General features: G+C 45.1%; 3 protein-coding genes and 1 pseudogene across 3 annotated transcripts; 2 read left to right on the forward strand and 2 right to left on the reverse strand.

Moving 5' to 3' along the window:
* The first annotated feature begins 501 nt into the window (after window positions 1-501).
* Window positions 502-17,920, forward strand: C2H20orf96 (chromosome 2 C20orf96 homolog). Its single transcript, XM_076929984.1, has 11 exons — window positions 502-662; window positions 836-896; window positions 1,451-1,553; window positions 6,247-6,362; window positions 10,624-10,782; window positions 12,450-12,549; window positions 13,584-13,741; window positions 13,826-13,927; window positions 14,040-14,126; window positions 15,222-15,340; window positions 17,674-17,920. The coding sequence occupies exons 1-11, from the start codon at window positions 652-654 to the stop codon at window positions 17,732-17,734; spliced, it is 1,077 nt and encodes a 358-aa protein (XP_076786099.1). The 5' UTR covers window positions 502-651; the 3' UTR covers window positions 17,735-17,920.
* A 15,234-nt stretch (window positions 17,921-33,154) lies between these two features.
* Defb129 (defensin beta 129) lies at window positions 33,155-37,469 on the reverse strand. The gene is made up of 2 exons (XM_034493869.2): window positions 37,412-37,469; window positions 33,155-33,670 (listed from the first exon to the last, which is right to left on the reverse strand). The coding sequence occupies exons 1-2, from the start codon at window positions 37,467-37,469 to the stop codon at window positions 33,228-33,230; spliced, it is 501 nt and encodes a 166-aa protein (XP_034349760.1). The 3' UTR covers window positions 33,155-33,227.
* Window positions 37,470-56,672: 19,203 nt separating this feature from the next.
* LOC117704380 (heterogeneous nuclear ribonucleoprotein A3 pseudogene) lies at window positions 56,673-57,381 on the reverse strand (annotated as a pseudogene).
* A 1,900-nt stretch (window positions 57,382-59,281) lies between these two features.
* Defb128 (defensin beta 128) lies at window positions 59,282-61,743 on the forward strand. The gene is made up of 2 exons (XM_034496722.2): window positions 59,282-59,330; window positions 61,502-61,743. The coding sequence occupies exons 1-2, from the start codon at window positions 59,282-59,284 to the stop codon at window positions 61,741-61,743; spliced, it is 291 nt and encodes a 96-aa protein (XP_034352613.1).
* The last annotated feature ends 9,612 nt before the right edge of the window (window positions 61,744-71,355 follow it).

Genomic DNA, 71,355 nt, shown 5'->3' on the forward strand with positions numbered 1-71,355 from the left:
AACTCAGAAATCCGCCTGCCTCCCAAGTGCTGGGATTAAAGGCGTGCGCCACCACCGCCCGGCGTTTTTTTTTGTTTTTTTGTTTTTGTTTTTGGATCTCCCCTCCTATCCATGATGAAAAAGTGGGCTGGTTTGATTTCTGGTCAGATATCTTTGAGAGAATGAGAGTGTATGGGTTTTGGAGTGGAAGTTTAGAAACTGGTCCCGGGTGGTGACTGACCCATGGATCTGGGAGATAAGTGTATGTGTGGGAGTGAGGGTGGGGTTGGGGTGGGGACGGAGGATGCGGGGGGGGGGGGTGTCAGTGAGATGAACATGTTGTGTTTTCTAATCTCCACGATATTCTCGATGAAATAGGAAGTAAAGTCAGGAGTGAGGACAAGAAACAAGTGATGGAAGCTGTATGAAAGTGGAGGAAAAGAAAAGACGTCTGAAAATAAGTTGGGAAGTCCATGGGGCCTCTGCAGTTTTGCCAGGCTAGGTTAGTCTCTCTCTGCGTTCCAAGGTTGCCGTTTCCTTGGAGACCAGACGCTGCTAACGAAAGCGAAAGCGCCTAGTCTCCTTGGGATCCGTTCTGAGACAAGAGGTGGCAGAAGCCTCACGGGTATTTGGAGACAGTCTGTACCCAGAGGACCTGGCTTCTTATCCCCAATGGCACAGAAGTAAGCAGAGAGCATGGGGGTTGAGGAGGGGGGAGCGCATGTGTGGGCTCCATCCACCAACCGTTGCTTTCCATGCTCCAGCTCCTGGTGTGCTTTGGTAAAGTGGGGCTGCTGGATCCCTGCTTGGGCTGGGGATAATGGAAATTCTCCTACCCACTCTCAACTCTTTCCAGACGCACCACCTCTAGAACTCAGTTCTCAGGGACCAAGTTGCAAATACCTGTGATAAGATTGGTGAGTTCGGGAAAGGGTAGGGCAGTTTGTTGTGTGGGTGGGTGCGTGGTGGTGGTGGTGGAGGATCTCCATGACCCCGTGTTCTACCTGCCTTCAACTCCCATGGTGATAACTGAGCATGATGGACTCTGAGCCAGAATGCCAAGCCCAGCAACTCACTTAAGGCCACTCATTACCTGATCAGAACATAAGGGTGAATCAAATTGCTTGCTCACTGTTGCTCCCGTTGCCAGAGGGTGGGTCTTGCTTTCTGTTTCTTCAGCTTCTTAGTACCTCATAGCCTTGGTTCTATGGCTGCCTGGTAAACACAGACAAAAGGAATGGCTAATACTCACGGAACCACTACAGACCCTTACAAATACTTCTCAGAATTCTTGCACTAACCCAGGTTGTGTTAATAGGTTCACATTAGAGTTCAGGTCACATATTCTAGGATACAGATACTCTAGGATACAGATATTCTAGGATATAGATACCCTGAAAGGGCAAGTTGGAGTTGAACACATGAACCCTGTGACTGACTGTGTTATGTATGGTGGCATTGTGTTCCCTAGCAAGGGCCAGAGAAGAGCTTGAAGCCATCTACTCTGCCTCCCCTCCGACAAGCCAAGGGCCACAGCAAAAGCAAAACGAAGAGTCTGACTAAAATCCAACCAGGTGGGCAGAGGCTCTTGGGAGCGATTGTGAATGTTGGGGATAAGCTGCAGTGGCTGCTTCTGGCCCTTGACACGCTGTTCGCTATTCTGGTAGGCTAACTGGTGTGACAAATAGCCTTCGATTTTCAGGCATTGATATGGAAATTCATTTCCCAGCAATGCATTTGTAGAAGTATGGTGAGGAGCTGGTCTGCTCTACACAGTGATTCAGGCATGTAGGCTCAGTTCACCCCATAGATCTATTGTATGGTAAGTCCTTGAGGACCTCTGCTGGCAGAGACAGAAGAGAAAGCAAGAACAAGAGGACCCAGACCTGAAGTGACATGTTACTTCGGGTATTCCTTCCAGGAGCTGTGACTCTCATCACATGACCATCACTGACTGGGAAGCTGGGAGCTGTCTGGCTGTATGTCCAGGAGGGGAGCAAAGAGTCTAGGGGAATGTATAGAATCATCTTTAGCACACCATTTTAACCTTTCCAGGGAAATTCTGAGGTCTTGGCTCGGGCAAATGTGGGTTTGCATCTTGGCAGTGCTATTTACTCACTTTCATCTTTCTGAGCCTTAGGCATCTTCATTGTGAAAAGGGACTGTGTGGGCTAGGCAAGGTGGTGCACATAGGTAATCCCTCCAGCAGTCTAGGGGCTGAGCCAGTAGATGAGTTGACAAGCAAGCAGCTTGAGCTTCAAAGAGCCATCCCTGGGTTGTGTAGCTGTTTCCTCCTAATAGAAGCATTCCCCCGCCCTGGAGGGAGGAGTAAAGGAAATTAACAGGGCTCAGGAAATAAAGGAAATTAACAGGGCTCAGGAAATAAAGGAATATCACAGGGCTCAGGAAGTAAAGGAAATTAATAGGGCTTAGGAAGTAAAAGAAAGTCACGGGGCTCAGGAAGTAAAGGAAAGTTACAAGACTCAGGATATTCCTTAAATGAAAGCCACAAGGCCCCTCCTCTAGCTGCCCAGAGAGATATATGGTTTGCAAACAAGAAGCTCCAGGAACACAACTTTTGTGAATTTTTACCCACACTTGGATGGGCTTTGGGGGATACAGCTGCCTATGCCATCTATGCTCCTGTAAGTAACCGTTAACTCCTACTCCTTCAAGTAACCCTAGAAAACATTGGTTCCAGTGGCCAGACTTAGTTAGAATAATGTGTCTGGTCTGTTGTTTGGTGCCCTGTCTAAGTGTTTACACCTTTCATATTTTGAAACAGTCCTTATTTGAAGAAGTGCCAGGGTAGGGGTGGGGCTGTGTGAGTATTGTGTTTGCTTTGTAAGCATTAGGACCTGAGTTTAGATCACCAGTACCCATGTGGAAATGGGCGTGGTTACACGGCTCTATAACTACCAAGCTATATCCCATACCATCTCTTTGTTTCTTGATTATTTTTATTTTATGTGTATTGCTGTTTTGCCTGCATGTATGTCTATGGACCGCTTGCAAGCCTGGTACCCTTGGAGGTTGTCTGTGCTTCAGTGGATGGCCCATGTATATATGGATAGCAGTAAATTAGTAATTATAAAGACATGAAGTTGAAGTTGGGAGGAGGACATAGAGGGTATCTGGAAGCAGTTGTGGGGAGGAGAAGGGAGTGGCCATGAAACACATTATGCATTGCTCAGAGTAGATAAGAAATATTGTGTTTATATATTTTTCAAAGTCAGTTGGCCAAGCTAGCCTGATGGCACAGCCCCTCTGATCCTAACTGCCTGAGAATTTATAGGAAGATAGTCAGTTAAAGGCTTTCCAGGACAACTTAGCAAGACTCAAACTTAAAATACAAAGCAAAGACAGAGAGGCCGAAGAGGTGGCTCAGTGGTTAAGAGCATTTGCTGTTCTTCCAGAGGCCCTGGGCCTGGTTCCCACACACACACAATGGACAACTCACAACCACTTGTAACTTCAGTTGTAGCTTTAGTTCCAGGGGCTCTAACACTATCTTCTGGCCTCCTGGTACATGGTGTATGTGTAGTACAAAGATAGATAATCAGGCACATACACATACAAGTAATATAAATGGAAAAAAAAAACTTAACTAAAAATAAAAGCATAAACTGAGAGAAAATGAAACACAAATCTGTACAACTTTTAGAAAAAGGCAGAATAGAAAAAACATCTTTGGGGCCTGTCAGGGTTTCTGTTGCTGTGAAGAGACACCATGACCAAGGCAGACTTGGAGCTGGAAGAACCAAGAGTTCTATATCTTGATCTGAAAGCAGCCGGGAGACTCTCATCCACAGAGGAGACTCTCTTCCCTGCTGGGTGAAGTTTGAGCTCCAGGAGACCTCAAAACCCAACTATACAGCAACAGACTTCCTAATAGTGCCACTTCTAGTGGGGCAAGCATATTCAAACCACCGTAAGACCTATGACTAGGTGTGGAATTTGTTGCATGTTATGCCAGCAGCTCAATCCAGGGAAGAAAAGTAGGCATACCAGAATCCATTAAAATAAAAAAAATCTGGGGGGCTAGCAAGATGGCTCAACCAGTTGAGTTGCTTGTCAGGAAGCTTGATGACCTGAGTTCCCTAGACCCAGCATGGTGCCAGGAGACCCTGGTGCCCCTGACTTCTACACATATACTGTGGTTCGCAGCTTTCATGAGTTGTCGCCCATGCGGGGGTGGGCTTTGAGTTACTCACTCTCCTGTGACCCCCACCTGCCTCCTCCTATAAGTGGCCCCAATAAACTCACTGGTTCCCTAAGCTGGAATTGGGCAGAATCATTCCTTTGGTTTGTCACCGGTGCCTATGTGGGATGAACAGCTGTTTGCTCATATGCCCTTAGGAAAAGTCATTCAGCACCCAATGCTGATAAAGAAAAACTGGGACAAGCTTACACTGCTGGTGGCTTGTAGAAAGACATCCTACTCTGAAATGATGAGATACACGTGACACTTCCACAAAACTCAGAACTTCTATCTTTTTCTAAAAAAGACGATTATTAATATTTTTTGTGCATGAATGTGTGGGCAGATGCATACATCTGTGTGTAAACATGGAGACACATGTGTTAAGTGTCCTCTGTTACACTCCGCCTACTCCTCTGAAGCAGGGGATCAAGTTTTCTCAACTAGGCTGGAAGCCACCAAGCCCTAGTGGTCTGCCTGTCTTTGTAGCTGGCTAGCTAGACTGGTAGGATTGGTGAGCTCTGGGTTCAAGTGAGAGGGTGTGCCTCACTATAATAAGGTGGAGAGCTAATGAGGATAACACTTGATGTCAGTCTCTTCCTCCTCATGCACGCGCACACACATGTACCTGCACATATACCTGTCCCCACACGTGCAAACACAGCTGCACATGCAAAAAATAAATCCAACAAAGTACAAACAAAAATGCAATAATTCTGTGTATCTGACACCAGACTTGTACATGTGAGTAATCTTGTAGTCTTCTAAAGTCCCAAAAGGTTAATTTAACACGTGTCTGTGATTCCAGTACTTGAGAGGCAGATCCTAATCCTGACAGAGGATTAGGAGAAAGCTATCTACAGCTGTGTAGCTTGTTCAAGACCCTGTCTCAAAAATCTACAAAAAAAATCCCCATAGTTAGCATATAAATAATATCATCTCATACCATCTCAGAGCTTAATACTAAAATTTCCCAGAACTAAGGGTTTTGACCTGTTAAATGCTTAGTATGGTTGCACATGGAGTGGGGATGTTGGTAGAGATTGAGGCTGGAGACAAGCAGTTGAGTGGTGGTTGCAGGCTGGTACAGAATTGTCTGACAGGAGGAATGGTTTCTCCCTCCTCTCTTCCCTCCCTTCTTTACTTTGCAGCCTAAGCTGGCCTTTAATTTGTTGATCCCCTGCCTCTACCACTTGGGTGCTGGGACCACCATGTCCAGTTTATACAGTACTAGGTTAAATTCAGGGCTGTGTGCGTTCTGGGCCAGCACTGCACCAGTTGAGCTATGTCCCCAGCAGGGTTCTGAGCATCTGCTCTCTCCTCTTTCTGAAATGCCTCTCGAAGTATCACAGAGATGGCCTGTTGGAGTTCTGCACAGCTGCATCGGATCACAAGCTATCATAGTAACTAGGAGCATGCATCCAGCCCTGAAGGTGTGGCAGGTCCTGTGTCAAGCACCTCAGGGCAAAGTGACATCCAACCTTCACGACCCACTTATGAGGCAGGCTTGGCTGTTAGCATCTTATAGGAGGGACTGAGGGACAGGAGACCACATGGCCTTCCAGATGACAGAGCTACTAGAAAGCCCTTCATGTCTGCCTCACCTGATCTTTCCACCAGCCAGATGGGAAGAGCAAGGATCTGGGTTTGTCTGATACTCTCTCCTCTACTCAAGAGAAGTCATCCTGTCTCTTTTTCCCAAATCGGATTAAAGGAGAGTACTACCATGCCTGGCTACGGTAGGGATGATGGTGGCCGTGGTGGTTCTTGACTTCCTTTCTGCTTGAGAGTGTGGTTGACCTGGGGGAGGGTCCCAGCCCTGGTCATCTGCCCTTGCTGGCCACCTCTCTCATGTCTCCACATCACTGTGTTCCCCTGGCTTTGTCCCTCCCTATATCAAGGCCCAGGCTGTGGCTGGGGGTTTCTTTGTGGGTAGCAGTTTTGTCTTTTGGGTCACATGGTGAATCTGTAATGAGGAAGCTTAGAGCCTACTGCACTCTCTGGGACCTGGTCCCAGGCCTGTGTCCACTCTTACCCTTTCTCTACCCTTTCCTATCTGTTCTCAGTGGTACAGTCCCAGGCCTCTGTAGAGATGGCAAACGCAACAAAGACTTCACGAGGACTTCGAAAAAGGGACCACACGCACCATGGGAAAGTGCAGGCCAAGGTCCGGCTGATGAGGGTAAGAGAGGTCCTGGACAGGAGATGGTACACAGCTTGACCGGTCAGTTTCTGTCATACGGCAAGACCATGGACACACTTACTATTCTTACTTTGGAAAAGAAATGACTTGTACCAGGTCACACATCCAGAAAACAGTGGTATGAGGTCAAAACAGTTAAGGTTGGGCTGTTGTGTTTAGACGAAAGAATTAGACTTTCTTTACTTCTGTGTTAGAAATGTAACCCAATGCTGGCAGAGCATTGCCCCTCGTGGAGCCCTGCCCATTTGGGAGTGGTGCCTGCAAAGCGTACTTCCGAAAAGTGTGCCTTCACAGCAACTGACACCACTGGAACTAATTCATTTCCTCTTTCTTTGTTTCTTTCTTTGTTTCTTTCTTTGTTTCTTTCTTTGTTTCTTTCTTTGTTTCTTTCTTTGTTTCTTTCTTTGTTTCTTTCTTTCTTTCTTTCTTTCTTTGTTTCTTTCTCTTCCTTCCTTCCTTCCTTCCTTCCTTCCTTCCTTCCTTCCTTCCTTCCTTTTTTCCTTTTTTTTTTTTTTTTTTTACTTAGACAGGGTTTCTCTGTGTAGTCCTGGCTGTCCTGGAACTCACTCTATAGACCAGGCTGGCCTCGAACTCAGAAATCTGCCTCCCTCTGTCTTCCAAGTGCTGGGATTAAAGGTGTATACCACCACTGCCCGGCTTTTTTGTTTTGTTTTCTGATGAACCACATTTTAAAGACAAAACAAACAAACAAACAAACACCCACCTAACCAAACAAAAACCCAAGCTGGTCTCAGGTAGCCATCCTTGCCTTAACTCACTGTATAGATAGTAGAAAGTGCCCTTGAACATAGTGAGTTCCAGACCAGGGAGGGTTAAATGGTGAAAATCTGTTTCAAAAATAAAAATAGAGAGGTCGCTGGAGAGATGGTTCGGTGGCTAAGAGGTCCCGAGTTCAATCCCCAGCAACCACATGGTGGCTCACAACCATTTGTAATGGGATCTGATGTCCTCTTCTGGTGTGTCTGAAGACAATGACAGTGTACTCACATACATTAAATAAAATGAATGAATGAATGAATGAATAAAATACAGAAAGAAAATAAAAAGGGATAACATCTTTGCTTTGAAACTGTTTTTCCCTCCAGCCCACCATTTTGCCAGATGGTTTCAATGGGTCTATCATTTGTAGGAAGATCTGTTTCTGTTACTCTTTTTATCCTGGCTGTAGGAGAGTTTATGGGGTATACATACTGTGTTTGATACACAGTGTGGACATGAACATTGTCGCAGGAAACTGTGCCCCTCAGCAGTTCTTCAGGCTGTCATTTGTAAGTGTTCAGTCAGTTGGCAGGCCCTGACTGAACCACCTGCTATGTGTCAGGCCCTGTTCTGAGTATGGAGATAGACTAGGGTTGGGCTCTATCCTGGGGGAGACAAGACATATATAAAACATGAAGATGGGCTGGAGAGATGGCTCAGTGGTTAAGAGCACTGAATGCTCTTCCAGAGGTTCTGAGTTCAATTCCCAGCAACCACATGGTGGCTCACAACCATTTGTAATGGGATCCAATGTCCTCTTCTAGTGTGTCTGAAGAAAGCTACAGTGTACTCTCATATACATAAAATAAATGAATAATTCTAAAAAAAAAAAAAAAAACCCAAAAAACAAAAAACGTGAAGTGATAAGCCAGAGGCAGTGGTAGTTCATGCTTGTAACCCCAGCATCTGGAAGGCTGAGGCAGGAGGACTGCCCAGGCTGCATCTGGAAGGCTGAGGCAGGAGGATTGCCCAGGCTGCATAGTGAGCTCAAGGCTGGCTTAAACTACAGAAGGAGAACTTGTCTCAAACAACAACAAAACAAAACAACCCCCTCCTCAAGATAAACATAGCAATATCAAGGAAGCATGTGATAATACAGGTATGAGGAAACCAAGACGAAGGTTGGAGGCTGAAGGGGCCCAGGGGAAAGTGTTGGAGGCCATTTTAGATAAGCTGGCCAAGGAGTGAAGGAGTAGTGTGGGAGACAGCTGGGGGAAGGATGTTTACGACTTGTTAGTTCGTGGTGAAGGGCGCTGTATGGGGTGTTAGATGTGCAGCCATGTACAGGGTACAGATACAGGGCTTAAACTTCACTTCAGACACAGAATAATGAATTAAAAGCCCCCATAGAAGAGTCTTAATTGACCTAGCGTCTACTAGACGCTAGACTCACAGAGTTCCACAGGCTGTCCTTGCATGGCTGTCCTTGCACTGTGAGAGCACAGACAGTCTGCCCTCCTGCTGTGATTTGCTGCTGGAAGGAGACCAGCAGGTTGATAAGGAAGGGCCTAGTGTGGGATAATGAGAACCCTGAATGGAAGTCGGTCAGGAGAGGAGACACAGCTACACATTGTAATTGCATGATTACAACATTGAGGTCAGGGTCAGGCAGGAGACACATTAGATCTGCAGTTAGACATCTATTTCCAGAGCAGAGGTCATAAAATCCTATTTCTCAGAGTCACTAGGAGTGGTGTGTGTGTGTTTGTGTGAGTTGGGGTGGGGGTGTCGGTGTGTATTCAGGCTTAGTCCCCAGGAACGTGAGAGTGGCATTTTTTTTTTTTTTTTTTTTTTTTTTTTAAAACAAGGTATTTCTGGATTCAGGGGCCTGGAAATGTGGGGACAAAACCTGGAGTGGCTAGTGGCCATAGACAGCAGCTCTGCTCTGCATGACCTTGTGTCCACTATGGAAGCTGAACTTGTATAAAGTGAGACTAACAACAGTTCCTGTCTCCCAGGATGCTCTGAGGTAATGCGAGAGCAGGACACGGCGCCAGCACACGGCAGCCACAGTGCACTTGCACTGGTCTTGTTATCAAGTCCAGAATACAGGAGCTGAAGGCCAGGGTAGATTCAGGAATCAGGTGACCACAGGATGAGAGAAGAGAGCATGCAGCCAGGATGGAAATGGGCCAAAGGAGCCGATCTCAGCTGCTGTTTGCTGGGCACACGCTGAGCTTGCCGGCATTGCCCCAGTGTCTGTGTTAAAGAGTTTATCTTATTTCTAAGTGGCAGTTCTCTGAAGCAGCAGTTAGCTATTAGCTGCTCCGAATGGGTACCAGTGGGTTATTTGAGGTTAATTAACTTGTCCAGGGTTCCCAGGACGGCAGGTGGCAGACCTGGGAGAGCCCAGTCTTACTCACACTATGGCCCAGCATCTCCGGCCACTTCTTTTTTGAGACAGGGTTATTTTCTGTCACTCACGTTGGCCTGATTAGCTAGGTGATCCTCCTGCTTCAGCCGATGCTGGTATGACATACATGTGCCACCATGGATGGGCTTCTTGTAGCATGAATCCCACTGAGTTCTTGAGGTAGAACGGAAGGACAGACATGAAATCTGGCTTCCTGGTCTCAGTATTATCAGTTCTGGGCTGTGTGACAGTGCTGTTCAACCTCTCTGAGCCTCCACTTGTGAACTGGAGGATGATTTCATGTGCCCTCTGTAGAGCAAGCCATAGAGCTCCTGCTGCCCTCATGTCTGGAAGGTCATTTGTTGTTATTACTATTATTCGTTATTAACTAATTAACATTAGTGATCTTATGTACCACTGGGGCTAACTTTTGGAAAATCACTTATCCCTTCAGAGTCAATTTCCATGGGGACGTAATATGTTAAAAAATTATGGGTGTTCTTCCCTCTACTCTTCTCTGTTTCTATCCCAGACCCAACCTGTCACTTCTGCTGCCTTCTTACCTAAACTGGGCCATTATATTGTGTGTGTGTGTGTGTGTGTGTATATATATATGTATATATATATATATTATATATATGTATATATAATATACATATGTAATAATATATAGTATATATTATAATATATATGTATACACACACACACACACACACACACACACACACACACACATATATATATATATATATATATATATATATATATATATATATATAATTTGTGGTTTTCATTGATTCTGAGAGGTCTTTGGTAATTGGGCATATCCTTATTTACTGAATGTCAGTTAATTAGATGGTAATGAGCCACCAACTATAGAAAGCATTCTCATCTTAAAGATATGACAATGGGGCAGGGAGGGCGGAGGTGTGTGGAAGCTTAGTGGGTCAAAGGTAACAGCGGCTCCATTTCCAGATGCTCTGACGTACAGAGGATGGGGAACAGCCAGTCACTAGGCAGCATTTACTATGAGAGGCCATAGTCACCATCATTAGTCACCAGCAGGTTTGGGTGACTTTACTCCCTGCCCTTGCCTGGTATCCACAGTCGATGCTTCGAAACCAGCGGACCTCGCTCCAGGAGCTGTACAGTCACGAAGGCTACCTCAGCAAGCTCAACCAGGAGCTGATCAAGGCTATCTTGGACACTGAGGATAGCATGGCCTTGAGCGTGCGTGAAATGCTACAGCAGCAGAGTGTCCTCGGGGTGAGTTGTCTCCGCCCCTCTGCCCATCTCCTTACCGTGCAGGCGCGCCCTCTGCTGGCTTCTTTCAACCTCTGCGCTCCCTGCCGTCTCTGAGAGAATGCGGTGTCTTCTTTCACCGGGCACTTACCAGGGCTTGGTGGAGTGGATCACAGTAACACTCACCTCAAAAGGGAAGTTGTAGCCGTCATACCTGACACTTGTGCAGTAGAAAGTATTTGATGCTGTCACTACCACCACCACTGCCTGCCAGGTGTCCATAGTGAGACACCAAATGTTTTTTTTTTGTTGTCATATGGTGTTGTGTGTGTGTGTGTGTGTGTGTGTATCTCACAACAGCCTGACACAATTCTTGCCCTCATTTTACAGATGACGAAATGGAAAGCAGAAGGCTAGGGGACTTGCTCCAGGCCACCCAGAGAGCAAGAATCAGAGCCAGGATTTGAGCCCAGGCAGTCTTTCCTTGCCCTGATATCATTGTTTTTAGGAAGCACAGCTGTTTGAATCCACTGTTACCGTGCTGTGGGAGTAACTATGGCACTGTCTAGAGCCTACTCTGCTATTATGAAGTTCTCCTCCTATTTTGAAGATGGCCATCTTCTTACCATGTCCTTATATGCCTTTTCTCTGTGTGCATGGAGAGAGTGCTGCTGTCTTACGAAGCTACATCGGTCCTTTCTAGAGGCTGAAGTCCTTTCCTGTGTCCTCTTACTTGCTTCCCTAAGGGGAAGAAAGTCCCTAGCTCCAAAAGCAGTTACATCTAAGAAGCTTTGATGGACACAGTTCAATTTTAATAGAGACCAAAGCCACACTGTTCTTCAACCCATGGAAACTTCTTGTACACACACACACACACACACACACACACACACACACACACACTTGCATGTGAAAGCCATTACGTGGTGGTATTCATCAGGAGTTGTCCATCTTCTTTATTGAGACAGGGTCTCTTCCTGGAACCCGAGGCTTGTGTATTATGCTGGCTAGTGTGCCCTAGGGATCTGCCTGTCTCTACATCCCCAGTACTAGAATTATAAACCCACAACATCCCTCCTGGCTTTGTACCATGGGTACTGGGGATTGGACTATCCTGGGTACACCTATGGGCCCTTGGGAACAGCCATTATGTGACACCTTATCTACATGAAGCCTTCCCTCTAGTGGGAGTCACTATAAGTTGCAGTTAGCATTGGGCATGTGCTGTAGGAGTGAGGTAGGGTGAGGAGATTTGGGGATCCCCAAGGGAACCTCTGACTTAGATATCAGAACATCAGGAAGACTTCCTGGGAAAAGCCATACTCTGCTGAAGTCTGCAGAGGTGTGAACTGATAGACTTGGACGGATGGGTACTGTAGGCAGAGCAAACAGGTGCCCCAGACACGGGGCGAGAGGGAGTAAAGGGGCAGAAGGAGCTACAGTTGCTATGAATGGCTGGACATCACGGTGTGAGTGAGGGATACGGGAAAGATTAGTGTGCCCCAGGCCAGATAGTGAAGGGTCTTTTCAGCCACGTTAAGGAGTCCATTGGAGATTAGACTAGGAGATGAGAGCTCTGCTCAGGTTGCTGGGCCTGGGAGTGGGCTTGTGGAAGTGCTCTGTGGGTGCAGCCCACTGTGAGCAGGAGCGTCTGCAGAGGCTGGGGTGAGCTGACTGTACCCCTCCTGTAGAATATCATCGACATCTTGGAGTACTCAAACAAGAAGCGGGTGCAGCAGCTGAAGTCTGAGCTCCAGGAGTGGAAGGAGGAGGAGGAGAGCAAGACAAACAGTAAGGGCCTCATCTGAGCTTCTGGGAGAGGACAGCCCCTTGCATCGCCTTGCTGATGCTACTAAGCCCCTGTCCTGCCTTCTAGAGAGAGCATGTTGTTGAGATATAGAGCGACTAGCTTACAAAACACAATGAGCACTGAGTGTTTCCCAGGCCTGTGTGTTCACATGCTGTGTGTTCACTCACTGTAACCTGGGATGCAGGGACTTTTCTCACACTTTACTGATGAGGAGTCTGAAGCTGAGCAAGAGAAAGTATCTGCTGTCAGCTTTGGGGCTAGGAGTTAGAATTTAGGCCTAGCCTGGTTTCCCATTAGGGTCTGTCTGGAGGGAGTGGCTGGGACCCAGGTCTTCTGGCTTCCATTACTCTAAAATATATGGGTTTTTCCTTTTCCTGAGCAGGGTAGATACTGAGGGTGTACGTGTGTGTGCACGTGTGTGTGTATCAGGGGGCTTGTGCCAGGAACTCTTAAGACACTGGGGATCCCCTCCATGGAGGAAGGAAGACTAGACAGTATCTTTTATTCATTTGCATTTTTGAGATAAGGTCTCACTCCGTAGCTCGGGCTTGCCTTGAATTCCCAGCAGTCTTTTTTAGCCTTTTTGGTGCTGGAATGATAGGTATGAAGCATCATGTTTGCTAGATTTTGTCTTAATCCTGCCAAGGATCATGTCTTGGGCCCCAATGTTGTCTTTGGTCATGCTTCCTCAGGAGCATGTGTCTGAAGATGCTGAGAGCTAGTTAGGGATATTCTTGGTGAGGACCATTTAAGCAGTCAGCAGAGCTGGACTGGTCAAGGGATCTTATGCCTTTTTATTTCTCTTTTCTGAGGCCTCAGACACTAGCAGCTTCAGTTTTCACCCCTAACTCGTGGGCACACACCCCAGCCCTGATCCCAACACCTCAGCCCTGATCCCAGTCCATTGGTCAGGGGCAGCTGGGTTTTCGGGGGGTCTCCTGGGAAGGTTCTCTGAAGGAAGTCCCACACATCTGCCCTTTTAACTGCCTCTCTTCCCCATGCTGCCCCTCCCCAGGCCTTCAGTGGGAGGTGGATCAGCTGAACGCTGAGATCCAGAAGGACAGCGAGGAGGTGAATTTCCTGAGCACCTACATGGATCATGAGTATCCCATCAGGTTGGTTCAGATCGCCAACCATGTACGCCAGGTGCAGCAGGCAAAGGACAGCCAGCAGGTAAGGACATATCCCCTGGCCCTGATACCTGGACTAATGGTGGAGTAGTGGCTAAGCCCTTTCTGCTGACCCTCCCACCCCCAGGACGAGCTGGACAACCTTAGGGATATGCGTGAAACCGTTCTGGCCTTTTTCTCCAACATACTTAAAGAGAAGAAGAAGAAAATCTTGGAGTCTCTGGTGGTGGTGAGCTAGCCTGGCCCTCCTCGACTCCCAGCCCTCTGCCTCTGTCGCCCTCTCAGTCTCCTATGCACTCTTGCTTGGGGTACCTAGAAACAGACTTCTCTTTTTTTCATAGAATACCCAGAAACCCCATGAGAACATTCTTCTGCTAAAGACCCGGGACAGCTGGCGTCTGCGGAGGTGCAATGGCTGGTTCAGAGAGGTGAGAACAGCAGGAAGGTCATGGCCTCTGGGAGGGAGCTGCAGATGGGCCTTGCCTTATGCTGACCTGGTCCTCAGGAGGGGTCCTGCTCCAGCATTGGCTTGATTCCTTGACTGAGCCATTGCTGTCATTCATCATTCACCTCAAAGGGGATGTGTGCTGGCCCTGCCCTACCTCGTGGCCACCATTGCTGGCCATGAACCATTAGCATCATCCTCTGCGCTAACCACTGTCCTCCACTGTCCTAATACTTTGATCTAATCCAGAATGTGTGTGTTAATGCTGAAGGTCCTGATCCCCTATTGGTTTTTAATTGATCAATAAAGATGCCTGTGGCCAGTGGCTGGGCAGAAGAGGTGGGACTTTCAGGTTCCTGCAGGTGAGATGAGGAGAGGGAGGAGAGATGATTCGCCTTGCTTCCAAGGGAGAGAGAGTCATTAGTCATGTGAGATCTTGGGTGGAGTGGCCATTGGCCGTTTCCCTGATTGGGCCCAGGGTAGCAGACAGGAGATTAGAAACACAGCTAAGCTGAGGGCAGATTTAGGTTGCTGAGCAAGGAGTAAAGGGAAGGGCACGCTAGTCCTGGGAGGCTTCGAGGAGTCCAGCTACTGAAACCTAAGGCAGGTTAGTAATGAGCTAATGTGTATGTCCTTTGTCCGTGGATCTGAGATAGCCAGCCCCTGGGCGGGAGTGTGCATGCAGCTCACCAGGAACTCAAAGCAGTGTAGACAAACTTACATGCTACACTCCATCCTTTGGCCCATGATCAAACAGACTTAGGGAACAAGGTCCCACCCTTTGTGAAGTGAGTGGCATTGTCTTAGCACCCTCATCAGTTTTCAACTCCAGGTCCCCATCTGCATCACCTTGTTTCTCTCACCGTGTGTCTCACCCCTTTGTAACCGGCCTCCATTCTTCACTGTTCCTTCCTCTCACTTAAGAGGCCCATTCCCTCACTATAGGGGGTGTCATGCTGGCATCCAGCACATCCCAGTGACAGGGCCCATCTCATCTCCCCGACACCTTCCTTCCATCGTGGTGTCCAGTCTTCTGAAGGCTTGGACTTCAAACTTTCTTTCTGTGTCTGTTTCTCAGCTTATTGAACAGCTGAAAGAAGAGATTCCCATATTACTCTCGGAGGTGGAGCATATGTATGCAGAAGTCTGGAACCCACGGGAGGCCGTTTTTAAGGATGTTCTGCTTCAGAGACCCAAGTATGTAGTTTCGGCTGCCATGCTGGGCTGAGCAGACCTGTTCCTATGGATGCCAGTTTGAGGAGGTGGCAAGAGCCTAGGCACACAGGGAGGAGGCCTGGATGTGCTACGGTCTGCCACTAGCCTAGATGTAGCTTTCCTCACATTTCTGGTGTGGCTGAACCAGGCGGTTGGTTCCAGGGAAGGCACAAAGCAAGCGTGAAAAGGACATCTCTTCTGCCTGGTGGGTTTCTGTGCCTCTTTCTTTTCAAAATTAACCTGTAGCCTGCTTTCCCCAGGATCAGGCTCTATGGTAGAGCCAGATGGTAGGGTGGGAACAGGCCAGGCCTCTTCACGATGCCGCCTCAGGACCTTGTGTGGTGGCAGAGTCCAGCATTTGCAGACTATAGAGTTTTTCCCATTTGTCTCCCTGTCTCCCAGGCCTTCTCTTGGGTCCTATCCCCACTTTGTACTCTGAGATGGAGTCTCACTTTGTAGCTTAGGCTGGCTTTAATTATTGATCCTCCTGCTTAGGCCTCCTGAATGCTAGGATTACCATGTGTTTAGAGGCTTTCCTTCCAGAAGGGAGGGGGTGTTAAGCAATATCTATTCCTAAGGGCCCAAAGACAAACTAATGTTTGATTCCACCAAAGTTCCTCCTGGGAAACCAACGAGTTTATCGGGCTTCCTCACAGCCTGGGTGAGGGGTCACTGACAGGATTATGTGTGAACCCAAAGTAGCCACACTGGAAAACCTGCATGCAGAATGTGTGTGTGTGTGTCGATGTCCATGGGTGTGTCGATGGAGCCTTTACTCTCTCCCTTCTCAGTCTATGAAGTCTGGCCTCTCCCTAAGACCTTGAAGCCACTTGTAACTGGTTGGGAGGAGAGGCTAGATGCTCAGCTGAGCGCCCTGGGACCGTCTCACCTCCCTCGTTCTCAGAGGGAATGTCATCAGCCAACACCATCAGTCCACAGAGGTGTGATGATGCTTTGCAGGTGGGCACAGCCAGACAGAAGAAGCCGGTGGCAGCTTGGCTTAGAGGATGGTCCTGGACACCATGTGCCTCGTTGTTCTTGCTGGTTGACTGTTTCCATGGCACCCTCCCCAGCTCCCTTCTTCCTTTTTCTTCCTTTTTCTTTTGAATAATGTTGTTGAATTTATGAAATATCAGGGAGCCTGTGGATGAGAGGAACCCTTGGCTCTGCCATCACGGAGCCAAGGGAAGGACAACGTGTTAGGAAATGCTAGTTCTGAGCATGGGCTGTGGTGAGGCTCATGGGTCTAGAAGAGCTTGTTCCAGAGCAGGGGGTCTGGGGCAGTCACGGACGACTCCCTGAGGATGTGACATGAGTTCTTCTATTCTGTCAAATTAACTTCCTTTCCACTTTGACCTGTGTGTGTATATGTGTGTACGTGTGTGTATGTGTGTATATGTATGTATGTTTGTGTATATATGTGTATGTATGTCTGTTTATGTTTGTGTATATATGTGTGTGTATATGTGTGTATGTGTGTGTATATGTATGTATGTGCATATATGTATGTGTATATCTGTTTGTGTGTACGTGTGTGTATGTGTGTGTTTGCGTGTTCATGTGTATATGTATGTGTGTATATATGTGTGTACGTGTGTGTATGTGTGTGTTTGCATGTGCATGTGTATGTGTATGTATATGTATGTATGTTTGTGTATATATGTGTATGTATGTCTGTTTATGTTTGTGTGTATATGTGTGTATGTGTGTGTATATGTATGTATGTGTGTGTATGTTTGTTTATGTTTGTGTGTATATGTGTATATGTGTGTATATGTATGTATGTGTGTATATATGTGTATGTATATGTATGTGTGTATATATATGTGTGTGTATATCTGTTTATGTTTGTGTGCATATGTGTATGTGTGTGTATGTGTGTGTATATGTATGTATGTGTGTGTATGTTTGTTTATGTTTGTGTGTATATGTGTATATGTGTGTATATGTATGTGTGTATATATGTGTATGTGTGTGTATATGTATGTGTGTATATATATATGTGTGTGGATATCTGTTTATGTTTGTGTGTATATGTGTGTGTGTGTGTGTATGTGTATGTGTGTATATATGTGTATGTGTGTGTATATGTATGTGTGTATATACATGTGTGTGTGTATATCTGTTTATGTCTGTGTGTATATGTGTGTGTGTGCACATGTGCATACTTGCCCAGGTGGCTGCAGGTTGTGTTTAGGATGATGCGTCCCCAGGAAACAGCAGTATTGTAGTGAAACTGGAGGTGTGTTCCCTCTGCCCCTAATTCTGGTGTCCCTGGTTGACCCCTCACAGTCTTCTTTTCTGCTTCCTGCCAGGTGCACCCCAGACATGGCTGTTGAACTCAACATTCCTTTGCAGGAGCCATTTCCCTTCTAGACGGCAGTGTCGCCTCCTCTCTTCCCAGGGTTTCGTCTGTTGACTTACAAGCTGGTATCTCTGTTATGAATTTGACCCACAGCCCTCCTCTACCCTTCTCCCTTGCTGCTTGGACGAGGCAGGAATTCCAAGTCCAGCCTGCTTGTTCCTTGGTGCCAATAAAGCTGTGTTTGTGTTTGCTTGGTACCTGTCTATGGCTCATAGGCTTTCTTGGGTATGTCATGGCAATGGCCTTTGACTTAGAATCGGGGTTAGGCTGCTGTACTGATGGCATCTAGGAAAAGTGCTGCCTCCCTTCATCTCCATGGCTTCCTCCTGGTCCAGTGGGAGCTCAGCTTCCCTTGCAGTTGGGAGCCTAGAGCAGTTGAGGCCAGAGCCAAAAGCAGAAGAGAGACTCCTGGGGATTCATTCACCTGTGACCTTTCTTGGTCTCCGGGGTTGATGGCCATCTCTCTTCTGGCCTTGCCTTGCCCCTCCCTCAAATGCACAGGTATATGGCCGGAACTCAGGCTATGTGCAGAGCTGTTCATAGCAGTATACTACAGTCCCTCATCTATTAAGAGCCAATCCCCCCGAGCTGGGCAGTGGTGGCGCACGCCTTTAATCCCAGCACTTGGGAGGCAGAGGCAGGTGGATTTCTGAGTTCGAGGCCAGCCTGGTCTACAGAGTGAGTTCCAGGACAGCCAGGGCTACACAGAGAAACCCTGTCTCGAAAAACAAAACAAAACAAAACAAAACAAAACAAAACAGCCAATCCCCCAAAATAAGCCACCTGTCTCCAAGTGATGGCACAAGGGTCAAAGCTTCAGACTTCTTGGCTCAACTTGGAACTACTCTATAGGGCTGTTCTGTCTGGAACTTGTGGAGGAGTTGGGGTGGGGAGGGGAGATGGGGGTGACACCCCACACTTCACCCATGACCTCCCTGGGACCTAGAGTGCTTCTGACCACTCCCAGATCCATTTTGTGCTTCAAGAGACTTGGCTTCGACCCTAATAACAGCACAATTACCTTAGCAGCAAGACTGTGGGGCTCAAGCAAATCCACAGGGAGGCTTCCTTCAAAAAAGAATACCACCAGAACCCCTTTTATGTTTCTCTACTGTGCTCTCCAAGGGTCAGCACTTCCTGTGGTTTCCCTGTGTGCCAGCATTAGCACCTTGAGGGGGCTGAGACTTCTTTGTACCTATCCCACTGGGACAAGAGCTTTGTCCCATGCTCTTAACCAAAGCACAGCCTGCTTATATTACTTGCATTTTGAGCCAGTCTGGGATGGAGAGCTGACTGGTTTAGTACTTGTCACATGCTCCACCTCAGGGTGGAGGGAAGGGTAGAGCACATGACCTAACATCAGCCAATAGACACTCTCCAGCATCATTTGGCTCTTCAAATCGACAATGTTGGACACACTGTAAAATCTTTTAAATAGAAAGCATTCTGCTTTACATATTTGAGTGCACGAAGTCCTCATGAGAACACCCCTAAGAGGCAGGCATTGCTAGGACTTCCATTTTGTAGATGAAGAAATGAAAGATGAAGAAGTAAAAGTTTGTTTGTTTTTCCTGAAGTCATCAGGCTAGTCTGGTAGAGGTAGCCAGCCTTAGCCACAGCCAGCCAGGAGCTCAGCTAAGTCGGACAGGGTTCCTAATGTTAGTTCCTTCACCACTGGGGTGGTGCTGTGGTCTGACTGATTCTGACTCCAAAATCCACATCAAAGCTTAATCCTCCAATGCTATAAACGAGGAGGTGTGTCCTTTTGGGGTGAGCACCCTTTGGAAGGTCCGCTGGAATCTCACAGCCTTTTGTTGTCCTGCCATGGGCAGACAGGGGATGCCAGTCCTCAGGAGGATGCACAAAGAGGGATCCTCTCAGAGGCTGAGTGCTAGCCCTTAAAGATACCACCTGCTGGCACCTTTATTTTGCCCTTTGCAGCCTCTAGACTTCAAGAAGCAAATGCCTGTTTATATAAGTTACAGACTCCAAAGCATTTTTGTTTCAACAGCTTGATCCAACTTAAGACAGAGAAGCTATTTCCAGAATCGAGGCCTGGGTCCTTTTTGGCTCTGAGTCCTTCCCTCGGTCTCCTTGCATGCTCCTTCTAAAAACGGGAAGAACTTAGCCTTTACCTTCAACGCATTTCTTTGAAATCTTCACAGCTGACACTCAAGTCCATTACTTGATCTTTTCCATAAACCTGGCCACAATTCTCCTCAAGCTTTAACTCTATATAAAAAGTTTTTTTTTTTCTTTCTCAGTTCCCAGTATCAGGGCCTTCATCATCATCATCAGTCCTTGACCTTCTGTGGGAGTTCTCAAAGCATAACAACTTATCTATCCTTTGAGGTCCTTTAGGTCTCTGCTTCCAAATTCTATCATTTTAAAAGTGTGTGTGTGTGTGTGTGTGTGCGCGCGCACGCACGCCAGCCATTCAGTGCGTGCAGAGGTCAGAAGATAACCTGCAAGTGTCTGTTCTCTTCTCCTGCCATGAAATTCCTGGGGGATCTAACAGGGTATTATGGGTGTCTGGCTCCTTTAACTGTTGAGCCATCTCATCATCTTTAAGGCCACTCATGATGACACTGGGTTCCCAGACAGTTCACAATAATTTCCTTATCTTGAAGACAGCTGACTATAAATTTAATGTCACCAGTAGCTGCAGTTCTTTTTTTTTGCCGCAAAACTTAAAAGCCCCCAGGAATGGAGTGTGAACATCTCAGGGTGATCTTAGTTTGTGGCTTACATGTCTCCTGGCCAAAGCTGACCTCACCTCGGAAGAGGCACTTGGTCTTTTTTTTTTTTTTTTTTTTTTTTTTTTTTTTGGTTTTTTGAGACAGGGTTTCTCTGTGTAGCCCTGGCTGTCCTGGAACTCACTCTGTAGACCAGGCTGGCCTCGAACTCAGAAATCCGCCTGCCTCTGCCTCCCAAGTGCTGGGATTGAAGGCGTGCGCCACGACTGCCCGGCTAGGCACTCGGTCTTATCAAGGAATTCTTGTTTCAAGACCAGAGTGCTGGAGAGCAAACCAGGCTGGCCAGCTCTGAGACACCATTTTCTTCTTTCCACTCTGCAGCAGCCCACACTCTCCACACGCCAGAGACAGGAATTGGTCCCAAATAAAGCCTGGAGTGACAGGCTGGTCAAGTGGGGCTCATCTGACAGATGTGTCACTTCCACACCTCTTGGGCAGACAGGGGTGTACTGCTTTGCTTTGCCTAGTACTTGGGATGGGACTTAGGTGCCACACATATGAAACAAGCAAGCAAGCCAGCCAGCCAGCCAGCCAGCCAACCAGCCAGCCAGCCATACAGCTTCCCCACCCCCCTGAGGATCAAACTAATTCTAAACAAGTCATTTACCACTGAACTGCACCCCAGCACCCGTCCCCCCAATAGGTAAAGCTCTCCAAAGGGAGTCAGGCTGTCTGACTTGCTTTCTTTGTGTCAATGAGACTTTTGTGTGGACACTGTTTTCCAGTTGTGTGAGATGGGTACTGGTCTGAAAGGAAGCACCTTTGATGGACACTGAGCACCTAGCCACTGGCTAACTGCAGAAGCCACCATTTAAATAAATATGAAGTGTTCTGATCCACCAGCGTCTCTTTATATGAGGCAGTGGGGCTGGACAGTTGCACCTACACACTGGTTGTTTTGACTGAATGTCTCTGTTGGTCATTGTAAGCAATGAGGGAAATCTAGGTGACCTCATACTCACCCCTGAGTAATCTAATAGCTACAGTTGCTACCAAGTGACAGTTCCCAGTTGTTCCTGGGAAGAGAGCACACCAGGCAGAAGATCCTATGAGGGAAGAGAGCTTGTGGACTGGCTGGTTTGTGTGTCAATTTGACACAAGGTAGAGTTATCCCAGAGAAAAGAGCCTCCATTGAGGAAATGCCTCCACGAGATCCAGCTGTAAGACATTTTCTCAATTAGTGATCAGTGGGGGAGGGCCCAGTCCATTGTGAATTGTGCCATCTCTGGGCTTGGTGGTCCTGGGTTCTATAAGGAGGCAGGCTGAGTAAGCCAGGTGAAGCAATCTGGTAAGCAGCACCCTCTATGGCTTCTGCATCAGCTCCTGCTTCCAGGTTCCTGCCCTGTGTGAGCTCCTGTCCTGACTTTCTTTGGTGACGAACAGCAATATGGAAGTGTAAGCTGAATAAACCCTCCCCTCTCCCCCAACTTTCTTCTTGGTCTTGGTGTTTCATTGCAGCAATGGAAATACTGACTAAGACAGCTTGCATGAGAGGCTGGCAGGTCAGAGTCTCTTTGAGGGTTCCAAGAGCTGCTGCCTCACACAGCTTTACAAGAGCGATGCTATCTTTGGTGAAATCTGATGGGTGTTAAGCAGGTGATGTCCTCACGGGTGTTGTGTGTGCATGTCCTGGATCCATGTCATCAGTATACGAGGGACGTGGGGCAGGGGTTGGTTTTCTGGATAGTCTGTGGTACAGAGCTTGGCTAGTGAGAGAGGAACATGGACACAAACATGTCTGCTGAGCGTTCAGGTGAGCTCCCCTTTGGGGAGTTTTCAGCACTATATTCAAGCTTGCTGGGAGGTGTGCAGACTTACTAGTAGGTAACAGGCTGCCTGTTTAATGGAGTTGTCTCTCACTGTGCTGACCCAATGAAGCCTGGTATTAGGGCAGAAATGCCCCCCATGGCCTTGGGGTTTATGGGGAGTGTCCCATGCTTGTGCTAGAAACCATAAGAGTGCTAACAGGAACATGTGTGTGACGACGTTTTCATGGTCTTGGCCACTGTAGTAGAGTTCCTTTGCCCACTACTGCTGAGTACAGAAAAAGGGAGCCAGGGACACTGGGAGCTACCGTTGGCTCAGGAGTCTAGACTGGGGTGGGTGTTACCCCCCTGTGGGGAGGGTCCCAGGCTATAGTATTTGAGGGTGGTTCTTGTGCGTGTGTTTGTGGCCCTGTCCCTTGTTCATCACTGACTTCATCTTATTGCTGGGCGGGGTGTGTACACCTTCACCTTTTGGGGGACTTTCATGGCTGTCCACAGCTGTGTGGTGGCTCTTGTCTCGCGGAATTCCTGCAAAGCTGCTGAGGTTCGGGCATTTCCAATCATTAAGCTTCCAAGTCACCCTTCTCCGACCTGTCAGTCACTTCTCCGGCTGCTGTGATAGGATACTCTATCAAAAGCTGCTGTAGGGAGGCAGGGCTTATTTGTGTTCACAGTTGCAGGGTCCAGTCCACCACTTCAGGGATCACAGGGGCAGGAGCTTAGGCATCTGGCCACATCAGTCCACAGCTGGAAAACAGAATGGTGCAGCTTACTGCCTATTTTCTGCACTCAAAGATCCCGGACCCTGAAATGGTGCTGCCCGTCTTTAGGGTGTGTCTTTTCATCTCAGTCTAGCTGAGGTTATCCCACACAAGTGTGCCCAGGGGCTTGTCTCTTGGGTACTTTTATATCCTGTCAAGTTGGCGGTTAGCATTAGCAGGGTCACTTGGGTAAAAGGATCTTATCCCATTATCTGCTCTTGGTCCACTTTTCTTTATTTGGGGTGTACAGGTAGATGAAGTGAGGAAAGACGTGTGTGGGACCCAGAAAATCAGCACTCAGTGTGGCCTTTAATAACAGGAACAGGAAAACCTGGCATATCCAGGGTATTTGAGAAGACACAGAGTTGGCAGTCTTGATTCAGTGGTTAAGAATAGTTGCTGCTCAACTGTGAAGACCTGAGTTCGGATCCCAGCATTCATGTGACGAGCTGAGTGTAGCTTGTACACAGTTATAACCTGGTGCTGTTGGGAGTGGAGACAGGAGAGTCACAGGGCCTTACTGGCTGCCAACCTAGCTTGAAAGGCTTGGAGCTCCAGATTCAGAGAGAGACTCTGCCTCAAAGGAACAAAGCAGAGGGTGATAGAGGGGGAACACCTGACACACAAACACCAGGACATGAGTGCATGCCACACAGTCCCAGAGTGGAGAGTTCATCAGAATGAGGATTATGGGTACGCATGCCCCAAGTACTAGATGACTAGGAGTTATGCCTTTGTTAATTCTTTTTAAATTTGTGCACATCATACAGAGCAAAGGGTGTCTCCAAGACATTTCACACATGCATGTCATATCTATGCCTGTTACCTCCTTTCTCTTCCCTTTCCCACTTCCAAGTCATTCTCCTTTTAGGATATCATGCATATGAGAGAGAGAGAGAGAGAGAGAGAGAGGGAGAGAGAGAGAGAGAGAGAGAGAGAGAGAGAGAGAGAGAGAGAGAGAGAGGCTTTCAGTCACTGCCTTTCTGAGCCTGGCTTCATTTCATATAAGGGTCTCCAGTTTCACCTCCCCTCCCACACACATACTTTATTTTTCTGGATTATACATAATCTTATTCATCTTCATGGTGGGGCAATAGCCATGTGCTTATATACAATCCATAACAAAATCAGTGTAGGGCCAGGCATGGTGGTACACACCTTTAATCCCAGCACTCTGGAGGCAGAAGCAGGTAGATCTCTGAGTTTGAGACCAGTCTGCTCTACATGAGGAATTCTAAGACATCCAGGACTACATAGAAAAGCCCTATCTCAAAACAATAAATTAGCGATTTAGTATTTGTACAAAATAGCAAGTTTCCTATGACTTTGTTTCTTTTTCCCAGGCCCAGGCTGGCTTGGAAACAGTGATCCTCCTGCCTCAGCCTCCAGAGTGCTGGGTTGCAAATGTGTTACCATGCCTGTGTCTTCCCTCCTTTCTCCTCCTCCCCTTTCCTTCCCTTCCTTCTTCCACTACAGATCTTCTTATCTTCTCCCCAGGCCTCCCCACTCCCCATTCTCTTTCTCCTTTCTGTACATCAGGAATTTTATCTTTAGCAGGAGGGTTTGAAAAGACTCTCTGGGCTCAGTGAATTGCACGAATTGGGAGACTGGACAGGACTCCCAGGTCTGAGGCTTCTCTCTGTGGAGCTTGTGAGGTAAAGTGTGACCCTCCGTCTGAACCTCATGTGTCTGGGACACTGACAAATAGTGGGATAGTTTTGTGAATGAATGCCTGAGCAGCAGTTTTCAGAAGCCTTTGCCCACTAAGCCCATCTCCCTTGTGGTGATACCGGGTTCTGCCGGCAGATGGCGATAAAGGCTGATTGACAATAAAGAGGGGCAGGTTTGAGACTGAGATGCAGGCTTTATGGCTTATATCACGACAGAAATGACACTGGGCATCATCGTGGCTCTTAATGTTCTTGCCTGGGCCTTACTTGCCAGCTGGCCTCAATTCTGTTCTCTGTGGCCTTCCTTCCTTTTAGTATTCTGTCTAAACTCCACCTCCACAGTTACCTGGCAACAGCCAGGTATGCTCCTTCCCACAGTTACCTGGCAACAGCCAGGTAGGCCTGGCCCACTCTAAAAGGGGCTGCTTGCCCCCTCCTCTTTCTCTTACTCTCTTACCCTCTTATTCTCTTGTCTCTAGCTCCTCTCTGTCTCCTCCCCCCTTCCCTTCCTCTCTCTCTCCACGTGGTCATGGCCGGCCTCTACTTCTCTTCTTCCTCTCTTCTTCTGTTTTCTTCCATCTTCTCCCCATCTTTGCCCTATCTCCTGAATAAACCTCCTCCCCCCCAAACTGTGTGGTCTGGAGTGATCTGTTCTGAGCTGCTCGGACGTCTAATGCTGATGTCTAACTCGGGTGTGTTGGGCCAAGATAGAAGAATTCCTGGGAACCTCCGTGCTGCGGGCTGCCTCAGCCACTGGCTGCTGTAACTGGGCAGGACATATACCATGTGGCCTGCCTCTACCGCTGCTGCCACCACTGCTACGCCACGTGGATGCCATCTGCCGCTACCTGCCATCACTGACTGCATAAATTTCCACTGTTGCTACGGACCAACTTCACTCACCGACGTGGGCTCATGAAACTCCTGCTGCGGCCCACCGCGTGGTACTCTGTCACGTGACTTAGGCAGCCAGACAGGTCCACACAGACCTCATGGTTCCACCCTTCCTGATACCAGACTGCATAATCCCGCAAACACACATGGGCATATTGTTGGCAAGGAGATTCTAATTGGCGGGAGGGACCCTATACACCCAGATAGGGCCTGGCCAGCCTTCCCTGGGCTGAGAAGTGTTGGCATTTGACTGCCCTAGTCCATATGACTGGTCTCCTAGCTGAACTACTACTTAGGACATTGGCTGATGGGTGACTCCACCCTCGAAAGCATTTTACAGTCTCCCCCCAAGCTCTTGCAGCTGCCGGAAATCCTGGTACCAGGTTGAACTGCTTTCTGGCGATCTCCAGGAGTTTACTGAGGCCCCTAGATAGTCTCGTGAAGACCTGATATCTAGGCTGTTGCCTGATTCATTACCGACTTCTCTTTCTGGATACGATACGAATAGCTCAGTAAAAATCTCAAATCTCTAAAATTAATGCCTGATTTGAGGCCTTCCAAATTGATACACCTCTGCAATAAAGTCTGGATTCGGTACCCTCTAGATAACGGGTTAACATGGCCACCTAATGGCATGCTAGACCCAGTCATTTTAAAGGGTCATCATACATACATACAACAGTCTGGTAAATGGAAAGAGGTTCCGCATGTCCAAGCATTCATCTAACTTCACTCTAATACCACTATGTGCTGCCTGTTACCCACCCCAGGTTTTTTTAACCATCCCCCACTGATCAGAGTAACCATCCACATGGTCCCAGGAAAGATTTCTTGAGCTCAGAGCTAACCCTGCCCTTCCCTGACCCTCGATCTATGACTCTTCCCCTTGGATGAGACACTTTCCTTCTCAAGACAGTTTCTGGCAGCTGAGTACCCCAGGCCAGGCCTAGACAGATTGTTCACTCTCAAGGTCTAGTCCCTAGTGTGTCTCCTCTGGGGGTCAGTCTTTTGCCACGCCACCTGCTAATGTAGGCCTCTTCCCCTGCTCCTCTGTCATTTGTGGCTGACTGCAGCCACTTAGTTCAGCCAGTTTGCCTGAAAAGCAGCGGGTCTGGGACCCTGCTTGCCCCCTTCCCCTCTGTGGTTCTTAGCTCTGCTCTGGGTCTACTCCTTACATTCTGCCAGGGACCTTCTCTGGGACTTGCTTCCCCACATGCGCAACCACCCGCACAAAGGGCTTGGCTGCCCGTGCACTCGAGGGAGGCTCTCTCTGCCCAGGACCTATAAAGTGAGTGTTAGCAGTGCCTTCTCCCACAAGAACAGCTAACATGAACGTTGCTGTGACACACTTTTCCTTGCCCACTGCAGACTCTTTAGCCGCCAGAGGCACTGGGCATTGACTTCTGGCTGCCAGTAGGAAGTCCCGTCCTGCCACCACCGCATGGACCTGACGTGCAGCACCTATGCCCTCAGCTGCAGACCCATAGCACAACCCCAGGTCATGATCTATGGCCCACAGCCCCAACCCGCCAGCCATATGATCGTATGCCACTGTTGCCAGCTTTCTTATTCTGGTCCTAGCCAAATGTTTCTTTGCTAATACAAAAATGTGCTTTTCTCTACCTACACAACCTGCCAAAGTTACTTAAGGCTCTTTCCTATCCCGTCTTAATAGATTTTTACTACTGCTATTAAATTCTATTCTGTTATAATTAATGCGTATGGCTCTCAATCTTGTCAGAAGTCTGCTAATAGTATATTTAAGTTTATGGCCGACAGAATTCCCAAAGCCTCTAACAGTTGGACCCAAGATGGTTTCAGAAGACTTGGACACCTAGAAGATACAGCCTAGATTGTATGTGATGATATTGTCACTAACACAGTGGACTAAACTGGATGTTCTGAGTCAAATGACTTGGCTAAACGAAGGTAAGTCATTTCTCATGTCACACATATCTATTCCACAGAGAAAAAGCCCTGTGTGTTCTGCGCTTGGAAGCCAAACTGACTTCACCTAAGAGACTATGGAGACCTCAGGAACTGTTGGCTAGTGGACTCTGTCATTTTTTTAAAATAATATATAACTGGTAGATTATTGTTTACTCTTTCTCAGACTTCTGACTACATTGACAGCTAGGCTTTCACAGATATTATCTGTTACCTCATTACCTAAACTCAGTTGCCATCAATTAAATGCTTCATATTTCCTCTTCTTGTGATACCACTGTCCTAATATTATCTGAGTTCCTATAAACTTGCCTAACTCTAATAAAACATTCCACTAGGTGGCTGGAGGAATGGCTCAGTGGTTAAGAGCATGGACTGCTCTTCCAAAGGTCCTGAGTTCAATTCCCAGTAACCACATGGTGGCTCACAACCATCTATAATGGGCTCTTATGCCCTCTTCTGGTGTGTATGAAGAGAATGACTGTGTACTCACATACATTAAATAAATAAATCTAAAAAAAAAAAATTCCACTATACGACCCAGCAAAGGCTCATCTTAAAGACTGCTCATGTTGTTAACTCATGCTGTTATCTCTTTTGTAAACTTATAAGCTACAGGAAACCCACTCAGATCTACCTCTCACAGACCAAATAGACGCCATCCAGATAAGTACATCTGCCTAAAGTTTCCATTTACCTATTCCAATGGGTGGGATCCCTCTGGGTTTCAAATATACAACTTAGAAAAAATTTTCTTTCCCCCAAATGTACTTAATCTTATTCCCTACATCTTGTCAAGTCCAGTTACATCCAGAACAGCTCCAGAGAAGCAACCCCCAGATGCTCCATCTCCTGTCACACACACAGCTGCTTCTACTGGACCTGTTTCTTCCGACCTATCCTCAGATGGCTCCATAGACCCTGGACAGCAGGGAACAGCCAACTCTCCTAAGACTAGACAAACATCCCCCATACTCATTCTTCTAGGTTCCCCCTAGAGACACATCGCCCCAATGCCAGCAGGAAGTAGCCAGATATCACCTTGTTCTGTAGACCAGGTTAACTTTGAACTCACAGAGATTCATCTGCCTCTGTCTCTCAAGTGCTGGGACTAAAGGCCTATGCCACCACTGCCTGGCCTTATTTTTACTTTTAAGTAAGTTTGTACATATGTATGTTTCTGTGTGTGTGCATAAATGTGTATGTGAGTATGCATAAATATGTATACATGTGTATGTATGTGTGTGCATATGTATATATATATGTGTATGCATATGTTTGTATGTGTATGCATATATGCATATATGCATCTGTGTGTACATGTGTGTATGTGTATGGACATGTGTGTCTGTGTCTATATGTGTGTTTGTGTGATGTGTGCATGTGCGTGCATGAGAATACGTAAATGCAAGTGTCCAAGGACATTGGAAGAGGGAACTGCGTTGCTTGGAGCTGGAGTTACAGTTAGTTGTGAGAGGCCCAATGTGATTGCTGAGAACAAAACTCTGGTCCTCCGGAAGAGCAGGGAGTGCTCTTAACTGCTAAGCCATCTCTCCAGCTCTTCCTTTGTTCTTTAGATGTGACCTTTGACCTTGGATGCTTTTTTCCTCAAGTGTAGCAAAGTATTCAGGTACATTTTGTATATTTGCTTCAGGTCAAGAAATCATAATGATTTCCATGAGACTTTGGGGGAATTGGAATTAGAGGCTACAGTAACATGGCCACTGTAACCAGCGCTTCTGAATGCTCAATATTTCTCTGCCTGTTCATTGGACAAAAAATGACTAAAACATTCAAAATTGAGGTGTTACTAGGTGTGGGATTACATCTCCGCATTCTAGAGGTCTAGGCTGTATATAGCAGGAGACTCTGTCTCAAGGAGCGCCCCGCACCCCATTATAAATTTTAACTTCACCGTATACTTCTTTTATCTGCCCATGTGACTCAGGAGAGAAGTTTGTCGTGCTGTCCTCAGGCTGTTCCAGAACTGTCCTTCTAAGTCATTGCAAGTCGTTTCCCTGGTGTGGCTAATGCCCCAGCCTACATACAATTTACTGTATTCACCTCACCTCACCTCACCTCACCTCACCTCACCTCACCTCACCTCACCTTACCTTATTTTTATTAGTTTTCAAGACAGGGTTTTTCTGTGTACCAGATCCCTGGCTGAACTGGAGCTCACCCTGTAGTTCAGGCTGGCCTTGAACTCACAGAGATCTGCCTACCTTTACTTCCCAAGTGCTGGGACTAAAAGCATGAACCAACACACCAGGCATTTTATTTTTTGAAAGTGGGTCCTATTATGTAGCTTGTGCTGCTTACAAACTGACAATCCTCCTGCCTCAGCCTCTTGAGTGCTAGGATCATAAATGTGCACACCTACGCTTGGCTAATTTGGATTCTTTAATTTTATAAGATTGATATATATATATATAATATATATATATAATATATATATAATGTATATATAATATATATATGATTTATTTTAAATTGTTTATATGTCTGTCTATCTCTGTGGGGTGGTATGACCATGTTTGTGGATGCCTGAGGAGGTCAGAGGTATCAGATCTGTCAGAGCTGGAGTTGCAGGCGGTTGTGAACTCCCCGACATGAATGCTGGGGACTGAATTGGAGAGAAGTGTACACTCCTAACCACCAAGCCATTTCTCCAGCCTCTGCTTTTTGAATTTTAGGTATTTTTATGTTAGGTACAAATGTTGAAGTAGTTCCTAAATATTCAAATTTGAGCAATACTGGAGTGGCTTCAATTCACATCAGCCCCCTATCTACCTACAGATGTCCATTTGAAAATGTTCACCTGTTAAAGCAGGTGTCTCTCACGGGCTCTCATCTGTATCCTTCACTTCCCAACAATGGGAGATGCTGGGTTACTCAAGGTTAACTGAAGACAGGAATAAGAGAAGCAAAAGCCAAAGGCAAGAACATCACGCCTGAGTGATGGGGACATGCCAGCGGCCAGAAGCAGTGGGCCGTTGGGACAGAACCACTGAGTTACTGCCTGAAGCACCTATCTTTACTGGACCTCAAATGAGATTATCCAGGATGAAGCAGGAGCCTCCATGCTAGGCCAAGTCAAAATGAACAGATTAACTAGCATGGCACACACTAGCTGAGCCCTCACAGAATAGTTAGAAGCTTGGTCTTCATCTTAAGCACATTTCTGCTGGGATCAAATCCAGCTCTTCAGAATCTAGGCAAGGGCTTTACCTCTGGGCTACACCCAGCCCTGTCATGCGTGAGCCTCCCACTTAAGCAAGGGTTGTTGAGCTACAAGTATTCCATGCTACTGTAGGGCTTGACCAGATGATGACATTTTTCTCAGCTCTGTGTGTAATTGTGTAGACTTTAGGCTTCTTAACTCCTGCGCTCTGTCGAGGATGCCTACTGGGATGTCTGTTACTAGCTGGTTTGCGGGGCACTAGTGGGAGTCGGTCTTTATTTTTTATTCTTTTCTTCCCTTCGAGAAGCATACCTGGTGGTGTTATCTGGGTTGGGCACGGCAGCTGGCATCTTGAGGCAGAGTAGTTGTGACATTGGGGAGACCTTCCCAAGTTTGGCTTATTAAGATTCTCAGTGAGCTAGGAGGTTTCACTAGGCTCCCGAGGCTCCTTCTCCACCCGACAAAGAGTCCAAGTGTCACTATGTCAGAGGCAAACAGTTGTCCGTTGTGTAGGGTGGCACTTCTCTTTGATGTAGCTGCCTGTGAGGGGGCCATGCTTCTGTAAATAGTTCCAGAAAGAAAGAAAGAAAGAAAGAAAAATAGGATCTAAAACATAGCTAGTCAGGGTTGAAGTGGTGGTCAGTGTATGAGCCCTTGCTGCTTTTCGAGGGGACCCAGGCTTGGCTCCCACCACCATGTTGCATGGCTCACAATCATCTGTAACTCCAGTCCCAGGGATCTGATGGCCTCTGTTTTCTGTCAGCACTTGCATGGACATGGTGCATATAAACTCATACAGGGAAACACACATACATATAATCAGTCAATCAATCTTTAAGACAAAGAAAATAATGAAAATGTCTGTAGTAATTCCTCAACCTACCACTGATTAACCCTAATGCAGTTGTGGCAAAGGCTGGAGACCTGGGTTTCAGGAATGGAACCTCTGTAAAGGGTGAAGAAGAGAACAGACTCCACAAACTTGTCCTCTTATGGATCATGCAGCTCTCCATGAGTTCAAGGCCAGCCGGGTCTACAGAGCTGCAGGACACCTAAGGCTGTACAAAGAAACCCTGTCATAAAAATCCGAAAAAGACAGACAGATAGATAGATAGATAGATAGAGAAAGAGAGAGAACACGAAGTAGGAAGGAGAGAAAAAGAAAGCTAGGAAGAGTTGGAGGATGGGAAAAATATGAAAAAAATATATTGTACAAAATTCTAAAAGAATAAACAACTCAAAAGTCCTCTGAGGCTCTCCCCTTTCAAACATTGGGATTCTGAGAGGTATGTCCACTAACTTTTCTCAAGCTCCAGTCTTGAATAAACCTGCCTCTCTCCACTGTGATGGTCACTTTTGATTGCCCGCTTGATACCACCTAATATCACCTCAGAAAGCTGTCTCAGTGGGAAATTGTCTAGATCAGGTTGGCCTGTGGACCTGTCTATGGGGGATTGTCTTATCATGTTAATTGGTGTGGGAAGACCAGCACAAATGTGGGTAGCACAGTTTGTTTGTTCCCTGGGCTAGGGACTTGCAGTGTGTAAGAGTAGAGCCATTGAGCACATGAGCAGGTGTGCATGCATGCATGCATTTCTCTTTCTTCCTCGACTAGGATACAGTCACTGCTTCAGGCTCCTGCCTTGACTTTTTTGTGATCATGGGCTATAACTCAAGCTAGGAGCCCCAATCCCCTTTCTCCCCTAAGTGGCTTTTGTTAAGGTATTTATTGAACCAACAAATTAGAACAAGGCCATCCATCAGTCTCTGTCTTCTGACTTTTCTAGTTCTGGAGAGAAGCAATGGTAGCACATCCTCTAGCTCTGGTAATGACTTCCTTGGTGTTTGTGTGAGCCAGATTTATTAAGTAGTACAGATGAAACACATGCAGGTGTTTGTATGTTCATGGTACTGCAGTAAAACTTTCCAAAGACTGGGATGGAGGGCCACACCATTGTGGTGTGGACAAAGAAAGGAGGTGTGGTCTGAGATTGTTAAATTACAAAACATTGGCATCTCCAGTAATTAATGACTAAATTGATGATAACATATGGGTAAATGATTCAAGGCCACACAGGTGAAAAAATGTCAGAATAACTTCTGTATGACATTGTTTCAGACATGTTACACTAAAATAATGTTATTCAAGTGAACTTCGCCAGCTTCTGTTTTTCTCTGTGTTCTGGTTTGCATAGGGGCCTTTCCTCCAGATCTACAATAAGAGAAAATACGTCTTATCCATTGCCACAGGAAAAGCCCATCAAATGAGCATCAGGTTGAGGGGGCCCGAGGCTCAGCTGAGCCAGGCTTGCTCTCCCCTGGCATCTAAACTTAAAATTCATCCCTCCAAAGAATGATACCATTACACAAACTGGAAGTGTCCATGGTATTTATTGTATATCTGGTTACAGAACAGTTATGTCTTATTTTAATGCCTGTGGAGGTAGAGAGGAGCCTGTTGCCTCAAGAGAAAGACCTGCTACCCACTAATCTGCTTCCTGGATGCCATGGGGGTGCTGGCCATGTCTAAGGTGGTCCAGGTTGGGGCTGAGGGGCAGCATTGGTGGAATCCCTGCTCTGTCTGGTGTGCCTCTCGGTGGCAGCAGTATCATCCATTCGGCGTCTCCTGGTTCTGGTGATGACGGACTTTGTGGGGACAGCATTTGGGCTGATAGCAGAGTTGGTATGGGGCAAAAGGTTCTTGGCAGCCAGGATTTGGGAGAGTGACAGTAAGGGTTGGTTTCTCTGCATCTCCCCTGTGAGATTCGTTTCAATCGTCATCATTTCCACTACGTCTTCATCCGGTAGGTGGGGTATTTCTTGTCGAAGGTAGCTTTTAATCAGTTCTGTCGCTTTGGGGCTCATGCAGCACTTTTTTTTTTTGCAGTCCTGCATCTGGGTTTCCTCTGGGAGGCAGCTGTCTTTGCATTTCCCAAAGCCCATCAAACATTTTTTCGCTGCCAAAAATTCTGCATGGGGGAGAGAAAGAAACCACTGGGCCAAGGTTAATCATTAGAGGTGGTGTCCAGACTGCTGGTGGGTGGGGATTAGAGTGAGAGGTGCTTGTCAGCCTTTAGGGACAGTGTTTGATGATGGGGGTGTCTCAGAGAGGACCCAGAGTTCACAATAGATCTCTTGTTTAGTCTCCTCTTCTTGAGTAACCTTAGAAACGGTATCACATACCCTTAATCTCAACACTTGGGAGACAGGCAGATCTCCGTGAGTTTGAGGCCAGCCTAGACTACATAGAGAGTTCCAGGCTAGCCAGGGCTACACAGTGAAACCTTGTTTCAAATTTACAAATATTCAAGAGTGGAATGGAGATAACTCGGTTGGTAAGGTGCTCTCCATGCAAGCATAGGGAAGTGAGTTCAATCCTAAGAGTCTATGTAGAAAAGGCAAGTCTGGTACCGTGTTTGGGAAGGCAGGGATGGACAGACAAGTCCCTAGCCTAGTCACTGGTTGGCTAGCCTGACCTGACGGCTGAGCCTCAAGCCAACGAGAGATCCTGTCTCAGAAAAACAAGATAAATGAATCAGGCTACTATGGCACACACCTTTAATTCCAGCCCTTGGGAGGCAGAGGCAAGTGGATCTCTGTGAGTCTGAGGCCAGCCTGGTCTACATAGAGAGTTCCAGGCCAACCAGAACCAGGGATACAGAGTGAAACCCTGTCTCAAGAACAATAGAAACAAAAACAAGGTGAATGGTAACCAAGGACAGACACCCGATTTGTCTTCTGGCTTCCGGCACAAGGTCATGGATATACTCTGTGGTTTCATAATGGCATCTCCTTCCCTCCCTCCTTCCCTCCCTCCCTCCCTCCCTCCCTCCCTCCCTCCCTCCCTCCTTCCTTCTCTTCTTCCCTTTCTCCTTCCCTCCCTCCTTCTCTTCTTCCTTCCCTCTCTTCCTCTCTCACTGTCTCTCCCCTACCTCTCTTTCCTCCTTCCCTCCTCCTCCCTCTCTCTGCCTTCCTTCCTCCCTTCTTCCTTTTCTTCCCTCCCTCCCCCCTACCCTCCTTCCTTCTTATCTTCCCTTCTTCCCTTCTGTTTGGTAGTACTGAGCTTTGAATGCTGGACTTTGTGGCAGTCGCTCTCTCACTGAACTACATCTCCAGCCCTAAGACAGCATTTTTGACTTCCAATTTTGCATCTTTCACACAAGCAGAGCCTCCCACCCCCCATATGATGAAAACAACAATGTCAGTAAAAGTAATCCAAGAAAGAATCATGATTATTATTTTAACATATGCTATATTAGTGAGTTCAGTGGGAGATTTCAGCACATGTGTACAATGTGTGCTGATCAAAGCAAGCCTTCCTTTGTTCAACCTCGGGTAGTCCCTGGTATATTATATTCAGGTGGACTATTTCTTTTCCTCGGCTTAAGACAACATGTAGTCCTCTTTTTCTGTGTGGTCACATAGAAGAATGGAATGATCATTTGCAGGAAAGAAGCAGAATGGAGGCTTATGTTTAGTGAAATAAACCAAGAAACACTTCTAAAACAGAATTCATAGGATTTCCAGAAGGGTTGTTTTTTCTGAAGCCTGTCATCTTTGACCTCTGTTAATCACTAGACCTATGCTTCCTGGGACATGACATTTTGCCACTTCTAGCTTCTTTGGACACTCTGTGCATCAGAGACCTTATTTGTTACTGTAGCTCCAACTTCATCAGTATTAAAATAACCCATAGGTTAGCATCTCTTGCTAGTTTCCCACTGCTCTTAGGAATTCATTCTCAACTGCTGAATGTGCCACCCCAATGTCTCACTGTGTTTCCTCAACTAAGAAATCTTTTCTTTCTCTGTTACCTACCTTAATAATTTTATTGACCTTATGTAAATTAGAGGTAATTTATTTAACATCAGATAATTTCCAAAGGTTATAGCACCTGTGACAATCTGCACAAGACTGGGTGTGTCAGCATCCTGCTGTGGAAGGATAAGGGGTTCAAGAGGCCTCACCCCTTCCTGAGGATCTTTATGTAGCTGAGGTTGGCTGAAGACAAGAGATACTTTCTTCAGTGGTGTAGCCACTGATAAGTTGACCATGCTCCTGTAGATAGCCCATTGCCCATGCTTCTGAAAGCAACCCTAATAAAACTCACTGAGCCACAAAATAAAAAAAAAGGAGGAGTGGGAATGGGGATCAGCAGGAGTGCGGGGGGGGGGGGCAAGAGAGGGTAGGGAGTAAATATCATAAAAATATACTATGTACATAGAATATCATAATGAATCCGATTATTATATATAATTAATGCATGTCAATAAAAAATAAATAATTCCCAGAGAACATTTAGCATATATATTTGCTTTGTTATTTTCATACATCTTCACATTGTTCTTCTGAGGACCACAGAACAGGCATATTAGTACCAGAAACAGTCACACTGACTCCCCCACTACCCTCATGCCAGTTTTGAAGCTGAACATGGTTAAGTGACTTTACTCAAGGATGCACAGACTTACTTGCCTATGTTCCCAACATAAGAACATTACAAACATCTTTGGCTCTTTATTTTCTTTATCTGACTCATTATGATTCTTCCAAGTAGCTGGGTGTTTCTTGATCACAGAGACAAGCCTCCATCTTTCTCCCTTTTCAAGAAAAGCAGACAGTCCCCTGTTCTGTCATTTGCTAAAGTGTGTCCCTAGACACCCTTATGGTAGTTAGAGGGTTTCCAGGAAGACAGAGTCTGAGAGAAATCATAAGACTCTCCTGGAAAAGCTGATATGGAGACATAGACCTGCTTACTGAATCCTAAAGGTTTTTTTTTTTTTTTTAATTTATTTAACACAGAGGTAAGAATCTCATCCTTTGTGCACAGAGGTACATAGAGATTAGACCTTTGCATTAAGAGATGGTTTTAATGGGAGTGGGGCTGGTGGTGGTATTGTTTGTGTATTCAGGAACTGTCTGACATATTTTATAGACTCTGTCTCTTAGCTTACAAGTCAACACAGGTCTTATGAGCTCTAGTCCGGACTTAACCATATTTACAAAGCACTTGCTATGTAAGCACAAGGACTTGAGATGTGGGCCCTGAAGCCCATGTAAAGCCAGACGCAGTGGTGCAGGCATCTGTAATCCCAGTGTTCCTACAGTGCAACAGGTGGTGGAGAGAGGAGAATCCACAGAACTGTCCCTCCCGCCTCATGGGTCAACTAGCCTGGCATACACAGTCCCAAACAACAGAGACTCAGCCAAACAGGATGGGTGGCAAGGAGTGATACTTGATACTGTGCTCTGACTTCCACATGCATGTGCCTGCATGTTCTCTCTCTGTGTTATATACCACATTGATATTCTCTCTCTCTCTCTCTCTCTCTCTATCTCTCTCTCTCTCTCTCACACACACACACAGATCTTAAAAATGCAAAATATGGTTAAGTCAGGACCAGAGCTCACAAGACCTGTGTTGACTTGCAAGCTAAGAGACAGAGTCTACATAATATGTCAGACAGTTCCTGAATACGCAAGCAATACCACACTTTCCTTGTAGCTACTTGATGTCTCCATCAGACATAGTCTAGGGATTGGGTCAGCTCTCCAGCCACTTTTTTTTTTTTTTTTTTTTTTTTTTTTTTTTTTTTTTTTTTTTTTTTTTTTTTTTTTTTTTTTTTTTGCATCTCTTAGGGGTCAGCACCACAGACAGCCCAATTCTACTTCCTCACATCTGCCGTCCCCAAACCAGGAGTCCACATTACCTGATTTCACCGGATACTGAAGCATGAGGCTGGCAAAGAGAGGAAAAAGGAGCTTCATGGCTGTGTGATAGAAAAAAGCCCAGGGCCTGGGCTACTGTTCTTGGGCTCTGGCCTTTATTGGCCTCCTCATGGCCTTGGGCCATGAGCAGTGAAGTGTAGCCAAAGAAGGTCTGTGTGCTGCTCAGGAAGCTGAATTTTCTCTGATTCTGTTTGATAACAGTTTTCCAGCAAACTTCTATGTGTTGCTATTTTTTTGTCTTGAGGGGAACACAATCTATCCAAGACAAGAAAAAGAAGATGATCTTTATACTTTTTGTTCATTTATTTTAAAAGATATAAAAAATTAAACATGTGTATGTGTGTCTGTGGGCAGGTATGTGTATGAGAGCACAGTGCTCCCCAGAGGCCAGGAGAGGGCATTAGATCCTCTTAACTGAAATTAAAAGTTGGGAGGAGTGGCCCAGCTTGGGTGCTAGGACAGATCTCTGATTCTCTGCAATACAGAATTAGCTCTAAACCACTGGGCCATCTTTCTCATCCTGCACTTGTTATTAACACTGGAGAAGGGTAGGTGTAACTTTCTCAGCATTTCTAGTTAAAGGAAGCAGGCTAGGGAAGAGCTGGACCTGCAGAATAGGTTAGTCCTGGTCTGCAGACTGTCTGATCCTCTGCATGATGAGTTGAGACGAGCTGCTTATGAAACTTGAAATAGTTCTAAATGGAAATGTGGATGGGCACAGGTACTCTTTGCAGGAAGACCACACATTCCCCAGGATGATTGATATTATGTATTATCCACTGTCTGTGAATGGCATAAAAAATGTGAAATTATGGCTAGAAAAATGGCTCAGAGGTTATAAACACATACTGCTTTCTGGGACAAGCTAGAAACCAAGGACAATAGAAAATCCCAGGAATCTGAGGGTGACCCTAGCTAAGACACCTAGCAATAGGAGATATAGAACCTGAAACAGCCACCTCCTGTAACCAGGCAAGACTTCCAGTGGAGGGATGGGAACACCAACCCAGCCACAAAACCTTTGACCCACAATTTGCCCTGCTCCACTTGTGCAGGGATAAAGATGGAGCAGAAATTGAGGAGATGGCCAACCAATGACTGGTCCATCCTGAGACCCATGCCATGAGAGGGAGCCCACCCCTGACACTATTAATGATATTCTGCTATACTTGCAGATAGGTGCCTAGCATAACTGTCATCTGAGAGGCTTCATACAGCAGCTTCATACAGATGCAAAGACCCATAGTCAAAGATTAGGTGGATCTTAAGGAATCTTGTGGAAGAGGGGGAGGAGGGATTGAAGGAGCCAGAGAGATCAAGGACACTACAAGAAAACCTACAGAATCAACTAGCCCGGACCCATAGGGGCTCACTGAAATTGAACCACCAACCAGAGAATGTGCATGGGATGGACATAGGCTCTATCCATATGTAACAGATGTGCAGCTTGGTCTTCATGTGGAACTCCTAACAGCAGGAGCAGGGTTGTCTCTGACTCTGTTGCTTGCCTCTGGATCCCTTTGCCGTAGCTGGACTGCCTTGTCTATCCTCAATAGGAGAAGATGCACCTAGTCCTACTGCAACTTGATATGCCAAGGCAGGTTGATATCCATGGAGGCCTACCTTTCTCCTCAGAGAAAGGGAGGAGACCCTGGGGGTGGGGGAAGAGTGAGAGGAAGGGGGTGGGAGGAGATGGAGAGGAGGGAGGGGAAGTTGCAATCAGAATTGTAAAGTAAATACATTAATTAATGAAAAAAGCTTACATATGCTATAATCAGGAAAATATATATGAAAAAAATGCATACTGCTCTTCCAGAGGACCCAGGTCCAATTCCCAGCATCTATATGGCAGCTCACAACTGCCAAGAACTCTGGCTTCAGAGGATCCAACACCCTCTCTGACCTCTGTGGGCACCAGGCACACATGCGTGGTATCTATATCTATATCTATATCTATATCTATATCTATATCTATATCTATATCATCTGTCTGTCTGTGCGTGCATGCATGCATGTATGAGGCAAGACATCATACACATAAAATAAATATTAATAAACAATTATGTGATTATTTTTCTCTTATTATTTATAATACCCAGAAAAAGAAGGTAGTTAGAAAGTCTTGGTGCAATGGTCTCCATGTTACAGAGGAGGGGTTAGAAATAAAGAACATGCTTAGATTTTCGTGGGGCCCAATGATTGCAGAAACACACCCCAGCTCACCCTCATTCTGGCTCACTCCTGTGCCCAGTGTCCTTGATTCATATTTACTCTCTGGATAAACATTTCCTCCTTTTTTCAGTTACCATGGTGATGCTCCTGACTCAACCACGCCTCTCTCAGATCCTTAGTTGCCCATGTAAGCATTGTTTTGGGGCTGAAGGCAGCATGACATCATTACAAGTACTCTCTACAAGCTGGGAATGGTGGTGCACATTGAAATCCCAGAACTTGGTAGGCCATGGCAGTAGGGTGTGAATTTGAGGGCAATCTGAGCTGTATAGAAAGATTCTTTCTAAACAGAAAAGAACAGATAAAAAGAAAGACAAAAATCCAGTCAAAGTACCACTCAGGCTGAGGGTACCCATCCTGAAACACGGCCTACTGAAATTCCATGAAACAGTGAGTGGGTTGTAGCCAGGAGCAGAGATGAGAACAGAGGCAGTGATGTAGGGCTTGCAGATCTTGAGTGATAGCTCTTTTAGGGTGGCGAGCAGGTTAGGATATTAGGACAGTTGTTGGCTCTCAACTAGGCTTTGTTGGGCTATCCACAATGTACACCCAGCCTCTTGGAATCTCCTTGGCACAGCCTCAGCATCAGCCTGGGACTTTGCTGCATTGGAGATCTTAGCCTTCCCATGATGCACTGGGGATCTTAGCTTTCTTTTGGGCTGGTCTAAGTCTCATGGGCTCCTTAACACAAAAGCAGCAATGGCTGCAAAGAAGAAACTGTTCCTCCCTCCCTCTCTCCCTCTCACCTTCCCCTCCTCCCTTCCCTCCCTTCTTTCCTCCCACCTTCCCCTCCTCCTTCTTTCCTTCCTTCTCCCCCTTCCGAATTCTTTCCTCTCTCACTGCCTGTCTCGTTTGTGTGTGTATGTGTCTCTTTGTTCGTGTGCAGGTGCATATGAGTTTGTATGGAGGTCATAGGCACTCTATTGGGCCTGGAACTCAGCAAGTAGGCTGGCTGTCCTGAGAGCTCCAGGTACCCACCTATCTCTGCCTCCCCAAAGTTATAAGTGCACTCCACCATGCTTGGCTTTTTAAAAATGTGGGTTCTGTGTAGGGTAAAAAGCCTGAGCCCAATCCTCCTGAAAACCCCGCCCCCAAGAAACCAGCTTCTGGCTCAGTTCTTTTCTGCTTCTCACCTCAGCAGAGGCAGCCACCCTCCTGTGTCTCTCCCAGTAACTCTCTGTGTGAGGTTAGTTGTGCAGTGATTTTGTGGTCCTTTCCCCCTTAGAGCTGTAACACATTTTGGGGATCAAATTCGTGTCTTCGCACTCGCAAGGTAAACGTTTCACCAACTGAGATATCTCTCCAATCCCCCAAATGACTCTTTCTTGTCCCCATGGATATTTGAGTGGCGTGGTCAATGGGTTACTCATGAGATGAGCGGAAACCAACGCTGTGGCTTCCGTGTGCTTCATTATCCCTCCTGGGCCCGGAACCCCAAGAATCAGCATCACTGATGTATTCTGCTTAGGGAAGACATGATCAGGACACAAGTCCACCCCTGAAAAACGCAGCACCGCAGGGTCACTGTTGCAGAAGAAGTGACTCCCCAACACAGTGTCACTCCCACCATTTTTACCTGTTGACACTGCAGACAGGGCGGAGCAGGGACGTTGACTCCCCTGCGATCCTATCGTGGCACAGAAGACTCACAACCTGACGCCCGGAATCTGGACGCTCACTCATGTCAATGCTAGCTGTGATTCAGGCTGAGTGCTAGAAGCCGCCAGAATTTTTACGCTGGACATTTCCACATTGTCCAAGAGTCCCCCTAACGTGGAGGTCAGAGCGAGAGTGCTTCCTAAGTCGCCCTGGCTCTCTACTGCGTTGGTCACGGTGGTTACAAAGATCAACCAATGTTCAAGCCAGGGATCCTGGCCGCACTTTTGCAGGATCTCATTTGCTACTTTAAAAAAATAATGCTTTTATTCTGTGAAAGTTTCATATATTATCCAGTGCATACTAATCACATCTGCCACTACCACCCACTCTAACTCCCCCTGGGCCCCGCTCCTTCTCCCTCTCAACTTCACATCCTCTTTTTTTTTTTTTTTTTTTTTTTTTTTTTTTTAATTCTGTCGACATCATTTCTTTTATTATTATTTTTTATTTTATGTATATGGGTGTTTTGCCAGCATATATTTGTGCATCACATGTATGCCTGGTACCTACAGAGGCCAGAAGAGAGCATCAGATCTCCAGAACTGGAGTTACAGATGGTTGTGAGAGGTAATGTAGGTTCTGGAAATTGAACCTGAGGCCTTTGGAAGAGCAACCAGTGTTCTTTACCTAAACTATCTATCCAGCGCCTCCCCAATACAGTGGTTGTGAAGAATGAAAAATTATAAAAATCATTTTTATAGAATAGATACATATATAGATGCCTTTTAAGTTCTTTTAGGGACATGGAAAATTTTCTCTGAAACAAGCCAGGCCAGTTCCAGGAACTGGCTGTAAGGAGTGAAAGTCATTCAGGTGGTAAAAACACAATGACAGGGCTGTGGCTTTACAGCTGGAGCTAGTGAGAATAAATAAAGGTAGGGCAGTGACTTGGTGAAACCACATTTTTGAGAAAATGATTGTACTGGGTAATTTCCATGGCCATTAACCTTTTAGGGTGGGTTTCTTTGGAATGTATCACTATTCTTATGTTATGTATCCTTGGCAACTCCTCACGCCCTCCCCACTCCCCTGGTTTGTAGTTTTGCTCTTTAAAAGACCCCGTGCCAAACCTTGCTTGCTCTTGCGAGAGAGCTTGCGGTTTGACCGCCAGCCTATTTCCCTAATAAAGCCTCTGCCATTTGCATCCAGAGTTCTTGGGTGGCCGCGATTTCCCGAGACTTGAGTAAGGGTCTCCCTAATTTGGGGGTCTTCAGTTGCATTGACACATTATATTTCTTTTTAAAGAACTGGGTTTTCCATATAGCCCTAGCTGCTTTGGAGCTCACTATGAAGATCCAAAACAGTCTTAAAGTCATAGAGATCTACCTGCCTTTGCTTTCTAAGTCCTGGGATCCAAGGCACGCATCACCACATGGCTAAATCTGTTTTTTTGTTTCTGAGTTTTGTTTTTGTTTCTTGAGACAGGTCTCACTATGTAACTTTGGCTGTCTAAGAACTTTATTTTTTAATGTGGGCTCTGGGGATTTGAACTTAGGTACTCATACTTGCACAACAAATGCTCTTACCCCTGGACCATCTCCTCTCCAGCCTTTGACACTATTTCTTTGTAGCCGCCTGTGGACACGGATGACTGTGTTCACCTGAAAGGGGGGCTGGGAATGAAAGGGGAATGGAGGGTGAGAGAAAAGATGGAGCCAAGACAAGTATTCTGATCAAGGCTCGAAGTTTAATGTTCAGCTTTCAATAAAAGGGGGAAGCTCCACCTCCACCACCCACCCCTTCTTGCTTCAGCTGGCATGGGTGAGAGGAACCCATCCTTAATCACAGCCAGAGGTGTCTCACGACAAGCTCAGCAGGCAGACTATTCTCAGCTCCTGTAGCCACTGTAGTGCAGCCAAGGTGGGTAACTCCTCCTGGGTCCTGCTGTTTGCTCTGCTATGCTAAACAAGATCTTTCTGGCTGCTCAAGGCTGGGGGAAGGGCACATTTCTTAACGGCATAATGTCAGCTACACATTGGAGTGTATGTAAGAGCACTGGTAACAAATTTTTTTTTCCCAACTTTTTTTTTTCTTTTGAAATAACAAATCAGCTTTGTTAATTTTTGAGAAAAATTTTGCCAAGTATCTAAGTGTGAGAAAACCACATGTCAATGATTTTTAGTAAAAAATGGCGTTTCAAAAAATGTGGGTAGTTCGGGCTTGGGAGATGGCTCAGTCTATGCAAATGTGGAGACCTGAGTTTCTGCCTCAGTCAAGTGTGGATGGCATGTGCTTGTAACCCTAGCACTGGGGGTGGGAGAAATGGGAGGATCCTGGGCCCCCATTGACAACGCCAGCCAAGCCTAATCAGCAAGCCAGGCTACAGAGGTCTCTGTAGCCTTCATGGGCCACAGAGTAATGCATTTGCCCTGGGAAGCAAGAATTCAGTTCAGTGCAAGACTCAATAGACAGGGTTGTCTCAAACTATGAGAGTCTGACCCCCTAGTGGTTAATTTTAAACTTACTTAAGCACAGCACAATCTGGTGAAAACTACTATTGTGATGATTAAACTCAACCCCACATGCACAACAACACATACTTAAATCTCTCTGAGAAACAAAGTAAGGTAAATACAGATCAGACATGACTACATCTGTTGGGGTTCAGGAGTAGTCCCACAAACCACATAAACACTGATCTCAGACAGGGATGGTTTATTGAATGCCTGAGAAGAACAGGCTTACAGGAACAGAACTTTCGGGTCTTTTTGGGTTTAAATTTAAGATTAAAAAAATCCCACTGTCCCAGGACACATCCATGGAGGGGCATATTCCTTAGTCAGAGGACACTTGCTGGATTAACATTCAGAAGAGGAAGGGAGAGGCTGATTAACATTCCTCAGACCACAGAGAAGAGAATCCACCTTCTGGTGGGGAAGGCCCAGAGCACAAAGACATGTTCCAGGATGGGAGGTGGTCAGGAAGAAAGTAATGTGTGAATCTGAGTCATCTATAGACCGGACCTGAGAAGGCCAGCCTTTGGGGTCCTTTGTGGTTGCCCTCCTGTACTCTCTATAAGAACCACTCCCAGTTTTTGTTCGGGGCTCTCTTGCTGGCATGCAGGAGAGTCCTGGTGCACCAGTATCATTAAACTTCATGTTGTTACAGCAAATCCCATCCGTGTGAGTTTCTGGGGGAGTGCATCCCCTGGTTTTGGATTTTACAGTCCAACAAGTCCAGTGCTCAAAAGTCTCCAGCCACATAGATTGCACAATGGTTTGCCAGGCTAGAAAACACTTCTGTTCCAGCCATGTGGATAGAAAACAGGGTTTGCTCTTATTCCCTTGAAGGAACAACCCTGTGTGCTTAACAGTCCAGGTCCCCCAGTGCATATCTGTGAGCACAGAGACCTCCGTGCCCCCATGTCTCTGCGATTCTTATTTTTTTAAAGAGAAAATTGAGGCCAGAGTTGAATGCATTGTCTGTGTGACTAGTCTAAATGTTAGAGGCAAGCAAAGGAGAATTGTAAGAATAGCTATCAGAGGACCAAGGAAAGGGGGAAGCCATCTAAACCATGATGCCTATTTACTTGTGAAATTTTGTTTTTCTCTTTATGCAGATTAGCAATTGAGTATCCATAATATGAAGGAACTCACATATTAAACATATTAAAGCAACACAAGCCAGGGAATGATTGACAACCAAGATTATACTTGATTCCTGAACAATTTACAGTAGCTTTTGCAAAATCTTGGTTTTCAATTCACCTCTCTCTCTCTCTCTCTCTCTCTCTCTCTCTCTCTCTCTCTCTCTTTGTTTTTGTTTTTCCAGACAGGATTTCCCTGTGTAGCCTGGCTGTCCTGGAACTCACTGTGTAGACCAGGCTGGCCTTGAACTCAGAAATCCACCTGCCTCTGCCTCCCAAGTGCTGGGATTAAAGGCATGTGCCACCACCGCCTGGCAATTCACTCATCTCTTAATTAGCTTCTACTAATATTTTTGCTGTCATATCAATAGTCTTGCTATCATACAGGCCATTTTTGAAATGTCTTTGTATTCCAGTAATTGTTCCTGGGGCTGGTGATAAAAGGCCATCGTGGTGGCTTCCATTTTGGGATACTATAGATGCACAGAATCATCATGGATGTTGGGGAGAAATCTTTTAATTCTCTTAATTAATTGTCAAGATTTTCTGAACAAAATAGATGTGATACCACCGATCCCACTAAGCCTTTCTGACCTGCAAGAAGGACAGATAAGTAGCATTTTGACAGACAGGCAGTGTTTACAGAGGGAAGGGCTTAATCAGAAGTGGGGTCATGGTAAAGAAGGACAGAAGTACATTTGAAGCACAAACAACATGATAAAAAGGCACCGTTGGCAGGAATATCAGGGGAAGCCCTATGGATATGGCTGAGGGTGAACTCTACTGCATTCCTGTGTTGGTTTGAATAGATATGGTCCCACAGACTCCTGCTTGAATGCTTGGCCCAGAGGGTGTGGCACTATTAGGAGGTGTGGCCTTTTTGGAGTGGGTGTGGCCTTGCTGGAAGAAGTGTGTCATTGTGGGGGTGGGCTTTGAGGTCTCCTATGCTCAAGCTAGGCTTAGTGGTACACACTCCTTCTGCAGTCTACAGATCAAGATGCAGAACTCTCAGCTCCTTCTCCAGCACTAAACGTGCTTGCATGCTGTCATGTTTCCCACCATGACAATAATGGATTAAACCTCTGAACTGTAAGCCAGCTCCAATTAAATATTTTCCTTTTTAAGATTTGCTGTTTTCATTGTGTCTTTTCACAGCAATAAAACCCAAATTAAGGTAGTCCCCTGCTATTTGTGTATAATATATAAGTGTAACTCCTGTGCCATATACATGTCTTTTTAAGAGCCCGGCTATAGACAGGTCTCCTCTGATAGCTTTATAAAGAGTACTTAATTATGCTAAAATCTGTATTATAGCATTTGAACTGATCATGTAGATTAGTCTAATCAAGAATATCTTCCATTCATGTGACTAAATATTTGTCTACTATCTTTTGTTCAGACAACTGATCCCAAAGGATAAAAACAATTCTTGGTATGGCAAAACAACATCATACTGTTTTCTACTACAGAAAAGACTTTTATTCCCCCTGATCAAAAGCATTTGACAAGCTGAAAATTAATATGTTATTACATATTAATACATATTGACTATATTTAGTCAATAAACATGACAACATCATTTTGAGGCCAGTAGTTGAGGTTTGAATAAAAAAATTGGCCTCCATCAGCTCATGAATTTAAATGCTCAGTTACTAGGGAGTGTATTTGAAAGGATTAGAAGGAGTAAGAGGTGTGGCCTCGTTGGAAGAAATGTGTCATTGTTAGTGGGCTTTACGGTTTCAAAAGCCCTTGGCAGTCCCAGGTCCTCTCTCTCTCTCTCTCTCTCTCTCTCTCTCTCTCTCTCTTCTCTCTCTCTCTCTTCCTATGGATGGGGTGTAGCTCCAGCTCCACTGCCATGCCCCCCACCATGATGATAATAGGACTAAATCTCTGAAACCATAAGTAAGCCCTCAGTTAAATGCATTTCTTGTAATAGTTACTCTGTTCATGGCGTCTCTTTACAGCAATAGAACAGTGACTAAGACAGAAGTATTGTGTCCTTTTTGTCTCCCCAAGGTCTCAGCTTGGTGTTTCCCCAAGTCATTGGCTTATTCACCCTCTTGGTATGTCTCCTCTTGATGAGTTTGTTTGTTGTCTATCTACAGATGCTTTGTCCATCTGGCAGACTAAGGGATGCTGTCCTGATTAAATGCATTGGAGCAAGAGTCATATGGGACTTTATTTTCTGGAAAGATACAAGAGTGACTTACCTCTGTTGTTAGAACATTTGACCCTCTCCATTGATTACTCTCTAGATATTTCTGTTTAAGATAAATCTTAGGCTATGCCTTCCTTAGGGACAAATGTTTAGGGGCATTAGATGAAACATTATCCTTTAAAGTGAAACAATTTAAAGAAACCATGCCTGAATGTAGTGTATGGGGATTTAAGTGGGTGTGTATACCCAACTTTTATTTTAAAATTTTGCTGTTTAATTATTTGATGGTGTCATTCTAAAATAGCTTGATCCTGTGATTTTTAAGAGACTCCGGTAAGATGATTACTATTCTATAAAACTGCAAAACTCTTTAAAGTGTTTGCTTGTAGTAGCAAGACCATTATCAGTCTTTTGGTTGTAATGGAAGTCCCAGAAAGATGCAACATAAGTGATTTGTGGCATCTGAGGTGCTTTGGGGCCTGTGAAAAGAAGCAATGATCACATTAGAAAAAGTATCAGCTGCTGCACAAACTTATTTTAAGCTTTTGCTACAATGGTAGCAAAATCTTCACGGAGTTAATCTTCACGACTTTAATTCTGCCAGCAGAGGGCAGTGTAAAAACAAGGAGAGGCCCAGATGGTTTATTTGTCCTGCTTGTTCACAGGGTAATGAGACTCTTAACAATTTTGCATTTTGATAAAGAAGTCCATAGACTTTTAAGTAGCCTGAAAAAAGGAAAACCATTAGGGACGAGGAGGAGGCCAGCACACTGACTTGAGCATTAGCAGATGTTAACGGACCCGGGAAATTGAAATGATCATGAATATGAGTTATGAAAAAAGGTTGAGTTCATTGTCATAGATATCTGAAGAGAGAGAAATAATTGTGAAATAATATTAATAACGGTGTGGGTTTAGGTCTTACAGTTTCTAAAAGAGAAACAGTTCTTAACCACCAGCCCCATTTTTATTTCTTTTTTTCAGCCCCATTTTAAAATTTTAAACATTTTATTTTTTAAAGGCAGTTACCATTGCCAGCAGTAGCAAGCAGAATTTAGTTTAGTAAGATTATTCTTTTTTAAAATTCTATTTATTATTTAATGTGCACGTGTGTGTGTGTCTGTGTGTGTGTTTGCGGGTGCACACTCATGAGCGCGTGTGCATACACACAAACATTGCAGAGCTTGTGTGAGGTCAGAGAGCTGCTGGCAGGAGTCAGTTCTCTGCTTCCACCATGTAAATCCTGGGGATTGAACTCAGGGTACCAGGCGTGGCAGGGAGCACCTTTACCTACTGAGCCATCTTGGCAGCTCGTTATTAGGTTTTTCCAAAGTGCATCTTCAATCGTTGTTTTCAAAAAGACTGACACTATTACTACTATTTTAAAGATTAATTCATTTTGTATTTATATGTGTATGTGTGCATGCGTGTGTGCACAAGAATGCATGTGTGCATGTGCACAGCTGGGAGTTTATGTGCCCATAGAGGTCACAGGGCCTCAGATCCCCTTAGAATTAAGGTTTTAGGAGGTCATGAGCCGCCTGTGTTCTTCTTCAAGAGCAGTAAGTACATCCTGTTAACTACTGAGCCCTTTCTCCAGCCCCAAGACTGACATTGTAAACCAACTCCTCTTTCTCCTCTATTTTCCCCCAGATTTTCTAAGTTTTCCTGATATTTGCTAGTGTTTATTCTTTTTACTGTTAATTCTAATCTGCTGTATTTTAACTCAGATATGAATCCTTATCTTCAAGTAAACTATATGCAGTGCAGTGTGTTCATGTTTGGTGCCAAAGAATTATTTCCAAATCAAGTCTACAGCGTATGTGGACCTTTGATGAATAAGTGTTAGTATCAGAATAATTCTCTTTTTCTTTTATATATTTTTAAAAACTTTTTATTGATTCTTTGTGAATTTCAAATCTTGCACTCCAATCCCACTCATCTCCCTGTCCTTTCATATCTGCCCTCTGCCCTTGCAACCTCCCCCCCCCCCGCCCCACAAAATAAAATTAAAAAAGCAAAAACAATCCCAAACCAAACCAAAGTAAACAACAACAGTCTTGGAAGCTGTAGTGTGTCACAGTGTGTCCCAGAGTGTGTTCTTTATTTGCAAATGTTCGTTGCACTGAGTCATCAGTCTGGTCTAAGGCCTCTGGCTTCTGCTACACATCAGTACTGGATCCTCACCAGGACTACTCCTGGTTATCCTGGTGTTGCCCTGTGCCATGACGATCTGCAGCTTTGGATCTGCAAGGCCGGCCCATTCATGTACTCCTCCAGTTCATAGATGGGGTAGATGTTGGGGTGAGCCCACTTAAAACCCTAGGTTGGAGTGGTAGCTGAGCTGGTCAGCCTGTCAGCTCTCCTGCACTGCCCTGGATAGCTAACCCAATGTCACAGCTGGCAAGGGACAGGGCCAACTCTCCTGCTCTCATGACTTCGGGGCAGGCTCACCCATGCCCACATCAGCAAGTTCAGCTCTACTGTGCTGCCCAGGCAAGGTGTGGGCCAGCTCTCCCGGGTGCTGCAGGCAGTGAGGGGCAACAGGGTGGGGGAGGGGTGCAGAGGGCATCTCCCCCCCCCACTCTCCATGCTGTCAGGGCCATCTCTATTGTGCTACTCTGGTTGGTGCAGGGCCCACTCCCCTAAGTGCTGCAGCTGACAAGGGACTTAAATATATCATTCATATACATAAGACATGTGGGGGAAGTTTGAACATTTTATAACTAGTTACTTTCATTGATCGATTTTATTATTTGACAATCTCATATATGTATGTAATGCATTTTGAGAGCTGTCTCCCCTACTCTTTCTTATCCCCCTCTCACCCCTATCACCCCATCTCTTCCCTAACCATTCCTTGCCAAGATCCATGACTTTTGGTTCTATTGTGTGACCCATTTAGCTTAACCAGGGCCTCCTTTCTCTGACTCTTTCAGAAAAATAGGAACTTACTATTTCTGCTGAAACACTTTAAGGTAGGCTAGAAGTGAGATAGTGCATTTCCGTGAAACTTAGTCATTATTTTTGAAAACTAATATCTATTTTTTTCTTTGCTGGTTCTGAGACTTGGGGTCACCTGCATTCCAGGCAAGTGTTCCTCTGCTGAACTCTGCCCTCAGCCCTGAAAAGTAAGCTTGCCTTTCAATATTGCTAATGGTGTCACCATATCCAGCAAGGTTAGTGCAAACTTCCTTTCTAAAAACAATGTTTATAAGTGATTATGTGAGAACATCATGCAGTGTTTTTTAAAGATATCTACCCTGAGACTTCTCCCAGCTTTGCCCTCTCACTTCTTTATCCAACCAACTTTCTGTGCTTAAATTTTTAAAATTTATTTTTAACTTTCAAAAATATGGGTTGTTTTGAATTAAAAGATTATTTTATTTTATGCACTTGAGTTTCTTTTCTTTTTTAACCTGAATGCATGTATGTGTATTACATGCATGCCTGGTGCCACAGAGGGCAAAAGTGAACATCCTCTGGATCAGATGGTTATGGGTACCAGGAACCAAACCCAGGTTCTGTGCAAGAGCAACAAGTGCTCCTGAACACTGAGCCACCTCTTCACCCCTCATGTATTTAAAAAACAGAATCAAATTCATTTCTGCTGCCCAAACATTGTTGACTGTGCTATGCCCATCTTGCTGGGGAACACACCCTTAAAAGAAAACGGACTTTCCCTCCTGCATTAGCTCCTGAGCAAGGGGCGGGGTCTCATACCCACCTCCCTTCTCCACACTGTGATTTCTTTTTAGCTTGAGCTTGTGAAGGTCTTGTGCATGCTATCATAATCTCTGAGTTTGTATGTGCAGCTGCTGTGCTGTATCTGAAAAACATTGTATTCTTTTTTTTTTTTTTTTTGCTTCTGGCTCTAACAGTTTTTTTCTGCCTCTTCTTCTGAGATGATCCCTGAGTTTTAGAGGAGATGGTACAACATAGGTGTCCCATTTAGTACCAAGAGATCCCACTCTCTTGTTCTCTGCATGCTGACCAGCTGTGGCTCTCTGTGTTAATCTCCATCTATTGCAAGAAGCTTCTCTGATGAGGGTGGAGAGATGCACTAATCTCTGGATCTAGCAATAAGTCATCGGGAGTCAGTTTGATACTATGCTCATTTAGCAGAATAATAGTAGTTGGGTCTCCCCTACAGCCCATGTGACCTGTCTCGCTATAAATTCTTGGTTCCAATAATGGTACCAGGTATAGGTTTCATTGTGAGGCAGACCTTAAATCCATCAGAAGATCTTTAGCTATTCCCACAGCATTTGTGACACTACTGAGCCAGTGGGCATATGTTACCAGCCAGTCATTATTGTAGCTCACAGGGTTCAGAGCTGGCTAAGACTAATGTTGACTTTTTCTCTCTGGTAGCACCTATCAGCACTGTGAACGATATCCACTAGGGAACAAGCTTCGAGGTCAGTACTCACTTGGTTCTCTGTGTTCTGTATCTCGTTTATGGTCTTCAGCAATAGGGTCTTTCTGTCAAATTAGATCCTTGACAGTCATCTGTAGTATTTGGGGTTCTCTGGGACCTCATTAGCCAATAACTCCAAAAGATGAACCCCATTCCTGGAACTGAGCTGTTTATTTGCTAGCCTGTAGTCTGTAGGGAGGGCACTGTTCTGCCCAGTGCCATATAGGATAACATACATTTCTTAATGGCATTCCTATGTTGGTTCACTTTCAAATATCCATAATTGTTTCAAAGAGTGTTTTACAACTTGATTTATTCAAACGGATCTATTCCAGGACCAGCAAATGTGGCACTTTCTCTCAACACTGCACATGCTTGGCATATGTTAGGCTCAGGTTGTGGTTGGTATTTTGTGTGATTCATTGTGTATGTAAATAATTTGAGAGTTTTTCATAACAGATAAAACCAGTTACAGTCTTTTCTTTCATTTCATTTTATTTTAGAGACAGAGTCTCCCTATGGAGCCCTAGCTGGCCTGGAACTTGGCTATGTGGATGGACCATGCTGGCTTTGAACTCATGGAGGTCCACTTGCCTCTGCCTCCTAAGTGTTGGAATCAAAGGATCTGACGACCTCATCCAACATCTCCCTGCATATGGAATTCACTGATTAGCTAGACTTTCTGGCCAGTAAGCCTCTGGGTTCTCCTGTCCCCGCCTCCTCCTGTAGAGGTTAGAATCGTGTTAGATTCCTTGAATCTAGAGTTACAGGTGGTTGTGAACTGCCTCATGTAAGTGCAGGGAACCAAACCTGGGTTCTCTGCAAGAATAGTAAGTGCTCTTAATTACTACACCATCTTTCCAGCTGCTGTTATTACATTTTTTGAGGTTGAGGTCTCTAAGTGTCTGTGGACCATGTAGAATAATTAATTTGATTAATTTCGGTGGAATCATCATACAATTTTGAAAGCCTGGATGCCTGGGCAACTAGGAAAAGGAACTGGCCACTAGGTGGTACTTGAAATCCAAAGAATGGCTTCCAGTGGAAGATAATGAGAGCTGGGCTAGCCGCTCAAAGGCTTCATGTTAGAGGAAGAGAGCTTTACGAGGACTGTAGATAGAGTTATTGGATGGACAGTGTCACCTGGGAAACGTACCTTTTGCTGCTGCTTGTTCTGATAATAAAAAGAGAATAGAGTAAGAATATAATTTTGGCTAATTTTTAAATCTAGGATTTCCGATCTTTGAACATTCTCCTAGGACAGTGGTTTTAAACCGTTCTAAGTCTGACCCTTCAATACAGCTCCTCAGGTTGTGGTGACCCCCAACCATAATTTTTTTCATTGCTTCTTCATAACTGTAATGTTGCTGGCTATGAACTGTAATGTAAACATCTGTGTTTTCTGATGTCTTAGGCAGCCCCTGTGAAAGAGTTGCTTGACCCACAAAGGGGCCACGATCCACAGGTTGAGAAACACTGCTCTGAGGCATTAAATGAACAGTTATTTATAACTGATATTTTATGTCTAAAACAATGTGGAGTGCCTTTCAGTCCGGATTTTTATTTGCTTGCTTTTTTTCCTTTTTATACAAAATCTCACTATGTAGCCCTGGCTGGCCTGGAACTTGAGAACTCACTTTGTAGACCTGGCTGGCCTCAAACTCACAGACTTTGTCTGACTCTTGAATGCTGGGATTGAAGGTGTGTGCCACCACATCCAGCAAGGGCAGGTGTTTTGTTGAGTTTTACTTAACCACATAAGTGTCTTCTCAAAATAACCTATCAAATAAAACAGAGGATATTTTGGATATATATATATATATATATATATATATATATATATATATATATATATATATATATTTTTTTTTTTTTTTCCTGAACATTTGAAAGGGCACTCAGGGTTCTTTGTCAGGGAACCAAGTTTTCATAATTTGGAAACTAGCTATATATTAATTTAAACACACCTCTGTTCTCTGCAACAGCGGACCTGAGAAATAGATGTGTTGGGCTTAGGTTTAAATTTTTGGACTTGTCTTAGAGGAAATTCTCTACACCTGGGTCTGGGGAATTGGTTTAGTTATCAAAGAGCCTGCTACAAAGGCCTGAGGACCTGTGTGTGAATCTCCAGCATCCGTGTGAGAAGTTGGGCTTGGAAGTGTATGCCTGGGACCCTAGCTCAGGGAAGGTTAAGGCAGGAGTTTCCCTGGCCAGCTCTCTGGCCAGCCAGCCTAGCCAATCAGTGAGCTCCAGGTTCAGAAAAAGAACCTGTCTCAAAAAATATGATTGCTTCTCTCTCTCTCTCTCTCCCTCTCCCTCTCCCTCTCCCTCTCCCTCTCCCTCTCCCTCTCCCTCTCCCTCTCCCTCTCCCTCTCCCTCTCCCTCTCCCTCTCCCTCTCCCTCTCCCTCTCCCTCTCCCTCTCTCTCTCTCTCTCTCTCTCTCTCTCTCTCTCTCTCTCTCTCTCTCTCTCTCTCTCTGTGTGTGTGTGTGTGTGTGTGTACAACTAAACTATCACAGAGTTTGAGTTTCTAGATTTGGAGTTATCAAATGTAGGGTCTCAGTTCAGAACTTGAAGCTTGATTCAGATCCCACGTTCTGGTCATGGATTATTCTGGATCAGTTTTTGTGTGTGAACAAATACTGCTGTAATTTTGTACTGCTGTCACATGTCTTTATGTTTAACAACATAGAGTAACACAAATTTACCATGTTGGGTTCTGTGGATAATTTAGATTCATAGCTCTGAGATCCAAAATGGATCTCACTGGACTAAAGACAAAGTGTTGGGGAGACTGTGTTCCTTCTGCAGGCTCTAGTAGAGAATCATTGGTTTTTGGGTTTTTTTTTGGGGGGGGGGTTGAGTTCTTTGGCTGATGGTCCCTTCATCCCTCTTCGTCCCTCCATCCATTTCAAAAGTCAGCTGTATAGCACCATCAGATCTGCTGTCTCTGATGCTGACTCTCCCATCTTCCCTGCCAAGTTTAGAGGATCCTAGTACCACACTGGACCTCCAGGGTGCGGTAGGGCAGTCTCCTTTATGACCTTCTAATGAGCATCTTTGGTTCTATTCACAGAATTGAAGCTTCCATACAATGCAACACTCTTAGTTTCTGAGGATTCACTATGGACATTGTGGGGACTGTTACTTTGTCCATGACAAATTTTATTAACATGCCGTATTAGCGAGGGCTCTCTAGAGTAACAGAACGTATAGAATGGTTCTTTCTATATATTGAAAGGGAATTCATTAGAAAGACTTACAGACTATGTATTGTCCAGCTAATCCAACAATGGCTGCCTAGGAGGGGGAAGTCCAACAATCCAGTAATTGTTCAGTCTACAAGGCTAGATGTCTCAGCTGGGCTGGAATCCCAAAGAAGTAGGCTCTAACACCAGTGAAGGAATGACCATGCTAGGAAAGTGAGGGCAGGCAGGCAAAGAGTGAGGCTTCCTTCCTCCGTGTCCTTTATATAGGCTTCCAGCAGAAAGTATGGCCCAGACTAGAGGTGGGATTTCCAACTGCAAAAGATCTGGATTAAAGGTGCATCTTCCCACCTCAAAGATCAGAATTTAGAAGTGGATCTTTCCACTTCAAATTAAGCAAAAATTTCTTGTAGGTATTCCCAGATGTTTTGGGGGCTTTAGTTCATTCCAGATACAGTCAAGTTGACAACCAAAATAGCCATCACACATGCCTTTTCAACCAGTTAAAATTTGTACATATAAAATAGTCATTGATTATTTTTGCATGCATGTACTTGTGTATGAATGGATATTTGGCATGTACACAGACTTGCATGTGGAGGCCAGAGATTGGGTGTCTTCCTCAGTTACTCTCCACCTTATTGTTTGAGACTGGGTCTCTCACTAAACCTCAGGCTCACTGATTAGGTTAGCCTGGATGGCCAGCATGCCACAGGGATCTCCTGTCTCTGCCTTTCTGGAGCTGGGATTACAGTCACAAACCCTCGTGTCAACACAATCATCTCCTTTTTCCCATTTGCTACTATTTAACATTTTTTTTCTTTAATCAATTAGGAATGTTTTAGATACCTGGAGGAATCAGGCACGTCTCTTGTTGATTACTGGAATCACAACTGTATGCCACTGTGCCAGGTGTTTACCCGTGGGTTCTGGTGAAGGGCTCATGCTTGTAAGTGCTGTGTTGACAGAGCCTGTTATTATGCAGTGTTTAATAATTGCTAACTGAGTTTTAAAGTAGAGATTTAGATGTGCATTTCATAAATCATAATACATATTTCTTTAGTGACGCTGACTTTCTTCACCTCTATTTCTTAAAAGGAAGATTTATTTATTTGTTTGGTTTTTGGTTTTTGTTTTTTGAGACAGGGTTTCTCTGTGTAGCCCTGGCTGTCCTGGAACTCTCTCTGTAGACCAAGGTGGCCTCGAACTCAGAAATCCGCCTGCCTCTGCCTCCCAAGTGCTGGGATTAAAGGTGTGAGACACCACTGCCTGGCTTAAGATTTATTTATTTACTTTTAAAATTCACAAATATGCTATTTTTATTACCCAATTATAATTATCTAAAACACACATTGCAAACATACAAATGTCTATTCTCTCCACATGTCAGCAGCCATTAATCATGGTTTTGGAAATGAGGAAGAATAGATTCCCCTTAAATTGCAAGTCAGTAGGTGTTTCTTTACAGTTAACTTTAGCAAAATTCATATAAAATAGTAATTAACAATGATCTTCTTGTTAATTCACAAGGAAACACCTTCAAAACCGCATTTCTGCATTTTGTTGAAGTTTCTGTACTAAAACGTAGAAAACCTGAACTATACAAATATTGAAAAGTTAAAAATTTCTTAATTTTTTTTATTCCTGGTACCACTACCACAATTTACTGGGCAATATACCTAATGTAATGACAAGAAAAAGACAAAGCTACAACGGATTAAAGACCTCAGGAATGTCCATTTAATTGACACTACAGTGCATTAATCAGTAGCTGCACTTTTTGCAAACTGTGGCTCTGACAGTCCCGAACAGGAAAAGTTTAAGCTGCAGTAACTTTTCTGACTCTGGATCATCATTCCTTCTGTGGCAGATTTTTACAGTTCCTCTAATGCATTTGGGATGACTGTCTCAAAGTAAGCTGCACTTTCCTGACAACTCCTCACGCTCTCTCCTGCTAAGAATGTAGCTGTTTCTGTTTTGTTTTAAAACCTTCTGCTACCATATCCACCACTTGCACCTCCAGATCCGCAGCCACCACCGTAGGGTCTGCCTGAGCTTCTTCCACCAAAACTGCCTCCCTTCATGGCTCCATAATTTGATTGCTGCTGTCCACGACCTCTCTGTGATCCAGCAGACTGCATCTCTTGTTTAGAAAGGGCCTTTTTCACTTCACAATTATGCCCATTAATAGTGTGGTGTTTCTGAACAACAATTTCATCAACTGTGTCAAGATCATCAAAAGCTACAAAAGCAAATCCTCTCCTTTTCCCACTCTGCCTGTCTTCCATAACTTCTATGGTTTCAATCTTGCCATACTTTTCAGAGTAGTCTCTCAGGTTGTTCTTCCAAATCCTCTTTAATACCACCAACAAAATTTTTCTTCACCGTTAAATGGGCACCAGGCTTTACAGACTCCTCTCTAGAAACAGCTCTCGTTGGCTCTACCACACGCCCATCAACCTTGTGTGGCCGAGCACACAGTGCAGCATCCACCTCTTCAACACAAGAGCAGGTCACAAAACCAAAGCCTCTGGAATGCTTTGTTTGGGGATCTCTCATTACCACACAGTCTGTAAGTGTGCCCCATTTCTCAAAATGTTCTCTGAAGCTATCATCTGTGGTTTCAAAGCTCAGACCACCAATAAACAGCTTCCTCAGCTGCTCTGGTTCCTTTGGATCACAGCCCTCCATTTTGAGACTGGACTCGCCTCTTCCAACTCAAGTTCAATATAAGATTTTTTTTTTTTTTAAATTTATATGTAGGAGTGTTTTGCTCACATGTATGTCTGTGTACCACATGCATGCCTGGTGCCCATGGAGGTCAGACTAGAACATCAGATCCCCTAGAACTGGAGTTATGGATGGCTGTGAACCATCATGTGGGTGATGAGAATTGAACCTAGGTCCTCTGCAAGATCAAGTGCTTTTAAGCACTGAGCCATCTCTCTAGCCCGCATAACACACAGTTTTCAGTGTACATTAAGTTTTAGGATCATAGTATAATAAGAAGGAACTGAAGTATGTACAGCCTGAAGTCTGTAGACCCTGGTATTTGAGTCAGCAAGACAATTTCTGAAGTAAAAGTATAAAAAGATTTCCCTTTAAAGCATGTGTCTTAAAGGCAATATTATTGCAGCAATGGCTGCTCTTTCAAGAGGACCTAGGTTCAATTCCCAGCACTCACATGGCAGCTTCCAACTGTCTATAACTTCAGTTCCAAGGGATCTGATGCCTTTTCTTGGTCTCTATAGGTACCAGGTGTGCATGTGGTACCCAGACATAAAATAAAAAGAAATGAATCTTTTAAATGGAAATATTGTGGGTTGGAGAGATGGCTCAGGGGTTAAGAGTACTGACTGCTTTTCCAGAGGTCCTGAGCTCAACTCCCAGCAACTGCATGGTGGCTCACAACCATCTGTAATGGGATCTAATAACTTCTTCTGGTGTGTCTGAAGACAGCTACAGTGTACTCATATACATAAAGTAAACAAATCTTTTAAAAAAGGGAATATTGTATCTTTTCTGTTATTTTTTTCTTTTTGATACATGTAATTTTTGCAGCATGAGTTGTCATTCTTCTGTTCTCTGCTTCTAAACAAACCAACGGAAGAGTCTTATCTCAGCTTTCTCTCCCTCTCTCTCTGTGCAAGAATTAGCACTCCTGTTTCTTCCGGATTCAACATGTCCAACCATTTGGAAAGATAACATCTTAAGCAGAATTCAGAGAACATTTGTCAGAAGTGAAACACATTTAAAATCTATTTATAAGTAAGGTATTAAAAACAATTTGTAAGGCTGTGAATGCTGGTGGGAGAAAAACTGTTGACAGGTGATTTAAAAAAAAAAAAAAAAAAAACTGGCCACATCTATAAAGCAAGATCTTGTTATCTTCTTCAGCCTACTCAAGAGAAACCTGCTACTTAGCCATAAACAGCTTTGAAAATGAGGAGGCTGTGTGCTTTTTGTATCTAATTCAGATGGCAATTTGACAGCAGCTTGGGGACATGAAAGCCAGATGGACGAATAGACTTAGGGATGGATGGATGGATGACGTAGGGGTTCAGTGATACTTTCAGAGTGTAAAAAATGTCATTAGATACAAGCAACCAGAAATACAAATGATCTCAGCACAGTCTGCTTCCTTCCTAAATGATGCAAAGAGGGTGTTGAGCTGAGAACATGGCCAACCCAGTTTGTTAATAAACATTGTTTTGTTGGCTGTCCCATCTCTAGTCTTCTGTATATTCTAGTCTAGTGCTGTGTGTCATTTTGGGTTGTGTTTGTGAATGAGAGGCAATGACGGGTATAGACTAGGGATGGTCCATCCAAACCAGGGAATTTAGCCAACCAAATCTGACCCAAGTGGGCTGACAACCCAGGCAGAGAAAGCACAGCAGGAGTTCACATCCTGAGAAAAAGGGAGTAGGTGGGAGACATTGGAACATTATGTGACTGTGGATTTCAAATTTGGGAATGTAGGTGGGGTTGGACCTGGACTCCCTGTCTGTCCATGTGAGTTAAAACCAAAACTTGGAATGCTGGTGGTGCTCTGAGCTGTGGCACACCTGCTGTCTCTGGAGGATCTGTAAACATGAAGCTGCTTCAGGTCCTCATTATTTTGCTGTTTGTGGTACTTGCAGGTAACTTGTCCAAATGTGCCGTGAAGCAGGGGACACTAGTGCTGGTAAACCCGGGTGGGATGTTTAAGATTGCCAACAGCTGCCCCATACCATCAGTAAAGCCCATTCTCTTGTGTGCCTTAGAAGAGAGATAGCAGCGAAGTTAGAGGCATCCCTGGCGAAGGTACCAACTGGCTCATTGTCTTCATTCATCTTTCTGATACCAAGCAGTTTTTACCTGAGTGTTTCTAATCAGTCATTTCCAGCTCGGGCTACTGCAGTGGCGTGAGCAGCACACAGAGAAAGTCCTTCCTCATCACGAAGCAGTTAATTAACTGAGGGAATTATTCCTTTTGAACCTTATTTTTTTTCTCCTCCGGCATGTGAGTGTCACCTGTTTAGCTTAGATTCAAAGATGTGAAGCCTCACATTGGTGGATGGAGACCTAAAATCAAGGACTCCTTTCTGCTTTGCTTGCAAGGAGCCATATTGTGTTCTCATGTCCCTCAAAGCATATCTCTCTCATCTTCAAGGGTGCTGCCTCATTGTGAAGTTTGTAACACAGAGAAAACATCTTTGTTATCCACATTTATTCAGAAGCTTTTCTGGATTTGTGTAGGAAGGGAAATTAAGGTGTAGACAGAGTTTGGGACCATAGTGTGTGTCTCTGAACAGGGGATGTTTGGGATCTCCAGAGGGGAAGGTAGCCAACAAATTGTGTTTGTTCACTAGGCAAGACATTGATCTGAGTTGAAGAAGAAAGTAAGAGAGAGGACAGTCAGGCTTGGGAGAATTTGTCTGAGATGGGGAGGAGTTTTTGGGAGCAACTGTGGCTCGTGAAGTCAGAGGGTGAGGGTGATGCCTGCAACCAACAGTGTGAAACACAAGAGGTGTGTGTGTGTGTGTGTGTGTGTGTGTGTGTGTGTGTATGTATAAGAGAGATAGAGGAAGTCTGATGCTGTGTGTGTCTGTGATGCTTTGTGTGTGTGTGTGTGTGTGTGTGTGTGTGTATGGGGGGTAATATCTACCTATCTGTTCTGAGTCCAGAGAAGGATGTTGGTTGTCTGCCCTATCATTTTCTGCCTCAGTCCCTTGAGACTGGGTCTCTTACTGAACCCAGAGCTAGACTGGCAGCAAGCAAGCCTCACAGACCTCTTGTTTTTACATTGTCTCCCTCCATCAGTGCTAGAGCACAGGCTCAGCCATACATGTCTTTTATGTGAGTGCAGGGGATTTGAACCTCCTGAGACATCTCTCCTGACCTAGGTGATTTTCTTTTAAATTGAAAAAAAAATTGCTAAGATAATGGCCCAGCAAGTAAGAGTGTTTTCTGTGCAAGGATCCGAATCGGAGTTTGGTCCCCTGAGCCCACATAAAAAATTAAGCTTGGTTTGATTATTACTGTATATGTGTGAAGTATATTTGTGGTTGGATGTGTGTCCTGGTGTGCCAGTGGAGGTCAGAGGACAACTCTGTGGACTCACTTTCTCCTTCCACCTTATGTGCATTTTAGAGGTTGAACACAGGCTGCCAGGCTTTCTGAGCAGGTGCCTTTATCTGCAGGGCCATCCTGCTGACCCAGCCTGGGATGTTCTTTGAAAGGCTGATTTGACTCTGAAGTATACTGATGGTGATGCATCTGGGGACACAAGGCTGAGGGCATACTGACTTCAGAGCATGAAGCAGGGTAGGATTTGCCCTATGTAGGGTGGTACCCAGCTCAGGCTGTAATGAGGAGTTAGATCTTTCTTCTCTCTCTTGTCACAGGTATTTGGGTATTGGCCAGGAGCAAATGTCTTTTCTTTAAAGATTAATTTTATGTGTACCAGTGTTTGGCCAGCATACATGTATGTGCACTACATGTGTGTCTAGTGCCCAGAGAGGTCAGAAGAGGGTGTTGGGCCTTTTAGAACATTACAGATAGTTGTGAACCACCATGCATGTACTGGTGACCAAACCTGGGTCTTTAGCAAGAGCAGCAAGCTCTTAGCTCCTGAGCTTTTGGTCCAGACCCTTGAATGTTAATTTGGGTGTTCTGAGTTTCCTTGTATCAGCATAAGGTTTCCTTTTGAGATGGAGTTGATGCTGACAGAGGGTGGTGTCTGCTGTCTCTCCCTGTGAATGTGAACTCAACTGTACTTTCTGCTTTCCCTCAGAGACTAACCCTACTCAATGCTGTTTCCTATATTCAGATGGTGCACAACCCAAAAAATGTTTTAACAACATAGCAGGCTACTGCAGGAAGAAATGCAAATTAGTGGAGATATCTGAGATGGGATGCCCGAATGGGAAATACTGTTGTGTTAATGAGACGAAGAACAGGAAGTACAAAAACCACACAGCCGTCGAGAAGCCAGTGGAATTCAGAGACGAATTAAAACCACAAGACTATATTATCCTGCCCACCATCACATACTATACCATCAGCATCTGAAAGAACCACTTGCTCACAAAGGCCATTGTATCCTGAAGCCCTGTGGAATCCAGTGGGCTGCTTCTGTCCTGTCTCTTTCCTCCTGTGAACCTGATTCTGCACATAATAAAGTCTGACCCTTTTGCGTGTACCCACTCCTTGTCTGGATATTTTAAGTGTGAATGGTTAGCTGCTGTGTTGCTTGTGTTTCACCTGTGAAATGGGGACATAGAGATTACATGGACACTGGGGGAGGTGGCAGCAAGTCTCTCCACTTTCTAGCCAAGTTGGTATTTCACAGATTTCAAGTATTTTTCTTCATTAAAAAAAATTCAAAGTAATTTTGGACATTAAAGTGTGTGTTCTTGTACATGCATACTTGTGTATGCATCATGATATGCGTGTGTCGTGGTAGTGTGTGTGTGGAGGTCAGAGGACAACTTTAGGGAGTCAGTTCTCTCTTTCCACTCTTTGGGTTCCAGGGATGAAACTCGGGTTGTAAGGTTTGGTAAGAAGTACCTCCTTTATGTGTCACCTCATGCTTGCCCCACGCTCTGCAGTGCAACTTTTTATGTGTCTAAGAAACTAGGAGAACACACACATACACACATACATGCAGAGAGACACATGTATATACATACACACATAGCCACACACATACTCACACACACATAGTCACAGACAAACACATACATATACACAGAGACACATACAGAGACACATATACATACAGAGACACACTCATACACAGAGACACATACTCACATAGAGACACAGATACAGACACACACACACAGACACACACACACACATAGACACACACAGACACACACAGACACACACAGACACACACAGACACACACAGATACATAGACACACAGACATACACACAGACACAGACACATAGACACACAGACACACACAGACATACACAGATACATAGACACACAGACATACACACAGACACACACACAGGCACAGGCACAGAAACATAGAGACACAGACACACACACACAGACAGACACAGACATATACAAACACACAGACACACACAGACATAGACACACAGACACAGACACAGACACACAGACACAGACACAGACACACATAGACACACACACAGACACACACAGATACACACAGACACACACACAGGCACAGGCACAGACACATAGAGACACAGACACACACACAGACACAGACACAGGCACAGACACAGAGACACAGATACAGACACACACAGACACACACACACAGAGACACAGACACATAGACACACACACAGACACACACAGAGACACACAGAGACACACAGACACACACAGACACACACACAGACATACACAGACACACAGACACAGACACACAGAGACACAGACACACAAAGACACAGATACAGACACATAGACACACACACAGACACACACAGACATACACAGACACAGACACACAAAGACACACAGACACAGACACACACAGACACACACACAGACACACAGACACAGACACAGACACAGGCACAGACACATAGAGACACAGACACACACAGATACACACACACAGACACAGACACACACGGTTTTGATGAGAAATGACAGCTGTTAAGGATCTTAGGCTGCAATCTGGACTCATCCTTTTCATGTGCACCCCATTGTCTCATCTACTCACAATTAGAACATCAAGTTGACACAGATTTTAGACACACCCAGGCCTGTGGTGCTGAGGCAGGAGGATCTCCCATTTGGACACAACATCTGATGTTTTCTGTCACTGCAAATATTCCTGCAGTATAACAATGCACAGGGAGATCCCAGCATCTCTCATCTTGTACAGTTATTGTGCAGAAAGAACCCAGATCAGCTTGAGACTGAGGTGGTGCACTAGGTGTGGGGAAGGCCAAGGAGGTCTGGGGACATTAGAGGATGGAGTAATCTCAAGAACAACCTAAAGAGTCCTGTCTAATCGGATGAGCTTGGCTTTACGTTTAATGGAACCACTCATAGAGTCTTGGCCAGGTTCTGGGCCTCCCTCCAGCACCCAAGAGACTAAAAACATCACGTGGTGTTTGGGAAAGTCAAACGGCTGCATTGTTGGGTGGATGCTTTGGTACCCTGCTCGGTCAGCACCTCAGTAATTCTGCCTGTTCTGTCTTCCACTGCCCCAGCTCTGAAACGGGACGAGAAATCCCGACTGTGCATCCTTTGACTCAGACACGATGTTCTTGAGTTTCACCACAGGTATGAATCATTTTCCTGTCACCAGTCAGGTGACTTCCCCTGGAAGATCTTACCCCCACCTACCTGCAGCAGCACATGCTTCTGCTGGTTTGTTGCTTTTTTTTGGTTTCTATATCATCATGTTAGTTGGGCTGCCTCTCTCATTCTTGGACTTGTTCTAACCCTCTATGACTCTGTTGGAATAGGGTGTTTTACATTGTAAAAGGGCACAATGTAAAATAGAGTACAAATATAGGTAATTTGTCTTCTTCCTTTCCTATTTGTGTTCTTTAAAATTTGTTTAAATTACTTATTTTATCTTATGTGTGAGTATATGTGTGCATGTATGTATGTGCCCATGGGTGTGGTTGGTGCTGGCAGTGGTCAGAAGAAGGCAGCACATCCCCTGGAACTGAAGCTGCAGATGGTTGTGAACCACTGTGTGAGTATTGGGACTTAGACCTAAGTCCTCTGCTAACTGCCAAGACATCTCCTCCAGTATCCCATCCCCCACCCTGCCACTTGTATTTATTACCTCTTTTTCTTGTCTTATTGCTTTGGTTAAGATTCCAAACCGTATATTGAGTAGGCACCTGTAACTGTCTTTAGACTTTAGGAGTGATGTTCTCATTCCCTACCCCATAATGTTGGCTAGAGAAGTGTCATATACAGCCTTCATTGTGGAGGTTTGTCCTTTCTAGTGCTAGTTTCTTCAGGGCTTTTACCACAGCAGCAAAGGCAATTTGCTGCTTGGGTTCAAGCATGGTATGAGGAAGGGTGAGACTCCAGGCAAGAAGATGAGAGGCTGTGCTGGTCCTTAGCTTAGCGTTGCCACCTACAGTCAAAGTGATCTCAGCCTAAGATATTTTTTGAGGCAGTGATCCACTTAATTACTAAGGAGCAAGCACATCAAGTGCCCCCAAGAGCCTCATAAGAGCACCTGGCTGTTCAAAGAGAGCCCATGATCCTCACCTCTCACATCCTTCTGCATGGTAATGCATTGCCCGTCAGGTGAAACATGGTTTATCATCACACATACCCACGCAGGGCAGCCATGGTCCAACAGGCAGGGCTATCAGGAAAGTTCTTGTTAACCCTCATCCAGGAATGATCGACTTGCTGTAACTGAGTCCCTGCAGTATACTTAATACACCACTCCTGTAATTCTCAAAGTGTCTTCAGTGGGAGCAAATAGTCTTCACGTCCAAAAAGACATGTCCAGAGACGGGACATCACTGGCCCCTAGTCTAAAAGTGAACATCTGACGTGACAGAGAACTGACCCTACACATGTTTGACCTTCGAAGCTCACATACTGTCTTTCCTCACTGTTCTTCTCTCTGAAGCGGCCTGTTTTCATTGCTCACCCTGTGAGTTCATGAGTTCTGTTCACAAAGACAGCCGCAGGTACAGGAGGGAATGTCCTACCACTTGTGACACATGTTCTGACATGGAGCATAGCTGTGTCTTTAGAAGGATACAGAAGCTTCTTTGGCAGGGGAAGATCTACAATAAATGAAAGTGAGCTTCCAGTAACACCCTAGATCCTTGGGGCAATCAAAAACTGCAGTTTACTTCACCAGTAAGACTTAATACAGAATCCGTGGGTCTGAAGAGATGGTACAGAGGTGGAGGACTCATCTTGCTTGTCAACACGACTACACCTGGCATCAGTGAAACCCAAGCTGGGCAACCTGTGAGAGTTTTTTATTTTTGGATTGGATTATTTAAGGTGGGGAGACCCACACTCAATTTCCATCATTTGAGGTTGGAAGAACCATAGTAGACCTGGGCCACACCTTCTGGTGGCAACTCACACAAAAGGACATGGAAGCTTTCGCTTCCTGCCTGCCTGCCCTCTGTCTCAATGGCAAGTTCATCTCTCTTGCTGCTAAGGCAGACTTTCCTTGGGATTCCAACACAGACTGAAGAGCAGCTGAAACATCCAGCCTCATGGACTGAACAATGATCAGATTCTTGAATTTCCCACCAGGAGATAGCCATTGCTGGCCTTCAATGCACTCTAATAAATACCCTTTGGATAAATAGATTCTTCCTATCAGTTCTGTTGCTCTGGAGAATCCTGAACAATACACAGCTTATCCAGAAGATTTGAATTTGGTTCCCAGCGCTTGGGTTGGATGGTTCACAACTGCTTGTAACTCCAGTTCCAGGAACTCTGACCCCCTCATGGGCACACAATTAAAAATAAAAAGAAGTTATAAAAATAAAATCTTTAAGGGCAGAAGAGATAGCTGAGTCATTAAAGTGCACATTTCTCTTGCTGAAGGCCCAAGTTCAGTTCCCAGCACCCACGTCAGAGAGCTCCAAGTTATCTGGCACCTTTTTCTGGACTCTTCTGATATTCCCACTTACCTGTGCACACACATAATTTTAAAAATTAGAAAAAAAATTAGTACAAATTCTAATTAGGGAATGACAAGAGAAAAAAATGGCTCCCGTTATTAAACAAATGTCATGAGTAGATAAAGCAGCACATAATAGGATGGTGTAAATTTGCAGGTTAATTACAGAAATAGAGCCCCAGAAGTGGCAGACTTCTACAGTGTGGTTCTCTATGTTGCTAACAAGAACTGCAGAACCTCCCCCAGCCCCAAGGCAGGGCTAAGTGGAAAGAAATGAAGCCAGTAGCAAATCCTGTGAATTCAAATCAATCCCAAGGTGAGGTGTGTGTTAGAACTCACACTGCTTTGTGGAGAGGACCAGGAAGAAGACCCACAGGAGCCATGGCGGTTGAGAGGACAAGGGGGTGGGGCTGGAAAGTTGGTCCGGACGTTTTGGGCAGAGACAACAGAGGGGGATTAGTGGTTAGATTTGTGTTTCAAAAGAGTGTAGGAGAAAAATGCTTATGTAGAAAAGGAATACAGATCAAATGGTGGGAGGCTTTGGTAATAACCCCATGGGATTTGCATTAGAGAGGACAGGATGCATCTGGATCTATTAGTAACTGGACCAGGCTCAAGTGAGTAAAACGACTCTACGATAGTGGCACTCACAGACTCATCGATATTGGAGATGACACTTGTGCCAATATTTTTCTTCCACTGTTGGGCGTCTACAGTAAATCTTTGGTTTCTTAGGAGGTCAGAGCATAAACTAGTCGTGTGTGTGTGTGTGTGTGTGTGTGTGTGTGTGTGTGTGTGTGTGTGATCACAGTGCCTATATGCCCATGTTGAGGCTAGGGGACACAGTCTGTCATTCTGTCATTTACATCGTATTCCTTGGAGTTAGGGTCTCTCACTGAACTTCAAAGCCCAAGCAATCCTCCTGCCTCTGCTCCCCACAATGTTGGGTTACAAGTGTGCCTGTGCTCATGCCAGCTCTTTATATGGGTATGTGGAGTGAAAAATTATAAAGGCCATTTTATGAAATATGTGTAGATTTTTTTGCCTTAGACCAGAGCAGGAAAAGTGCAGATTCCAGAACGAGGAACTGAAAATAAGATTTCAGGCCTTCACTTTCCCCGGGGCACATTCCGGGTGGAGGACATTATTCCCTGAATCAAAGCTCAGGCAGTAGGCCGCCTATGAGTGGAAAAGGCCCAAGGCAGGAAGGCATTCTTGACCACAGATAAAAGATGCTGCCACCTAGGTGGGGCTATAGCCGGAAGATGTGAAGATAGTTAATCTGAAATAGATAGTTGACAGGGTAGGACAGTGATATGGTAAAACCACATTTTTGAGAAGAATGAGTGTGCAGAGTGATTTTCACATGACTCTAGATCATTTGGGCTAGATTCCTCTGAAATGTTCCACTGTTCTTGGTTACCCCTCCCTCCCTTGGTCTTCCCAGTGCTATGTTCAAAATTTGTAAAACAACCAATCATGTGTAACCGTGCAAAAATGCAACCATTCATGTGTAACTGCACGAAAATGCCTTCCTTTCCCCATCCCATGCTATAAAAGCCCCGCCACTCGAGGCCAAACCTTGCTCTTCAGAGAGAGAGCTTGTGGTTTGACCGCCGGCCAATTTCCCTAATAAAGCCTCTGCTGATTGCATCCAGGTATGGTTTCTTGTGATCTTTGGGTGGTCATGATTTCCTGAGACTTGAGGAAGGGTCTCCCAATTATGGGGGTCTTCAGATCCAGGGGAACAGAACTCATGCTTCCGCAGCTAGTGCTTTTACTGAGACTCTTCCTAGTTCCTCTCCCCCATTTAAAGTTAGAAGTATGTCAGTATGACAAGGATAGAACATACTCAGTCTCATCCCCTCATCCTCAAGTATCAGAAAGATGAAGAGGCGAACATGCCGACTGCAGGTGCCCAGAAAGTGCAGCTGACCACACTTCCTGCTCTTTATCCAGCTGTTGCTGAGGAAGGAGGAGAGCACCAGGGGTTCACTGTTGGTGACACAGAGCACTTAGAAAACCCTGTTACTCAAGGTGAGTATCTTGCTCCATCTTCAGGTCATGCCAAAGTCCTTGGTAATTCTTCCTACCCAAGCTAAAAGCTAAAATTAAGGATTCCCAAGGGACAGAAAATGATTAGATACTGCCACAGTGTCTTGGGGCCCTAAGGCTTAGAATTTGTTCTTCTGTTAAGTGAGGCTACTGTATCAGGACCTGGGTCGGTGTAGGTATGAAAATACTCTTCAAATAACTCTTCAGGTAATTCTTAAAAAGAATTTTTTATATGTGTGGGTATTTGGTTTGCATCCATGCATGTGTAACACACTAATGCCTAGTTCCCACAGAGGCCAGAAGACAGTCACTGTCCCTTGAAGTGGAGTTACAGAAGGTTGGGAGCTGCCATGTGGGTGCTGGGAACTGAGCACTGGCCCTTAGCAAGAGCAAAGCTGAACCATCTCTCCAGGCCCAGCAGGCATTTTTCGTAGTTCCAATCACTTCATAAATATATAGGTTCAGTGTGGAGACACGGGCCTGTAATCCCAGCGTTTGGAGGGCTGAGACAGAGAAATCCCATGTTTCAGGCTGGTTCGGTCTATAGAGTGAGATCCTATCTCAAAGGAAGATACTATTGCCTTTGATTCATAGAAAATCACTTCCTCTAGAGGCCTTCAATTAGCCAGTCCCTAGTGCCTTTCCATGCTGGAGCATACATCTGGGATTGCTCCTGTCACACCCTGGGTTAGGAAGGCTTGTGAGGCCCAGCATCTGCATCATCCCTCCCTAAGCTTCCTGTACATTAAAACTTAACACTCCTGGTCAGGGACATACTGAAGGATCTGTACTTGTTTAAGATGTCAGACTTCGACTGCTCATTCCTCAATGGGGCTTGGAGACTAATCCTCTCATGCCCCAGCTCTCTCTAACTTGGATCTCCAATCTGGAACTGCCACAGTGAGGAGACAGGGTGATTTGGCAAACCTGACTGAAGGGAGGCATTGTGGGAAAGGGGTGTAGAGAGGAAACCGACACTGGCTTAGGCCTCTTTGCTTTAATCAACCAGGGATATTAGGTCATGAGACAAGAGGCAGCAGTATTTAGGCTGCGGCAGTGCTGGCAGCTATGGACTCTGAAGCCTGTGTCGCCCCTGTCCCCTGTGTTGCCCCTGCTGCCTGATCTCCCCCTCCCCCGTGTTGCCCCCCTGCCGCAGCCGAATCTTGGTTTCCTTCTGAAGACTGTGAGGAGCCCCCACAATGACCAGTAATTTTGAAGTCCAGCACACAGCACAGTTTTCCTATGGGGCATTTGCTTGTTGCAGGTTCCGTGTGCTGCTCTCCCTCTCGGCATGTCTTCCTGCAGTTGCCCAATGTGTTTGCACACTTTTTCACATACCAGTTACCTGTATGGAGGAAAGAAAGCCATCACGCTGTGTACTGAGCAGACATAGATAAAACCATGCCCAGGTATGGCTTGGCCAGTGCCTTTTAGCCCAGTACTCAGAGGCAAAGACTGAGACAGACAGATCTCTGTGAGTTCCAGGCTAGTCTGGACTATAGAAGTTCAAGGACAGCAAGGGCTATATATAGAAAGACCCTGTCTGGAAAAAACAAACATACAAACAAACAAAACAACAACAACCCCCCCAAAAAAAACCAAAAACAAAACAAAACCCAAGAACAACAGTTTCTGCCTTCTGAGCACTGTTCCCCTTGGCTCTTGTCAATTGCTGTTTTATTTTTCTTAATCATGTAAACTTTCTCTGAAGAGAAAATTAGATTTTGTATGTGCACATATACAGAAGGACCTGTAATTTCTATGGGTAGAATTTTGCATGCACTGACATTTTCCATTTTCCAGTATTTTAAATGGGAAAATATATGATATATATATACACATATATAAAATATAAAAATATAAAATATATGATATATATATTTGTTAAATACACAATATATAATATATAATATATAATATATAATATATAATATATAATATATAATATATAATATATAATATATAATGTATAATGTATAAATTATATATATTATATTTATATATACATATATATATTATATATATATTATATTTATAAAATCTGAAACCTGTTTTCCAAAATGTAACAAAGATATAAATAAATACCCAAAGAGAAGAAGCGCTGGTACATTTAGATGGGAATACACAAATCACTGTGGGTATCTCTCACTGTTACCAAAACACACATCTTGCTGATGAGTGAGAATTTCAAAGTCTTTCCACATTTCTGAGGTCCTACAAATGATAGAATCTGACTCTAGACTTGTCTTATATATTGTCTTGTTAAAAGCAGACACTTGCTGGGCAGTGGTGGCTCACACCTTTATTAATCCCAGCACTTGGGAGGCAGAGGCAGGCGGATTTTGGAGTTCGAGACCAGCCTGGTCTACAGAGTGAGTTCCAGGACAGCCAGGGCTACACAGAGAAGGGCCTGGAGAGATGGCTCAGTGCTGCTCTTGCAGAGAACCAGGGTTGAGTTTTCAATAACCACAGCTGTCTAACTCCAATTCCAGGGACCTGTCATCCTCTTCTGGCAGCTATGGGAACTGCACCCTGGTAGTCCACATGCATACAACCAAACACTCAAACATAAAATAAAAAATAAAATAAATCTTCTAAAATGCAGACATTTTGGAAAGATAAGCATAAAACTTCCTTACATATTTATATACTGAACTCTATACCTATCTCTTTCTGTATATATGTGTACTGAGCTGTAAGTGCATTCTATAATTTTTGTTATTATTGTTTTGAGACATTTCACTATGTAGCTCAGGCTAGCCTGCCTCAGCCTCCTGAGTACTGAGATTATAGGAGTGACCCTCACAACTGGTGGTGAGGAATATGTTTATTAGGGAGACTCCCTTCAGGAGTCACGTGTATGTCACGTATAACTGTGAACTATTACACCCTATATTGGAATGTATAAGGATCAGAAAGAGATTCCTAGGCTAGTCCCTACCTCACTCTTGGTACCTTGACTCATTTCTGCGGTCAATATCAAGAACTTGGCAAGAT

Source organism: Arvicanthis niloticus, chromosome 2 (genome assembly GCF_011762505.2).
Source record: "Arvicanthis niloticus isolate mArvNil1 chromosome 2, mArvNil1.pat.X, whole genome shotgun sequence".
In the NCBI taxonomy this organism is placed as follows: domain Eukaryota; kingdom Metazoa; phylum Chordata; class Mammalia; order Rodentia; family Muridae; genus Arvicanthis; species Arvicanthis niloticus.

Excerpts from the sequence above, each read along its gene's own strand:
- Defb129 (XM_034493869.2), bottom strand. The coding sequence starts at position 37,469 with ATGAAGCTCCTTTTTCCTCTCTTTGCCAGCCTCATGCTTCAGTATCCG. Across the intron at positions 33,671-37,411 it reads TCAGTATCCGGTGAAATCAG|AATTTTTGGCAGCGAAAAAA; the intron begins GTAATGTGGACT and ends TCCCCCATGCAG.
- C2H20orf96 (XM_076929984.1), top strand. Across the intron at positions 13,742-13,825 it reads AGGCAAAGGACAGCCAGCAG|GACGAGCTGGACAACCTTAG; the intron begins GTAAGGACATAT and ends TCCCACCCCCAG. Across the intron at positions 15,341-17,673 it reads GTTCTGCTTCAGAGACCCAA|GTGCACCCCAGACATGGCTG; the intron begins GTATGTAGTTTC and ends GCTTCCTGCCAG.
- Defb128 (XM_034496722.2), top strand. The coding sequence starts at position 59,282 with ATGAAGCTGCTTCAGGTCCTCATTATTTTGCTGTTTGTGGTACTTGCA. Across the intron at positions 59,331-61,501 it reads GCTGTTTGTGGTACTTGCAG|ATGGTGCACAACCCAAAAAA; the intron begins GTAACTTGTCCA and ends TCCTATATTCAG.